The sequence below is a fragment of the Haliotis rubra genome, unplaced genomic scaffold (assembly GCF_003918875.1).
Source record: "Haliotis rubra isolate DU_JTF1 unplaced genomic scaffold, ASM391887v1 Scf103, whole genome shotgun sequence".
Taxonomy (NCBI): domain Eukaryota; kingdom Metazoa; phylum Mollusca; class Gastropoda; order Lepetellida; family Haliotidae; genus Haliotis; species Haliotis rubra.
Genome location: NW_025764926.1, coordinates 2,181,677 through 2,253,765, shown reverse-complemented (window position 1 = coordinate 2,253,765; position 72,089 = coordinate 2,181,677). Strand labels below are relative to the sequence as shown.

At 40.2% G+C, this 72,089-nt stretch overlaps 4 protein-coding genes across 4 annotated transcripts in view; all 4 read right to left on the bottom strand.

Moving 5' to 3' along the window:
• Positions 1–12,002: 12,002 nt before the first annotated feature.
• On the bottom strand, positions 12,003–28,589 carry LOC124272533 (glutathione S-transferase omega-1-like). Its single transcript, XM_046707745.1, is given in 7 exon segments — positions 12,003–13,615; positions 15,416–15,542; positions 16,810–16,904; positions 16,907–17,019; positions 18,312–18,417; positions 27,313–27,414; positions 28,261–28,589. Coding segments are annotated over 7 exon segments (807 nt in total). The 5' UTR covers positions 28,286–28,589; the 3' UTR covers positions 12,003–13,376.
• Positions 28,590–33,965: 5,376 nt separating this feature from the next.
• On the bottom strand, positions 33,966–59,600 carry LOC124272524 (glutathione S-transferase omega-1-like). The gene is made up of 6 exons (XM_046707735.1): positions 59,583–59,600; positions 46,451–46,613; positions 43,989–44,094; positions 36,562–36,781; positions 36,027–36,153; positions 33,966–34,846 (listed from the first exon to the last, which is right to left on the bottom strand). The coding sequence occupies exons 2-6, from the start codon at positions 46,473–46,475 to the stop codon at positions 34,608–34,610; spliced, it is 717 nt and encodes a 238-aa protein (XP_046563691.1). The 5' UTR covers positions 46,476–46,613; positions 59,583–59,600; the 3' UTR covers positions 33,966–34,607.
• LOC124272684 (glutathione S-transferase omega-1-like) lies at positions 48,861–66,413 on the bottom strand. Its single transcript, XM_046707870.1, has 4 exons — positions 66,410–66,413; positions 65,456–65,561; positions 64,688–64,907; positions 48,861–48,893 (listed from the first exon to the last, which is right to left on the bottom strand). Exons 1-4 carry the CDS (start codon positions 66,411–66,413, stop codon positions 48,861–48,863), a joined length of 363 nt encoding a protein of 120 aa, XP_046563826.1.
• A 1,704-nt stretch (positions 66,414–68,117) lies between these two features.
• Positions 68,118–72,089, bottom strand: part of LOC124272514 (glutathione S-transferase omega-1-like) — a 7,419-nt gene continuing 3,447 nt past the window's right edge. Inside the window, exons 3-5 of the mRNA XM_046707723.1 lie at positions 71,155–71,374; positions 70,351–70,477; positions 68,118–68,997 (exon numbers count right to left, since the gene is read on the bottom strand). Of these exons, the coding sequence (XP_046563679.1) occupies positions 68,759–68,997; positions 70,351–70,477; positions 71,155–71,374 (586 nt within the window). The 3' untranslated portion in view covers positions 68,118–68,758. The remainder of the gene's footprint in view (positions 68,998–70,350; positions 70,478–71,154; positions 71,375–72,089) is intronic.

Sequence of the window (72,089 nt, the reverse complement as noted above, 5' to 3'; positions counted from 1 at the left end):
GGATTCATTTATTACAATTCACGTTTTCTGACATTGAATCAAAACACGTGCTTCGCCAGGCGCCTTTACATAAACTTACACAAGCTACACAGTTCGACATATGACGTGTTTTTCTGGATTATGTTATATCAGTCATGTGCTATTCTCGAAATGAACCTTCCAATACGATGGAAAATAACTGTTAAGCTCTCGCTCAAACACGGAATGAAAAACGAGTTGAATGATAAATATAGGGATTAATGACGCATTTAGTAAACCTAAAATGGTTTGCAACTCAAAACAAGAGTTACAGTTGTGGCGGGGGTGTTAGCACGGCATGTTTTGTTAGTCCGTATTTGAATCAACACATTTGTTATTGCATTGGTATTTGTGTATTAAAGCGCAACCGTTATGACTGATTGATTGATTTATTGACTTATTGAAAAAGAGCAAACATCCACTTGGAAACGGTAGGCTTTTATGTTGCCGCAAAAGGATATTTAGAAGTATGCATATTTCTTCTAAAAGTGTTGTCAGATGTATAAACAATAACTTACAATATAAAATGTTTACAATGTAATTCGACATTATCCTCTCAAGGAACATAAGGGGCGGTGGGGTAGCCAAGTGGTTAAAGCGTTCGCTCGTCACGCCGAAGATCCGAGTTCCATTCCCCACATGGGTACAATGTGTGAAGCCCATTTCTGGTGTCCCTCGCCGTGATGTTGCTGGAATATTGCTAAATGCGGCGTAAAACCATTTCACTCACTCACTCATATTTCTAAAACATGTTTCTGCCGTATATAAGATCTATTCTAAGCTCATGCCACCATTCAATAATTTACATTGTTTGTGTGACCACACACCTGCCGTCCGAAAAATGATGATGTCCGAAAATCTGATTCGACAATACTGTCAAACACCGTTGTATCGAAACATCGTTTTTTTCGAAATCCAATCTTGGTCTTCCTTCTGTAGCCATCATTGGTTGTGTCGAACCTATGATAACTCAAAGTACTGACGTAGGTTCCTTTTACTTCGACACAAAGGTGTTTGACTGTACCCGACTGTTCGAGACATGACATTTCGTCCCGTGATGTACTGATGATACAGAAATAATACAAAAAAGAAGACTTTATGTGATAGAAGTTCTAGCTCAAATTATTATTGCAGACATTTCAGTATTTGGTATTATAGATGCTGTCCGACATGTATACATTTAAAATGAAAATACGGACGATTATTCACACTTCTATAAAAAGAAATAATGCATTTCTGTCAATAACACTAACTATCAGTCCTCAGGTAAGCCCTAAAAAATTACTTAGATTACAATAATAAATTAAAACATTCGAATGAATTAATGCAACGCTGCATTAAATCGACCCTCTCCTGGACAAACATCATTTCAAGCGACCCCTATAGAATTATGTCCATTGGAGCGCTCTTTACAAATATTATATAACGCAACTTGTGATTGAAACCAGTTTGGCAAACACCGACAACACCGCGTGCAACAGTTTTCGATGCACGGAGCAATTGCATACATTCCAGTCTTCTCTGTTTGGAAGCTGTTCGCCTCGAAGTTTCTTTCTATTATCGATTTCAGACATGTCGTAAGGGATAATGTCTTTTATTGCATCAATAGGAAACTAAAATGAATGTATATGCCCCAATATATATAATATAGGCCAACATATTGTCGAAAATGTGTGACATTGTGCCTTTAAGTTAACCCTTTGGTATATATTACCGGATGTGTTTTACTCAGGACCAATCTAGCAAGTCACGGTTCGACATGAAGCAGTCAGCAATCGAAATGTGACCAGTTTCCGTCTTTTAGTTCGATCACGAACACAAACACTTAAAAACGGCACGCAAACAAAAAAAACAGTAACGTTTTGTCGGTGTTTCCATTTTCCGAATATTAGGATTTGTTGCAAGACGTCAATAGCTGTAATCTGATCATGGTTGCTGAAAACATCAGCGAATGGGTGCTATCTGCCTGTATGTTCACACACGATGTCCCCGAAACTGCTAATGGTCATTTTTAACGTAATTTATATAACCATAAATTCATAAACATTTATTACCAGAAATTGTAATAATATTGGAAATTCCACATGAAATTGTTGACAAGCTTTTACGTGGTAGTGTTAATTAGAAGATAAAGCTATTCTGTTTTCAATTTTGCGGTCCTTTATCGTTGATTTAAGACCGCTAATGTAATTTAAAAACCGAACGCATTAGCTAGTCCAGTCATTTTATGAGAATACCCACCACAAATTGCAACAGAATGATTTCAACTGTTTTAAGACCCTGAAGCATTCCTTTATAACATATAAAAAGTCTAGGAAAATCTCAGTGGTGGAACAAGGTCAAATTCGACCCTCAAGGTCATAGGGGTCATCTTCACTTTCGAAATCTTAGATATAAATGCAAACTTTTTGGTAATCTACTTAATTGTGTCATGTCATATATCAAATTAACGCTCAGATGGCAGGCTTTTCAGAAATATATTTATATATTCAGAAATAAGGATTAGTCTCATCATATTGTTCTGTTTTTAAAAAAAAAACATTCCGAAAAATATGAAAATCGTAGATGGACATCAACATGTATATGTATGCTACGATTATGCCAAAATAATCATTTTTCAATTGTGTGACAATTTTTTACGTGAAGACATATTGTGATGAATATGAATCAACCAATAGTCATTCCAAATAATAATGAAATAGAATGAACGATCAATGTTTTATATCAACACATTTTGATCAACTACAAGGATGGGATCCTTTTGCCATCTCTTTTCCATCCCCAGTCTGTCACAAAGTCAATGTCACACCAAATGACAATGACAATGAAAAATGGTTAAATGTCACAAGGCCCGAAATGACAATGACAATTTCCAGTGAGCCTTCATCCAGTGTTTTTAAGAACGTCGTCCTAGTCCATAAGGCTTGGAGGAATTGACGCACAGATAAGCTTTTTGGATGCATTGGAAACATCATGTCTGGATGGGTTCTGTTTGTTCTGGTATATGCCAGTAGTTGTTGCCAGAGCTATTCGAGATCACTTTCTTGTAGACACAGCTCTCAATGGTCTGTTGGTATCAAGAACTTTTAATATGAGCCTTCCTAGCTTCCGTAAACCTTCTGATGAAGTCGACCTGCCACTCCCCTTCACTGATGATGAAGATCTCAACATGCGACAGTGCTGTAAAATGAGCTAGTGATCGAATCCTTGACTGTTGGGGAAGTATCTTCTTCAAACACATTAGAAAGCATTCACCGTCGTGTTAACCAAGAAAAAGACGCGCTTAGCAATTTAAAGGACAGCAAAACTCCAGTACATGAACGTGGTGGATATCTTACGGATTTTCATTAACGCTGAAAGATAAGGAAATTGGAAGATGCACCTAAAGTCTATTGCTGAGATGTTGCCATTATTTGCAGCAGCTGGTCATAACTTGTACACCAAAGCAGTTCGGTTGTACCTTCAGATGATGACCTGTAACATATGTTGTATTTGGGATTACACTTTCTTTGTAAAGTACAGATTCTAGTACTTTTGTTGGGTTAAGTCCCATCCGGGAATCGAACCCACACCATCAGAGTCAAGCACCTAATCGCCAGCACACAAAGTCAGACGCCTAGACCCCTCAGCCACCTCAGCTTCCACAAAAATGGAAGTCGGACAACTGGTAGTGTAGACTGCGGACTTTGTGTACCCCTCTGTTAAGTGTTAACTGGCACAGCTCCCACGACCGAAAGCACTTTCTTTTGTGGAAGCCGCGGTGGCTGAGCGGTCTAGAAGTCTGAATTTGTGTGCTGGCGATTAGGTGCCTGACTCTGAGGTGTGGGTTCGAATCCCGGATGGGACTCAACCCAACAAAAGTACTAGAATCTGTACTTTACAAAGAAAGTGTAATCCCAAATATAACATATGTTACATTGGGGCACATTCTAAATGGCATTGTGTAGTTCATGGATGATGACCTCCCTGCAAGACACACATCCCAAGACCTTTGAACTCTTCAACTCAGGTCATCATGTTATCCGCCGCTCCAATTGTTATTGGGGAGGATTTCCAACAGATGATTGAACAGGTGCTCATGCGGAACATGAAAACAAATGGAGGACTTACAAGGTGGCAGGCATGTCTGAGACGCATCAGCTTGTGTCAATGTCATCATGCATGGAAGTCAGCAATGCCATGAGTGATCTTACAAGTAGTGGAAACAGAAACTCTGAACTACACATGGACATGTCTAATGCAAGACAGGAGAGAGACAAGAATGATGCCATGAAACTTCTCTATTTCCTTCATGACAGAGGCCCTTTCAAACAAGGTCCTGACCTCAGAAACACTGCAAATGGAGTTGTCGCAAGTGAAACTGAATGCAGATGATGCATGTTGAGTTTGGTAGCGCTTTTGTGGACTCTATGACACCATAAGATGAAGAAATGTGGACATTGATCCAGTTTTATTGTTTCAAAGGTTTCTGATTACCGATAGCCAGTCAACACACGACCTCCAATTTTTGCTAAAGTTGAACTTTGCAGTTATCCACCTGCACTGTTTGATTCTCCCTCTTTCCTGAAGGAAACAAGCAAACCTGCCCTGACTTCATTTATATCAAAAATTGGATGATGGTGTTTCCCGTGGTCCAGCTTCTGATGCTGTGTATGTATCTCGATGGCGGGGCTTTGCTGCATACTCTACCTTGGCCGCATACTGCACCTATGTCAAAAGACACTATGGCAGAGATACTGTTGTGTTGAATGGATACTCAAGTTCATGGACAAAGTATACAACACAATTGAGACGGACTGGTGGACTTAAATTTGGTTAAATTTTATGAGAGTATGATCTTACAATCAAAGAAAGAGTAATTCCAGGCCAATGTTCAGAACAAACAACGGTTCATCATGATGACGTGTTCCTATCTAGAAGCTGACTGATGTCACTCAGTTCAAGCCACTGTTGATGCTGATGTTGTGATATTTCAAACAGCAATTTCACTGGCATACCAGTCATAAACAGTTCTCATAGGGGACGACACGGATCTGCTGGTGACACAAATCTGGACTCGCATGATATCTTCTTGCAGTCAACACCCAAGAAAAGTTCTTTGAAAAGAATTCCATTTTGGAACATCAATGACACCAAGAAGAAGCATGAAGCATTGTTGTTCATACATCCTGTCTTAGGCTGTGGTACGACATCAAGAATCCATAGAATTTGAACAGCAATACAAATCATTCAAGCTGGAGGGAAGGCCATGGTTTGTCTCCTGTATGGAGAAACAGGTGAAAGTGTGAACTTACTCACAGACGTTTTTGTGACAAAATAGCCTCAAGCCAGATGCATGTTTATCCTAAGAATCGTCCACCAACCTCAACAGCAGTCAAGTGTCAGTCGCCGGGCTTACTTTCAGATTCAAGAGTTGAAAGGAAATTACCATCCGCTTGTTTGACAGATTAAGGATGGAAAAGAGATGACAAAAGGATCCTAACCTTGTAGATCTTTCCCCAGCTCCAAAGGAACTGTTGACAATTATCATATGCAACTGTAAAACAAACATTTGCAATTCTCAAAGATGCACATGTAAGAGACATGGATTGAGATGCACTCACTTGTGTAGTGTGTGCCGTGATTGTGCATGTCTGAGTGCTCAAAAGGCTTGATCTCAGTGATGAATGATGCAATCAGAGAACTGTTGTAAAATTATTTAGAAAAGGACGTTGCCATTCTGTAAAACAAGATTAGCTAATGAATGCAGGTAATTCATAATGAAATACCGTTTATGAAGTTGAGTAATAGACAACTCTTTTACATAAGTTTCAATCGACAAAATGACTTGTTTTTCATCATTGTACTTGATGAAAATGTGTTGATATAAAACATTGATCGTTCATTCTATTTCATAATTATTTGGAATGACTATTGGTTGATATATATTCATCATAATATTTCTTCATGTTAACAATTGTCACAGAATTGAAAAATGAAATTTTTGGCATAATCGTAGCATACATATACATGTGGATGTCCATCTACGATTTTCATATATTTCGGACTGATTTTTTATAAAATACAACAATAGGATAAGATTAATCCTTATTAAACCATATATTTCTGAAAAGCCTGTAATCTGAGCTTTAATTTGATATATAACATGACACAATTGAGTAGACCACAAAAAAGTTTGCATTTCAATCTAAGATTTCGAGAGTGAAGATGACCCCTATGACCTTGAGGGTCGAATTTGACCTTGTTCCACCACTGAGATTTTCCTAGACTTTTTATATGTTATAATGCAATGCTTCAGGGTCTTAAAACAGTTGAAATCATTTCTGTTGCAATTTGTGGTGGGTTAGGTCAAAATCTAACCAGGATGACTGGACTAAGCGTGATGAGCTCTCAGCCAATCAGAATCCAGTATCACACATTGTCGTGCTTGAATATATTTTGCTTGGAGAAGAATATACACAGTAATATACAGTCCCACAGTGACAATCTATTTCTTCGTAAATGTTTTCTTTGCAATAATGTTCGTCATTATTTTCTCTATAATTGTGTAGTTATTTACTCCTATCACGCCACCCAGCACCACGTCTTCGCATTATTGTGGGGGCGGTGGGGTAGCCTTGTGAGTGGTTAAAGCGTTCGCTCGTCACGCCATATTTCATCCCTGATTCTAGTGCGTATTAACTGCCAATTCTATACACTGCTTAGTCGGGGATGGTGATATCTTGGATTTGGATTTGATCATTATAATACTCACTTCCAATTTCATATTGAATCATTTGTGGAAATCCGTTCCTTTTCGTTTTAAAAATTCGCATTAGCGACAGAAATGTAGCATTGCAGATATAACTTCTTTGAGTGGCATTTTAGAAGTTGGGAAGTACAATATGGAACAAACTTTATTGATAACAACTTCTTTCTATTCGTGAGCTCTCACGAATAAAAAGAAGTTGTTATCCATAAAGTTTGTTCTATATTGCAGACATACATCGGCATTGCAATTGTGCTATCGTATCAGTGACAAAATTTGTCTCCAATGCGGTTCCCGATATTGTCTTGTTTCACAAGTTCCGATGTTTTTACATGAATAGTTGACTTGACTTTGCTTGTGTTTGTGCACGCCACACTTCTGTTTATTGCAAGGTGCTCCTTTCATTGGAAAAGTGCCAACGTTGCAATCTTCATAATGAGATGAGACGCTTACTTTTCGTTTCAATGGAAAAAATCCCGTTATAATAAATTTTATCCTGAAATAATAGACTTCGCGTCCTTCGATATTCACCAATGACGCCATTGCAATAAAGGGTTACAACGGAGACATTTGTCCTGAAAATGAAACCTTCAAGGACACGGTTTAATCAGCATCTGCCGTTCACATGCGCCCTGTAGCGTGCACTCCATTCTCTGCCCTTCATTGCGTTCTTGAACTCTCGCGTGATAGACTTTCCTGTTAATAGTATACACGTGAAAAGCACGATCTTCACAATATTTCCAATTTCCAGTAGGCGCCGATATGACGGTTGCTGGAACTGTCACACCATTTCATTGAGGTAGATATCCGCGCATACTTACATATTTGCGTGAAAGTAATTTGTGTTGAGTGAGTGAGTGAGTGAGTTTAGTTTTACGCCGCACTCAGCAGTATTCCAGCTATATGGCGGCGAGTTAAACTGAATTATTTGTTCATGTGAGTAACAGAATTTATTACCCTTCAGAGGTTATCTCCCATTTGACAGACACCCAGTTGACAGACACCCAGTTGGCACACACTGAGCAAGAAGGTTAATTAGGGTAGTTGTTAGGGTAGAGTTGTTTTTACTATCAATTACTATCGAATAGAGGTTTGTCACTGTGTTTACACAGAACTTGGTCGCCGATTAATGATAATCTGTCTTCTCTCCTCACTTTGTTTTTAGTATCAGTTGATCTTTGTATGAGGAAAGATCTTAAGAGAGTTTTACATCTGTTTTTAAAAACAAGGATTAATTAATTAATTTTATCAATGGACTAATTTTAAATTTGACTCAACAAATATATCAAACGGTGAAGAGCATATCTGTTCGATATCAATATGGCTGGAGTGCGGAGAGTGGAGTATCTGATGTCACAGAGAGGGGCCCCTCAAATTGTTCTGGATGGTTATGTTTACACCAGAAATAAGGTCAGACAGACCTGCACCCACTGGAGATGCATCGTCAAGACCTGCACGGGGAGGTGTTCAACTTTCGGAGACTTCCTTCGAACAAAAGAGTTCATCAGGAGAGCAGCTGCCCTTGCCTTATTGCCACAAGATCAGGTTCAAGACACCTGGATTGATCCCATGGACTCCTCCCCAGCCTCTGACCGCATTGAGGACTTCAAGGATTACATGGTCGTCACATGGGTGGACTATGACGCCCGATTCCCACTGTCACTTTGGAACCATCACAACACTGTAGGACCAAGGACCAACAACAACTTGGAAGGTTTCCACAGTCGGATGAACAGATCTCTTCCACACCGCCACCCCAACATATTTCGCTTTGTGGAAGTAATTCGGAGGATCGAGATGGCTGACAGAGCCAAGGTGAGACAACTCGACTGTGGGGCTGCTCCTCCAAGTCGCAAGCGAGTCTACAGATAGATCGACAACAGGATCCCGAGGCTCAAAGACACACTGAGTCGCGGCGAGAAAACTCCTCTTCAGTTCCTAGATGCGGTGGCCAACCTCATAAAACTTGGCTAACAAGACATGAACTTTACTGGACTTGCTATAACTAAGCTTTGATTAGATCTATAAATACAGATAAAACATTGCTATGTCAAAGATATATCTACTTGAAGCTACTGTGCTACTATTATGCATTGTTATTTGAAAAATATTATATTCTTGTTATCAAATAAATATTAGATTTTTTTCTTGTGTTTTTATTTGGACTATTCCATTATAATGTGTAGGTAACAGGTAGTTGCACATCTGTTCATTGAACCGTAAATGTTGTTTTAAGGTGTCTGCGAACTGGCTGTCTGCGTAATGGGAGGACACCCCTTCAGATAAATTAGCTCACTCAGTATCTTCAAATTCTTACAGCAGTGTATCAACCTTTGACAAGCCTTCGTTCAGCTGATGAATTCATCTCACCCTGTTTCAACGGGTGATATGGACGACCTCGACAGTGCCGACCTTTGTCATTAAAATCCAACTCACGTGGATAATTCAACTATTATTGTCAGGAAAAGTTCCTTTTATCTATTTTTAATGTGCTATTTTCATCTATTAAGTTTAGGAAGTGGTAAAAGACTAGACCTGAAGATACATCCTAAACGTTTGTATTACTTGAAATAACAAGTCACCTGAAACACAGTTTTTAAGCCAGCAGGAGTTGTGCCCCTTCGAATATCGACCGATAATGTTCGTCTGCGACAACAATCATGACGAAACGCTTTGCGTCCCATTCAGCGGTTGAAATATGATGAGAAATGGATGAAAACGGTTCCAGAAAACGAACAAAAACACCTAAAAATATAAAGGGTAATAAATTCGTTCTAGGACCATTTACCAGGTCGTATCGAACGGTACGGCCTGTTTGAATCGACCTCAGGAAACAAAAATTCAAAGGAGCCCCACCATCTCATCCTACCTGGTAAACAGTCCTGCAAGTAATGATATTTAAACGTTTCCATGTCCAAAGTCCGATTTTCAAATTCTGGATGTTTCAAAATCATGAATGCGTGTCCGTATGTGGCAGCGATAGTTGGTACCGTCCGTGGCCATGTTTCTAATCGGTTTGGTATGATCGGGGTACCGATCCGTTGTCGCTTCCTATATGTTGTGTATTAATATTTGACTCTTGTAAAGTTGTTTTGAGGCTAAAAGGCTAAAATAATGCCGATGGATACCGCGTTAAATTTCATTCTTTCGTATGCAAACGCAGACTTTGTTATGCAGACATTTCATAGATTTTTTACCACATTCAAAGTGCAGTGGAGAGAGTTCCTGCCAGGAGAGCGGAATGTCGGTGGTTCGATCCCCTGGAAACGTTCTATTTTTTAAGAGGCTCAAACAAAAGGCTTGTCGTTACCGTGTCTACTTCTCGGCTTCAAGGGTATAAAAGAAGGACCTTTCTGCTCGTGTATTAAATAAATCGAGTCTGTGCCAGACTACCCAGTGATCAACATCATGAGCATCGATCTACGCAATTGGGATTCTATGAAATGTCTCAACCAACTCAGCGAGCTTGACCACCAGATCCCGATAGTCGCCTCTTACGACAAACATATGGTGGCTGATTGGGTTGGGTTGCCGAAGATAAATTCTATCCCGGATCTTCACGGGTCTGTTGTACAAGTAAATAACAGGCGTGACTCACGTAAGATGGCAATCTGATTACGACCACGAGGTCAGATACCACGCAATAATAGTGTTGAGACATGTTTCACGCTTTGGTCACGGCGATACTGTACGTGACTGAAGTCAGCTACTGAACCGAGATATCAGAATATCTGTCATGATAAGGGGAGATTAATATTGCCTGGATTGAACTGATTCACCCAACATAGTAGCTTTCTAGGCGTGCATATAGATAACAGTGTCAGAAAGGAGGGCACTTTAATTATATCACAGTAGGTTTGGTATTCAATGGGTGTATGCTGCCTGGAGTGTGTATGCATCTTTGTGTGTGTTTGTCTGTGAGTGAGTGGGTGAGTGAGTGAGTGAGTTGAGTTTTACGCCGCCCTATAGTGTCTGTGTTTGTGGGGGTGGGAGAGAGACTGAAGGTTGTGTGAGTGAGTGGGTATGGTTTTACGCCGCTTTTAGCAATATTCCAGCAATATCACGGCGGTGGAAACCAGAAATGGGCTTCACACATTGTACCCATGTGGGTAATCGAATCGGGACTTCGGCGTGACGAGCAAACACTTTAACCATTAGGCTAACCCACCGCGCAAGGGAGGTTGTGCGTGTGTGTGTGTTTCAAGGCAATGAGCGAGTGAGTGAGTGAGTGATTATGGTTTTATCAATATTATAGCAATATCACGGCGGGGGACACCAGAAATGGGCTTGACATACTGTATCCATATGGGGATCGTACACGGGTTTTCGGTGTGACGAGCTAACACTTTAACCGCTTGGCTACCCCACTGCCCCTCAATGTTAAAAACCTACCCACTGTAATAAAGTCGCCATGCGCACAATGATAGCGTGATCAAACGAATCAGCAAATATATGCTGATATGTAGAAGAAATAAGAGTGTGCAAGATCACGAAATCACTTGCGTGATGAGTTGGTTTTATACAAATTCTTTTTCATAAACCTTATAAAATATTATATTTTTGCGTGCTTTTCTTCCTTCAGAAATATTCATCATGCATTCTGTCGTTTTGCATTCTGTTCAGTAATTGCTTTCTTGTAGTTTCCCCTTGTTTTTAAAAATCGAAATTACTATTTCTTTTCTCGTTGCTTCAGATTTCTAAAACAATCAACCTGGAAATTTAGAGTATTTTCTCGTTCTTTCAAGTTCCTTTGCTAACGTTTGAAATTCTTAACAAATATTTTATGCTACCACAATAGCACCATTAGGGTTTCATAAAAAACAAACTATGTTGTAAGAATTGTATTCTTACCTGAGGACAAGATATTTATGCTGAAGAAAAAAATTTGTGCGAAAATTCGAGGCCTCCAAGAATGCCTGAATGTCACCCTCTAAACAGTTCTATTAAACAATTATAGTGACATACATATTGTTTTAAGACAATTGACTTACCGATTTATGAATGCCCAATTGGCAAATAGACATTCGTAAACTTTTGCACACAGATAGACACACACACACGCACACGTACACGCACACGCACTCGCACTCGTTTTTTCTCGATTTTTCCGTGACAAAATGAAACACAAATTGTTTGATGGTTGCTTTGAAGACGTTAATTGGCATCGATCGAGTCCGAAGTTTTCAGTGGATTGTTTATCTGCATTACGGAAAACGATAAAAGACATTAAACAAAGTTGATCAAACAAATTCTTTAATTCATTATACTTTACTCTGTGATAACACACGAAAGTGTGAAGAACTTTAATCAAGTCTAGCAATTATGACAATACACCGCTCATAATGGCATAGAAAATATCACATGAAATATAGGTATAGAGAGGCGCCAAATTTTAAGCACTATGTAGTCATTAAAACTAAGGTGAGTTGGAATCGTATACGGTGATTCATAGCCACGTTGTCAGGCACGGTCGGTCTGGTTCAAACATCTGCAGGCCACCATGATGGTTGGACTATTGCTTACAGTGACATCAAAAACCAATTATTATTACGTTGTTCTGATTGACATAAAGCAATACCAAATCGTATTTTCGAAGACCAAGTTCACCGTATCAAAAGACTCAATTGTAAAATTTCACATTTTGACTGTACATACAAGGGTGTTACATTCTGACTGTACATAAAACGATGTCACATTGACAAATGGATGTCAATGACATTGGCCAATCCTGAAGCAACTCTTTCCAGCTTTTCGGCACGAATTTCACAAATGGCGACTTGGCTTTGAAATTCATTTGACAAATTTTTGTTTTAGAATTTGGAAACTAAACAAAACAAGTCTAAAGTGTTAAAGGTGTGGTTTAGAATGTATGGCAGTACTTCTCATGGGCAAATGTCATTCCATTGAAGCTTGAGATACTGTCGAGCTGACACGCGCTGAGTGGTCGGACAACGGGTTTTACGTGACCTGAAATTGACTGGTTTTGTTCTGCGGTTGTTAGAACTAGGATCCGATTTTAATGAGATTGCATGTACGTGAGCTCGACACACCAGGAGTGTTTGTCCTTGAGAGCTCGATGGCATTGGCATCATGGCACCAACATCCATGTGGTAGCTTTAGACCAGACAGGATCAGTTGAAGTTGACCTTGAAGGTATTCGTTTCACAAGGTTGCCTTGGTGAATAATGACATCACTATGTTATTGTATTACACAGCGTTTAGTTGAGAAGGTTAGACAACTGTAATAGTTGGAAGCAAAAGAACGAAACGCTGCCAGAGTGGACAACATTAATCCGGACATCATGCTATTGCATTCATGAGTAGGTTATTATGGCAAGACGTTTTCACATTTATTACCAATTTACTGATATCAGTACTTCTTTTAATCATAAATTATTTATTTAAGGATATCACGTTTTTGGGTATCACGAAATGCATTAGTAACATTAGTGAAAGATTTATATCGCTGAATGAAATAATATCACAGCAAAAAGTGATATCATTATATCGGTATCAAATTAATTGTGATATCATTTGTCATTATAACAATATGATCAATGTTGTCGTTAATCAAATCATCTACACAGTTCTATCAAGACACAGATGCTCATCAAAGTCCCATGTCATAGTCTGGTTTTCCAGCTATGGTTGTTTCGATGAAATGGACAAGTGACGGTGTATCCCAGCGACACTTCTGCACAGCTGGTACCGTCCCCATCTTTTCAATCCACTCGGTTAACTTCGGGTACCGGTCATCTGTGACCCTCGCTCCCTCCACTGCCTGGGCCACGGCGTCAAACTTTTCAGCGTAAGGCCAGATCATGAAGTCGACCATCTGCACAGAGCTGCCTAAAATGTAAATAGAAGACATTGATATGGATAGGAATACCTAATAGGAATTCTAAGATGTTTCGCTAAAAAATCAAAGGCGCCGACAGTACTTAATCGGGCGATAAAGTACATTTCTTGCATGATGTCAAACTGTAATGACGTCACTACGCCATTCTTGTCTGTCCCCTTGTTATCAAACATACCCTTGATAACCGACTTCACATGCAATCAAAAAATCAAACATAGTTCAAACACAATTATCATTTGTTCATGACATATAATATACATTGCTTATTATGAAAAAAACCCATATAAACAAAATTATAAGCGTACAATCGCAAATTAAAAGTGCAATATTTTGTACTTGGGATTACTTCCCTAGAAATGAAGCAGCCGGGATACCGAACCCAGTCAGAGCGGGTGGATGTGCACTCAAGTGTAACAGCCGGTTCATTTGCAGATGCCATCACGGCTCATTGTGTGTGTGTATATATAGAGATGTTGGGTTACGTAAATACATGCTCATTTTTTGTGTATAACATTTTGCAATCAACAGACATCATAACATGTCATGTGTACAAGTCTGTGTAATTACATAATGTGACAGAGACCGAACTCGGGCCAAAAATCAATGCGTTTTGTTTATGGTGTATACCCTGATAGGTGTTAAGTTCAAATTGCATGTGGTCAGTGATCGAAGTTGTGTATTGAATACTGTCATTAGCAGACAGGCAGGCAGACACATAGGTGTCAATAAAACAGACATTGAGTTTTGTCTGTGACAACGACATATCTATATCACAATTAGAAATTCTGTCAACGCTAAATAATGACATTGCTTTTCAGTATCGAACTGAGAAAGTGACTCAGTAAGAAGAACGTGTCGTGAAATAGACAAATGAAATTATATAAACAGTTAAATCGGTAATCTACTGTCATAACATATAAAAAGCTCGCGCCTGTGATATATCAACAAAACATTAGAAAAATAGCTCACACCAGGGATACTCTACAACTTATATAGTCTCCCTGCTCACACCAAAGCCTTCACCGAGTCTTCACCGCCAACGAAGGTTTTCTGTCTTGAAATGTCGAACGCCTCACTGGTTGACACATAGCTGAGTAGATCTAGATCCTGACAAGGTTCTTTTATGTAATGAGTAGATTATTTACTATTTGTTTTGATTAGACTACTCCTGCTCACGACCTTATAATCCGGACAACCCGCTCCAAGCTGCGCGAACCTATTTCACTGCGCATGTGCTATGAGCGCAGCTCAGACCAGCTGTTGAAACCACTTTTCCCCCAAGCGCTGGGGGAAAATTAGTGAATCGTTTGAACTCCGATTTCGCGCGGGGTTTTTTCATTGCGTTATTTTTTAATTTGAAGTTGAATTTGAAGTTTTGATGACTGGTTTCGGTAAGTCCATACCGAAAGGTTTAAGAATCTGCAAAGTTGTGTTTTACGTTGCATGTGACTTTTAACTATGATAGTTCAGGGAGAAAGTGTGCTTTATTACACTATACATGGTGGTAGAGCCAACTGTATTTCTTAATTAACATCTTCTTAAAGTACTACATGCCCTCATGAAGAACCTCTTGTCTCTAAAATGATAAAATAAAATCATAAAATATAATGAAAAGGAGCCCAGAGACTTTCATCTTCATGAAATTGTGGTAATCTAGACTTACTACATATTCTGATCTTTCTGCGGTTACCATGAAGTGGATTTCAAACAATGTGATCCGGAGCTCACTTCTTATCACAATTTCTTGCATAATCGATTTTCTTGACAAGAATAGGTGGAAATATTCTTACCACCAAAGAACGGGGTTCCTCTCTTTGCAAGTTCCTTCTCCACTTGACCAAGAGCATCATGGAATCCTTTAATAGCCTCTGTTGGCACATCTTTGCTGAAAGGCATCTTGTACAAAAGGGTCGCTGCCTGAAATGTGCAACATTTGTATGCGAGTAGGGACCTATTTCTTCCAGTGAATTACATTATTTTAGTCAGCTAAGTCCGGATTACAAAGCATTGTTCTCATAGGAAGTTGATTGTTAGGACAATTTTGCCGTGACTCAGATATTGGCGGGACTCAGATATTACACAGAGTCCGGATTTGACAGATTCCACTGTATATACAAAATCATGCTGTGATACTAGATTCTCGACGATAGCAAGTATGAGTTTTCTCGTAGGTTATTTATGTGCCCTACACAACGTAAACAGTTTAAGCTTGGGAGGAATCTTGGGACGCATTGCGGGACATTTGTACCCCATAAGGTTACATTTATAATAAAATAATTCCGTAAAAATATGTCATCAAGACTAGGATCTTAGAACAATTTCTCAGCTCCCCTACACACAAACTACAATCCATTTGGTAAGCAATATCTTTCCATGGCAAATAGCACAGCACCCATGAATAGCCGGGTTAGAATTGGTCTTCAGCATCCCATACTTGTAAGAGACGACTAACGGGTCCAGGTGGTCAGGGTCCCTGACTTTGTTGACACATGTCATCGGTTCCCAATTGTGTAGATCGATACTCATGCTGCTGATCACTGGACTATCTGGTCCAGACTCGACTATTTACAGACCTCCGCCATATAGCTGGAATATTGCTGGGTGCGGCGTAAAACAACAAACCAAACCAAACCAAAATCAGCAAAATCAGGCCGAGAAGGATAGGTCATGGTGAATTCATTTTGCTGTCTCTCTCCCATTGTTGTGGTAAACGTTTTGTCCATCAGATTGTATTTACAATGAAATAAGTCCTTCAAAATACTAGCATGTTCAAAACAAGAGGAACAGTGTCCCCCTCCCAATAGACCCACGCTACAATGCATTTGGTAAACATTGTATTTCCGTAGCAATCAGCGGAATTCAGGCCAAGAGGAATCGGTTATGGTGAACTCAGCCTGAAGTCACCACCTTCATGCAACTGTTACGGTAAGCCTTCTGACAAATGATTTTTATCGAAATTCTTCAAAGGCATTTAGAAGTTGGCGTAGTAATACGAGACAAAAGTTTCTGGGCTAGTTATTGCCCCTTCTTCAGGTGGAAAATGATTATCCACCTTGAGAAGGGGCAAGAACTAGCCCAGAAACGTCGTGGTAGACAAATAGAGAAGTTGTTATCCATAAGATTTGTCTTGTATTGATTTTTATGGCATTACTTGCGCCATTTGGATTGTAAACAAGATTGTTACCTTTCCAAACAGTTCCACCACGATCCTGTCCCGGGCTCTCCTGTACGGGTCAGTGGGGGTCAGTTTGTTGTTGGGGTACGTTTCATCCAGGTATTCAGGGACTCATAGATCACTTTGTCGTCTTGTTCTAAGACTGGAACATTGCCTGTGGGGTTCCTGTCCCAGAACCAAGATGGCTTCTGCTTCAAGTCAATGTTCACTACCTCGTGTCTGATGACAAGACAAATGCCTTTTTGAAGCAATGTTGATCTTGAATACAGGGGATTGTAACGCACAAATAGCATCTGTATAAAATCATATATTGACACTCCTGGAGTCTTAGGGCTATGTAAAACGCAAAGAATGTAACGAGGTCAACACACCAAGTTGGTTCCAGGGCGAATGCAAGAAAGTTCACTGTATATAGCCATATAAAACTATACATGTAGTCAATAGATTTAGATGAGGCATAGATGACAAAACATTAGGCTGTGGTTTGGGGCTAATGTATTTACTGTCAAATCGCATGCTTTGAATTTTGTCATCCTTGTCTCATTTGGTAGTTTGGCAAGCTTTACGCGATACGATGCACGATTCATTTGTTATATTATCGATTCAAATTATGTCGATTATTATTTTGATGCTGCTCCAATGTCTCATATAGAAACTTTTACTAAAGCGTGTATAATTTATTTGGCCCTAAGACCGCCCTGATAATAGGTCTTGTACCTTTTGGCCTAAGATAATACATTGAGCCATTTGTGATAGGAAAGACTAGACCATGCTAGCCGCATAACAATCAGAAATATCGCAACTTCCGTATCGAGAAACGTATCGTGTCGTGACCTCAGTATCGAGATACGTATCGTATCGTGACCTCAGTATCGAGTCGTGACCTCAGTATCGAGATATGTGTCGCATCGTGACCTCAGTATCGAGATATGTATCGCATCGTGACCTCAGTATCGAGATACGTATCGTATCGTGACCTCAGTATCGAGATACATATCGTATCGTGATCTCTTTATCGAGATAACAATCAGAAATATCGCAACTTCCGTATCGAGAAACGTATCGTGTCGTGACCTCAGTATCGAGATACGTATCGTATCGTGACCTCAGTATCGAGTCGTGACCTCAGTATCGAGATATGTGTCGCATCGTGACCTCAGTATCGAGATATGTATCGCATCGTGACCTCAGTATCAAGATACGTATCGTATCGTGACCTCAGTATCGAGATACGTATCGTATCGTGACCTCAGTATCGAGATATGTGTCGCATCGTGACCTCAGTATCGAGATATGTATCGCACCGTGACCTCAGTATCGAGATATGTCTCGTACCGTGACCTCAGTATGGGTAGTGAGAACCTCTAGTGTATGTTGATTCTTATGTGTCCTTATGAGGAAGATCCTGTCTCGCATTCTCAGAGTATAAGACGGAACCTTATTTGTCTTTCAACGTTACTAATAGCATGCTCTCTTGGCTTAAGGGTACTTAATCTCTTATGTATACTCACTCGATGTTCTTATGAGCTAGAACAAGTCTCGCCCTCTCAGAAAAGCCGCAGAACCTCATGCTGTAGAGCCTCAATTTGCCCGCGGCGAGGGGCGGAAAGGCAGACGCTGAAACCAATAAACACTTGATAGAGTGAACCAGACTCAACTGTCAAGAGTACTCATAACGTGGTATTTAAATTTGAATCTTACACATCACATACCCGTACTTTCGTTCCAACACTTCTCTCAACCTCGAGCTCACTACTACTCTACATAGTGCTTGCTTTGTTAGGGCGTGTGCATGAACGTTTTTCACAAAAAATGCTAATTGGAATATAGAACATTTTATTTTGTCGTACGTAAAATGTAATAAATTGATAGAACTGGAATCTTGTTAACTCCAATTTCACATAGAGACACTACTTTCTCTCTCAACCCACCCTCCATTCCATCCACCTCATGTCCCTGATGATCCGTGATGATAGGTAAAGGCCGGTTCTGCCCCACTTTGACCTAGTTTTCGATGGTGCCGACCTACTTAGGCTGGGGTATCACCAGTGTTGTAAGATAAGATATGGGGCAATGCGCGGACTATTTTTAGAAGAGAGAGAATCCCTCACATAGCAAGATCAAGACTGTCGTGTCAACAAGGTGACACAGAGCTCGTAGCAGACGGCTGTGTAAACAAACCCTACTGAATGGGTCATTGCCTTGCTTATAAAGTTAGATTATATTTGTTTTCTATTCAGTTCAAGCCCAACCATGCCCGCTGAAGGATGGAAGGAGTATTTGTCCAGCATTTACTTTAATCTCAAACACCCAGCCTCCTTTTCAGGTCCATCGAAATTATATTACTTAGTGGAAAAGGAAGGGAAATTTGATATCGGTTTACATCGCATCAAGAAGTGGCTGGCGTCTCAAGATGCCTATTCACTTCAACGACGTCTAACGACCATAAAGAAGATATTTTCTCGTACAACTCTACCACACATTATCAGATCTGACAAAGGTCGTGAATTTGATAACAAGAAAGTGAGATCATATTTAGCCAGCAAGGGTATTACCTACTATGTCACACAGAATGAAACCAAGGCGTCTTATGCAGAGAGAGTCATACGAACTCTCAAGACAACTATTTACAGATACTTCACTTACAAACAAACGTATCGTTATCTTGACATCTTACAAGACTTGGTGAATGATTATAATCAAAGACCTCATAGATCACTGAATGAACGTTCACCCACTGATATAAATGTGAACAATGAATCTGTTGTTTGGAAAGAACAGTACATCAACCCACTGATCAAACAAGGCAAGCCTAAAGCGGAGAAGATGAATGAAACCAGAAGGAAAACCTTTAAATTCAAAGTAGGGGATCAGGTGCGACTGTCACATTTGAGACATGCCTTTCAACGTGACTATCAGGAGAAATGGACGGAGGAAATATTCATTATCAGCAGACGATACTACAGGGATGGGATACCAGTCTATAAAGTCAAGGACATGGCTGAGGATCCAATCACTGGTACATTTTATACAAATGAACTTCAGAAAGTAGATAAGCATGGTGACAGTACATGGCGTGTGGAGAAAGTGCTTAAAGCCAGAAGGAGAAATGGTCAGAAGGAAGTCTTTGTCAAATGGATGGGTTATCCAAAGAAATTCAATAGTTGGATCCCTGAGGGTCATCTGCAGTCTGTGTAGCGGATATATAGGGCAACAAGATCATCACTTGTTCTCATTCAAAGTTGGACTATTGAACTGTCAACATGTACTCCTGTCCAGAGTGTTCTAAGACTTATGCCTGGCCTGATAGCCTGAAACGTCATATGAATATCAAGCACAATGATTATAATCAGCAACAACAACAGCAGCAGCAGCAGCAGCAACAACAACAACAGCAACAACAACAACAACCCTATGAAGGAGAACATTTCAAGTTTACCATCCCCTCTAATGCAGTCATTGTGGGTCCTACTGGCAGTGGTAAATCTATGTTTGTATACAACCTTCTCACGCGTGGATGTATACAGCCAGCACCTAATCACATTGTCTGGTGCTACACCCAATGGCAGCCACTGCACCAGGTGATCAGTGAACAGTTATCCCATGTCAAGTTTGTGAAAGGAAATCCCTACGATTTACTCGACGATACCTACTTTGATGCTAGAAATGACAACATGCTTGTTTTGGATGACTTGATGTCCGAGGCCAAGGATGATAAACGCGTTAGTCAGTTATTTACACGAACTTCTCATCACAGAAATGTTATTGTTTTTCTGCTGTTACAAAATTTATTTCCCCGGGGGAAAGAGTCACGTGACATCGCTCTGAATTCCCTCTATGTGACTCTATTTAACTCTCCAAGTCCAATAGTTACCAGACGTATCTACCCCAACAATGCTGATAGGTTTATGTCAGTGTATGAGACAGCTGTTCAAAAGCCCTTTGGCAATCTGACTATCGATCTACGACTCACAAGTATGGAATCAGAGAGGCTACAACCTAATGTGGTCACAAAAGCTGACATACCCTCAGTCCCAGAGATACCAAAAGGACACATATCAAACCTCCCACCACAAACAAGACAAAGCGAGACTGGGATCCGGTCTATAAAAGAGGAGCAACCTGAACCACCTTATCATTTGACTCCAGACACTCAGATAGATAACATCTCCAAGCTGGTTGAGAATACTGTGGCCTCAGAAGACGAAAACATGCCCTCCTGTGATGAGTGTGGTATTGTATTTGAAAACAACCATGATCTTCAACGTCATGTGATGACCTGGTGCCCGGAAAATGGTGGGGAGCCTCTGCAGAAGCGAGCTAAGGTGGATGCAGCTGATGATACTAAGAATGATATCCTCCGTCCAGTAGAGACAGGTACTAAAGCTGATCAAGAGAGAGAAGTGAAAGGCATTGAAGACATGTGGGAACAAACTTTAAAAGCTTGTAAGGAGGACATTTGGAAGAAAAAGGAGGACTTTGAGGATAAAGGAAAAAGTGAACAATGGATTGAGAAGAAACTGCAGAAATGCTGGCAAACTACCTTTCTTGATAGACTTGTGATAGCCGTTCGTTATGCCAGCTATTTTGGATATGGACCCCTCTTCAAGCCTATATTGGAGAAAATCACAGCCCTGGACCCTGACATGGACCCCAGAGAAATGGATGCTAAAATCACTCAGTGGATGAAACCGGTCGTGAAAGATATTCTCTCACATGTGGACTTGAGCCAGGCTGAAGATTTAGAACTTGTTGACATGTCTGAGCATGATGATACAGATGATGATGAACTGTGAACTCCACATTCTTTGTATCATATATGGATGCGTCCTGTGTCTAATATGAATACACATATGAATTAAAAACTGTATCCAATACATCAAAGTATGTGTCTCATGGTCAAAGTGTATTAACGTATATATGTAATAAAGTGTGTAAATAGTATTATACATGGTTGATTTCTTCATTTCTCAACATGATTCGATCGTCATACACAAGCTACAGTTATTATTATAACCTTGAGATCTAGAAACACACCCAGTTATAACACAACCAAAGATGAAAGTTAATATCTTTATTTCATGAACACAAACACAATATTGTAATCATAACATATTCAAGAATTCAATATACATTTGTCAAATAGTGCAACAATCAGTCAATGGACATGGCATGGTTTAACAGTCTATACATGTTACAAAGCTAATGGTTGTTTTTAATGCTGATGCGCATATAGAGCCTTATCCAGCTATGTATTACACAAATCAAACATTAACTGTACAGATGGTCAGAAAAGATCCGCTCTAGCAAAACTAAGTACATATTGACATTCTCCAGTTCTAAGCAAAAACAATGTAACTACAGTATGTGTTAGCTAGGTACATCAACAATACATAAATATACATCTGAGAAGAGAGGTATGAAATGACTTACACAAAATACATATTAATGAAAGGATTACAAGTCTGAATCTGACTTAATCTTGTAATGACCATGGGCTAGTGTCTGGATTCCATCCTTTAACACAAAACGTTTGTCATCAAAGGGGCAAAGACTGATTTTGTTGATGCAAGCAGTGTACAGCTGATGGCTTTTACTCTGAATTTGTCCCACCTCATGTCTGAATTGTACCTTGTCAAAAAGACACTGTTTGTACAGTTCATGGCGAAGATGTTTGTCTCTCACAGTTTCAGTGATACCTTTGGCTGTCTTTTTCTCAATATCATGCACTATTTCAACTTTCTCTCCATCAACTGTTTTTGTTTCTGTTTCTTTATAAAACATGGAATACATTTTGGGGCGGAGACCTATAAACTCTATCAATTCCTCTCCCTTCAATTCATCTTTGAATTTTCCTAACACATTTTCATTTTCTCTTGAGAAGATAGGGTGGTCTTTGTCATAATTACTGGTATCAAACAGATGTGCATGCCTTCCCATGTCACCATACAAATCAGGAGTTTCAATTTCATAGCACAGCGACTCTCTGTCTGTAAAACACAACTGTGCTTTGGATCCATAGTTGGGTTTAATGAAGTTGTAGTGGAAGTCGTACATGTGTACTTTGGATAAATCTAATATGGAAAAACCAGCGTAAAGAGGTTGATTAAAAAACAATCTTGCTTTCTTCAAGTGAACAGCGGCTAAATCAGGGTTACAAATTTTGAATGCTTCAAAAGTGGGCTTTCTCGTAGTCGCCCCCATTCCCGTGTACATAAAACACAACAAGCACACACTGAACAACAGGAACCGACGTGCGTTCCGCGGCCAATTTATTTACATTGTTTCATCAAAACAACCTACATTCAACAATATGATACGTGAATAACGAAATGCATGCCGAAGCCCGACACGTAAACCAGAGATAACAACTCCCGTAGAGAAAAAACTCTGGAACCGTGTTCCCTCAACGAATGCAGCAGCAGCACCAAAAACTGGAGGGTTTACAGTATCGTTAACCTTAAACATGGATATAGCTGCAATCCAGCGATACGTTTATGGAGGTTGATGTGAGCATATGCACAACTGACAACAGCAGCATAAATTACATAAATATAAGCATTATTTACACAACATTCAAGCATACGCCTGAAATTCATAATATACAGTATGCTGACAATTTCTGTCATCAAATCACAGGAGGTATTCAATGGACAATATCATAACCACCAATACATTATTCTCATATTACCGTAGTATAACCGCTCGACATTCCAAAATCATCGTATTATAAAGGCTCGACAGCCGACATATGGTATACTTTCCAGTATTACAGTATTATAACGGCTCGACAGCCGACATATGGCACACAATACCATATTACCGTATTATAACGGCTCGACAGCCATAAACCACCATGGTTAAATCACTCATGCCACATCACACGAACGATGATCATGAGCATCTGAAACATACAGAAATACAATATTAGAATACAAACATGTTAAATGCTGAAAGGCCGGGAGTGCACTAATCGAGAATGCCAAATTCAAATATCTACACCCTTATATACTCGTATAACACGCCACCTACCGGGCAGATAACCCCTGTGAACACTTCATACCGCTAGGAGAAAATAATTTCCCTCTAGTTCATACTTCAAACGATAGAAATAATATGGCACACAGCTTTCTCAGGCGTTTGTCAGAATTGACAAGTTCCACATTGACATGCTTTCGCACATTCATCATGCTGCGACCAAAACAAGAGTTATTCATCAGTTTGAAAAAAGCTTTGTGAGTCTTATTTGTAGACTGTCTACGTTTCTCTGTATTGAAATCAATGAATGGTTTAAGCCATGGTGTCTGTCTGAACTGAATGGCTCTATGAATCTTTGTGAGAATCAATCCCTGACTCAGATAAAACTGCAAATTTCTATAATGTAAGACATATTTCTCTTTGTTTAACAAATTAGGGACAAGCTTTCCGCTTGGTTTTCCCTTGATTACCAATTTCTCTTTCAATTTCTCAGAGTGTGGTGAAAGCATGCCCTTGGTTACTATCATAGACTCAGGAGCAAGGGGATAGTCACTGTGGGCATCATGCAGATATGTGGGATATTCTAAATCCACCTCTAAAATATATCCAATGTCAGCATCAGGGGTCACACCCATAATGTCTAACTCATCAACACCCTCAACCCACTCAAAATTGCGCTCAGGTAGGGCTTGAGACATTGCCCAGCCATAGAGATTGTTGGCATCCCAGTATATCAAATGTTTGTTCGGGTTATCTGAATGATAACCATCTTGCCCCGGAAGGTTTGAAAGGCTGTGTTTCTTAGATATCATGCTAATACCACCCCTCATTCCTGATTCTATCATGAGAATTTGGTCAATATCAGTCAAACGCTCAAGCTCAACTTTTCCCATTTTCAACATGGCATCCCAACCCATGCCAGGCAGAGTGTAGTAATGAACTGGGTCTAAATGATAGTACTGGAGTGCCATTGATCTAAAACTTTCAAAGATATCTGCTAAAAGCAATACGTCTGTTTTCACATACAGGTCGTGATATTCCCCCATGTTTTGTAATTCAAAGAAAGCCCACACATTTTGTGCATGTGCATAATCTCCATCAGTGAGAGAATTCCAGTTAACTTACTGAAAAAATCTGCCTGTTTAGGGAGTTGTGTCAGTCTAAATTTGCATTCATCATCCATGAAGTCATAGGGATAGACCCCCCCTTCTCAGTAACAGCTCTGCCAAGGATGGGATTGGCAATTCCTTTCTTAAATGACAGAACTGGGATGGGTCTTCCTTCACCAGATTTGTAACTAAAGTATCTAAGGAGGCTGAAAGAAACTGGAGAGAATCAATGAACCTTAAATTTCCAATGGAGAAGGAAATATATTTCTCCATGTTGTTAGCTAAGCAGCTAAGCTTTTGATTCACTGATTTTTCTAGATGTTTAATGAGGTGGTGTGAACCGTAACCCCTTAGATTGTGAAAAATTATGGGTATGACACAATCTGGTCCCTTTCTCTCTTTATTACCTGTTTTGTTTCTACCCTGATCTCCTTTCTCACCCTTTTTCACTTTCTTACTCTTTTTTGAACTTCAGTTGTAGATTGCAATCCTTATGTGCAGCACCACGATAATTATTTCTTTCTATCATGTGATCGTGGTCGCGCACCTTGACAGATTCTGAATCGAAAGGTTCTTGACAAACATGGCAGGTATCAGCCATTTGAAAGTTCATTTCTGCTTCTTTTGTCATATGAAGAGGATATGACGTTTGCAACTTTTCATTGATGACTTTCTCTTCTAGTAATCTTCTGCGGACTGTGCTCAGAACAATAAGTGGAATGATCCCCTAACAAATCCTGTCTGCTAAACCCATGTAGACAACGCGTGCAGTAAAACTGGTTGTGTTCATGCTTGGTTCTGTCCCCCATAAGGCAACTAAAATTTGGAATCAAGCAAAAATGTCTCTTCTCTCCATGAGAGAGTAGCAATAAATCTACTGTTTTGTCACACTTTTGTTTCCTAATATGGAGAGGAAACAACTTCGCTTCATACCCAAAGACATTCACTGAGATTTGATTCTGTTTCTCAAATTGCGGAATTTGGGACAGAGGTATGGGGAAATCAATGCCTTGAAGATTCAACTCAGATAGAAATGGAAGATATTTACAAACCCTCTCAGGATGTTGCTTTCTATCTAAAGGATGCAGACCAGCCAATACCGACCATATAAAACATTTCTTGTCATCATTTTTGATATTAAAAACGGCTTTCTTTTCTGCCAGATACTTGGGGAGAGGAATATATGAGCTTGCTGACAGAGGAACATATTCGGCTGTATTTACCTCAAGATGAATGATACCATCCAACAACCACCCGCTCCCCTCGGCCTGAAACTCTTGAGAAGAGGTATACAGTTTCTGAAAAGCTTCAGCTAACTGCAGTTCTATTTCCGAGAAATTGGTCACCCAAAAGTTTGTGGTTCTCAAAATGGGTTCGGCCAACATACTTCCATTGTTTTCATCATATTTAATGAATTTCAGTTTTAATGTAAGAAACCATTTCATACCTTTCTTCCTTGTCATAAACTCATGCAAAACTGTTTGTATGTTGAACTGTTCATCAGCCAAAAACTGTAGAATGTCAACATTGTTTGTTTCACTGGGGGCGATTGTTGTTGTCCTCAGTGACCCAGCTAGCGCTGACCTTTGACCCGCTCCCACCTGGTTGTTCCGCCTCGCCTCATACCGCTCACGTCTTCTTACACAGGAGTCGCACTGCCTCACTTGTTGAGTATAGAAACGTTCGGGAAGAGGACGTCGACATGTAACACATTCCCGACCTGAATGTGAGCAACCCTCACAGAATAGCTTGTTCGGAAGCAAACACTTAAAATGTCCACACCAATTGCAGGTATCATATCTCGCTGGAATGTTGGAGTGGGTGTTCAGTGGATGAAGACAAGGACGTTTGCTGACGGTTCTGCTGCCCAACTACCTTCTCTCTTCAAGCTTGACTCACAGTTGTGGTTATGGAGTGCGTCCAAGCGTGAATATGACTTCTCACATCGTTGACAGTGAAATCTTTCATTGCTATGCACTGTGCGAACATGTCGGAGAAGTGACTTATTCTGTGTAAAGGATTGATTACACAGATGGCAATGGAATATCTTCTGAACCGTGGATTGGGTTGGTGGTGACTCAGTACTCTGCTCATTAGTTTTGACAGTTTGGCTGGCCATCAACTCAATCCTCTTCAAATTAACTTCAGGGTCATTTATCAAACCATTTTCTGCAGCCCATTTCTCTAAAATCGGATAAACAACCCACGTTGTTGAGAAACGTTTGTCTTTCTGACATTCTCTAAAACAAGAGGTAGATTGTTTAATCGTGTCGGTTCCATATGGTATAAAATACACAAGGGTGTGGTTACTCAACCTCAGTTATATAATCATATATTATAGCCTGCACACGTCCTATCATTCACATAAACTTGGTTGATATTATTCGGAAAATAAGTCAGTCAGATAGAGGTGCTGCTCACTAACCTTTTTCAAAAGTTTCTTCCCAACAACAATCTGTGTAGCAAGCCCTCCAAAGATCCTTTCTCTGCGGTGACGGCAATTCGAATAACCCGCCTTCACGGTCAGCTGGTTTATAATACAAACAGTGTAACCAGCATAAGCGAGCGTTAGTTAGCGCTTTGAAATAAAACAGGGAAGGGAGATAACTGCTTTTATTGTTGCTAACAGGACTCTTCACTGAGCTCATGTCTAGACATGTTTTGATCCACCCAGTCTGCCGATGATAACATTTTGCTTATATAGAGAACTGGGTGATACATATCACCACAGAATAGTATATGTGACAGTTATGATTTAAATATTGTCGGCTAGTGTATGCGATTTGCACTATGACCGAGCATGTGAATCAGCGAGTGACTGTATATGGCAAGCAGTGACCTCATTTCGCCCATAAATGTCGAGCGGCTATTGTACGCGCTAAGCTATTGACAAATGACATATTCTTGTCCTTTCTACTGATAATACCGAATCTGGTTCTGGTGATACCAGCTGGGAAAAAGATGACCCAACATCTAAAAACATAATGGATAAATAGTAGATTAGTCGCCCTCCAAATCGTAGTTATACCATTTCTCGCAATCTTTAGACTGGAGGATTTTTCACTTCTAAAAATAGCCAGGTGTATTGCACCATATCTTGCAACACTGGTGATACCCCAGCCTAAGTAGGTCGGCACCATCGAAAACTAGGTCAAAGTGGGGCAGAACCGGCCTTTACCTATCATCAGATCCGGATTAGAATTGATCTTCAGCAACCCATGCTTGTCGTACTTAAAGGATCGGGTTGTCAGGTTCACTGCGCAAGTAGGCCATATACATCTGACGTATATCTACACAAAACACCAAATGGAGACCTGAACAATAAGCAGATCTCAACGTCGGCAATGTGATATAATGAACAAATCGTACTCACTTGTTGTGTAGGACTTCTCAGTCATGGCGAAACTGTGAATGGTTTAATTCAACGGCTTTGTTCAATATGAGGAAAATATGAGTCACAATGACTTTGCACAATTTGTCCCACGCGCCAACTGAATAACCTGTGCAGCCTTTACGGGGCAGTTGCTGAATGAACGCCAAGCACAGCCGTCTCAAGGCCGTTCATGGTGTTATCTAAAACTGTTAAGACAGCTGAGATATGCAACGTTTTTTTTGCGCATTACCAGACGTTGAGTTCACAATCTGAAATACCCAGTACGGACTAACCTTATTGCATCTCCTTATTCCGAAATCCTTATTGTCGGGGATTACTACTGGGGTCGCATACGTGTGCATGGTTCGACATTTGTGAATCGGACGATTTCAATGGGAACACAACCATCCGGACGAACGGTGTTTTCCCATTTATACTACTGACACACTATTGTGCACACTATTGACAAAAGAGGGGTGCACACTTCATTTTCACAACAGTTCAATGGTCATTTAATAAATTTTCAGGGCGGGGGTTGGGGGGTGCGCACGCGCACACACACACACACACACACACACACACACACACACACACTGGATCTGCCTATGTTTTCTATGATGCAATCACCAACTTATTATCGCCTGTATAGCAGGTTAGGTCCCATACTGCCTACAGTTCCAAACTGCCTACATCCCAAACTGCCAACAAAAATATTGTAGGCAGCGTGGGAAATGAATTTTTGCTCTGTAGAATAATGGAACAGCCCAATTATGAATGAAGAAGGTGTGTGTCGTTTGGAGTAAGGTAGTAGTAGTTATTTGCTTAAATTAATGTCGCGCGCACAACTAAGGTATTTCGGCGACGGGGTAGTACACTTATTAGGAAATAAGGGAAACAAAAAATAGAAATTTTGACAATGTGGTGTTACTAGTACTAAAAAACAAAAACACCACATCCCCCCACCCCTCACCCCACCCCACCCCCACCCCCACAAAAACCCCAAGATCTGAGTATTTGAGGGAAATTTAAATGGGATACCGAATTAAAAAGGTAAAAAAAATATGAAATAGGTAAAGAGTATGAAGGATTTTGAATTTAATATAGGTGTGGTGTAGTAAATGGTTATTGTTATTGTATTTTTTAACCAACCCATAGTAAAAAACATTTATCAAGTGAATAATGATAAATATATAAAAGGTAAAAAAATGAACTTGATATAAACAGAGAACTGATTAAAGAAGTTAAAAGAACATGTATACATATTCATAACAAAATTAAAATGGTAAAATCTGGTATTATTGTTTTTGTTGCTAGACTGTTTGGTATAATTTTGTGTGAACAACCCTATAATCTCCCGGCAAACTCCAGTATCCAGCAAAACTCGCAGCCATAGTTCAGACCTTGCAAACAACATCTGACCAAACAAACACTACCATCTGCATTTTTACGGATTCCTTAAGCTCCATACAGGCTCTCAAAATTTACTCTACAACAAAAATAACATAAGAATGCTATACCACCAAAACAAAAATAATCAAATACATTTTATGAGTGTCCCGTCACATATCTGAGTCCATGGCAACGAGATGGACATCTTGTCAGATGTGTGTAATTGTGAAACCACTAAAAGACTGTAAAACTTATCAATTGTTCATGATATATCCATGTCTCCATGAAAAGACTCAAAATTCTCAGAATGAATAAAGATGTCTTACCAACCAACACTTGTCATTTTTTTAACTTCTGTAGGCAGAGTGGGAAGTCACCATAGAACAGGTCAGTTCATCAACCAACTAACTGGTCGAGTTCATTTTAGCAGGGTTAGAACAGGTCAGATCAGTGTATTCCCATTAACTTCACTTTCTGATCACTGGATCATGTTGTTTTAACCTGTATCATGTTGTTTTAACCTGTAGGCAGTTTTGAACTGTAGGCAGTATGGGAATACACCGTATAGCATTACCCATACGTAATGGGAGATGCAGCTTATTACCTATAGCCTCCAAAGGGAGGTTACTGTTCCCACTTACAGCTGATTGGCTGTTTCAGAAATGCTGTCTTTTGATTAGCTGCAGGAACGTCTTTCCCCATTCATTCCCCGCGAACATGCCACACACGAACGAGGCTAAACATTTAAAACGTTTTTCAGCGAAAACATTTTTATTTATTTCCAAATTACAATATAACTTTGCACTTGATATCAACAAGCACACAAAGCATGAATTCATCTTTAAACATTGAATTTGCTCGAATGAGCGGCTGCATCCTTGCACAAACAACGTAAACAAAATGGCTACATTCAATTTCTAATAAACTGAGGTGCATCCCTACAAATTAAATCATACTGGTAATGCAAGTTATTTGTCTGAGAACATCCATTCAATTAACGCATACTCGCAAATCACAGACATTTCCAACATCCTGACAAGTTCCAGTTCTCCGACCGAACCTGTTCAGGCAAGTACCTGTTGCTTGGTCTATGTCCATGGACGCCCTCTCCACTGCTGACTGACCCTGTTCAGGCAAGTATCTGTTCCTTGGTCTATATCCATGGACCCCCTCTCCACTGCTGACTGACCCTGTTCAGGCAAGTATCTGTTCCTTGGTCTATGTCCATGGACGCCCTCTCCACTGCTGACTGACCCTGTTCAGGCAAGTATCTGTTCCTTGGTCTATGTCCATGGACGCCCTCTCCACTGCTGACTGACCCTGTTCAGGCAGTACCTGTTCCTTGGTCTATGTCCATGGACGCCCTCTCCACTGCTGACTGACCCTGTTCAGGCAGTACCTGTTGCCTGGTCAATGTCCATGGACCCCCTCCCAATTGTCGCTTGTATACGAAAGTGATATTATCCGACAGTCTTAATTAGATCGGTACGTCATCTATTGCACAAAACACAAAAATATTTGTGATACACACTCTACTCTCCGGTCCAATTCACGACTGTGCATTGAAAACAACCGTTCCTACGTTTGTCCAGTCTGCCAAAAGAACAGACTCCTTCCAAACGACGGTGTGTCCCGGACCTTCATCCGATTCCGAATAAGACTGCACTACCGTAAACTCTTTTCCCCAGCACAGATCGTTTTCGTTTGGTTTCCATATACTTGTGAACAGTAACTGGTAGGTTGTTCTGGAAATTCTTGTACATCAAGGTCAGGGACCTTCCAGTGTCAGTATTTGACATTTGCTGTTGCTCATTGTTCACAGATTGAACCTTTCCTTGTTGTAGAATCATTTTATGTCATTAGTTAGGTGATGACGTAGGAATCGTTTCCACTCTGTAATGATGTAAACCGATTCCTAGCGCAATGACGACTCCTGAAATGACCGGTGAAATAGTGGAAGAAAACGGCACGTGTATGTCTATCATTTACCCTATATCATGTACATAAAAAACCTGTTGGTACTAAATGGAAACAAAAAGATCCGTGTTACAGCTGGAATATTGCTAAAAGTGGCGTGCAACCATACTGACTAACTCACTCATTCACTCGGAACAGATAATCTGTCATTCATCCTTCGCACATGATTGTCTCTGCAAAACCTATGAGCGTCTTCACCCTAAACATAGCTGTTACTCATGGATCTTGTAACGTGTGAATAAAATAAACCAATACAAAATCCATTGTCCAAGCCTTATTAGTACAGAAAATCAAAACTCAAAAGTATACTTTTTCATTAATTTCACCATACAAACGACGACCTGACATTGGCGACTGAATGTCTGTCTGTGGAAATCCGGAGATACATCTGAACGATCACTTAGCACCATGAAAGCATGTCCTTCGCATATGTCACTGATATAACGGCCCACGTGCAAGTTTCTAATCCGTAGGAGTCGTAATAAGAAACATAACTGTGGAGTATTTTTTTCACAAGCAGTAGTTCCAAAGTTTATTGCCTTGTTTAAATATGTCATCAGGGTTCCTGTGTTGTTAAGACAGGTTTGCAATGAACGCAACCAATGTAAAAGCAAATAATATCACGGGTGTTCTTGTGTTGCAAATCTTTAAAAAGCAAATAATATCACCATGGTTCTTGTGTTGCTAATCTTTAAAAAGTAAATAATATCACCGGGGTTCTTATGTTAAAGACAGATTTGTAATGAACGCAACAAATGTAAAAAGCAAATCTTCTCTGGCCAAAGTCCTTGATCTAAGGAGAATTACTTCGTGACCAAAATCTCCCTCCATCAGCTTCAATGATCAGATCAATGTTTGTTTCTGCATGTGCACCTTATACTGTATGGTGTGTATATTGTGGAAACGCGTGAGACCAGAATGATTCTGACGTAAGACACTACTGGAGCTACACACTCCAGGAAGGCATGCCCATATGTTCAGGAACAACACCTACATTATGTGGTCATTTGGCAGTTCTGTGAAACTACTGATTCAAATTCAAAGTCCGACGTCATAGTCTGGTTTTCTAACTTTGGCTGTTTCTATGAAATGGACATGTGACGGTGTATCCCAACGACATTTCTGTAGAGACCCCTGAAGAGGCGCCCGAAAGCTCTGCGACACACTCCGCATGTATACAAACACATTTCATCACTTCCACGCCCCAACCACTGACCAAAAGTTCAACAGTCCAAGCTTAAACATATTTGAGCTGGAATACATGGTTTTGATGCAAATCAACGACGTATGTAACCCACTATATCGCAACAAACATGGTGGTGTCATGGCTATCACGTGAGACAAGACGTGACATTGTAAAAAATATACTCACTGGCTGTGTAGGTTTTTTCAGTCATGGCGATGTTGTCTGTGAATGAGTTCAACACGGTTGCGGATGCATATATGCAGAAATTAGAATCCCAGTCACGATGACGAAGCGCAATCTACTCGCTATGGAATATTCAGATGCCGGTCCACTTCAGCTCTCGCGTGGCTTGGCCGCTCTGGTTTGGTAAATGTTTACACAGTCTAGATATTTAAGGGAATCTTTACCTGCAGCATTAATTTGGAATAATGCAGGCCATGCAAAAGCCATATCTTTATGCTACCTAAAACAATTCTTGTCAATTTCTCCTTACATGGAACACACAATATATATCTATTACAATAAACTGCAAGTGTGTGTTTAGTTATATTCTGTATCATTTACGTTGAAATACTTAGTGTTGGTACTAAATGTAGACAAAAAGATTCTCGATGCGAAATTTTGGAATAATTTGTTTCATATTCCTAGAAATGGATGCCTTTTCATTGAAGTATTTGACCATCGTGGAATCATTATGTTCATTGTGCTTCAGCGTAGTTGCACACAAGTATATAAAACTGTGTCTTCGAATCTGTATAAAGGGTGAATGTCAGAATGTTTTCGCTTTTAATGTTCATATTTGACGATGACCAGTAAAACAAATGACAAAGAACAACCAATTATCTGTCCCTCCTGATATAAACTGTGTAAGTCACTCGCCACTTGAGTTAGGTAAGTGGTGAAAGCGTTCTGTCCCGCGCCGAAGACCTGGGTTCGATTCCCCACATGGGTACAATGTGTGAAGCGCATTTCTAGTGTCCCCCGACGTAGTATTGCTGAAATATTGCTAAAAGCGGCGTGAGACCATACTCACTCATTTGTTCACTCGTGACAGATGATCCGTCATTCCTTGACACACGTATCAGCATCTTCACCCAAAACATATCCGTTCCTCAGGGATCTTGTAACGTGATAGAAATAAACCAATACCAAATCCACTGAACAAGCTTTATTAGGACAGAAAATTGAAGCTCCAAAAGTATAATTGTTCATCAATTTCATCATACAAGCAACGACCTGACATTGGCGAACGAATATCAGTGTCTGTGATAACCCGGAGATACATCTTAACGATCACTTAGCACCATGAATGCATGTCCTTCAGATTACATCGCACGTCACTGATACAATGGCCCACGTGCAAGTTTCTAATCCGAAGGAGCCAGTTGTAATAAAAGACATAACCTTGGTGTATTTTGTTCAAGAGTGGTAGTTCCAAAGTTTATTGCCTTGTTTAAATAAGTCATCAGGGTTCTTGTGTTGTTAAGACAGATTTGTAATGAACACAGTAAATGTAAAAAGCAAATCTTCTTTGGCCCAAGTCCTTGATCTAAGGAGAATTTCTTCGTGACTAAAATTTCCCTGAATCAGCTTCAATGATCAGATCAATGTCTGTTTCTGCATGTGCTCCTTATACTGTATGGTGTGTATATTGTGGAAACTTGTGAGACCAGAATGATTCAGACGTAACACATCACTGGAGCTACACACTCCAGAAAGGCATGATCATCTATGCAGGAACAACAGCTATGTTATGTTATCATCTGCACAGTTCTGTGAAAATACTGATTCAAATTCAAAGTCCGACGTCAAAATCTGGTTTACCAGCTTTGGCTGTTTCTATGTAATGGATATGAGACGGTGTATCCCAACGACATTTCTGTACAGCTGGTACCGTCCCCATGTTTTCGATCCACTTGGTAAACTTCGGGTACCGATCTGCTGGCACACTCGCTTCTTTCACTAACTGGGTCATGGCATCAAACCTTTCAGCGTGAGGCCACAGCATTAGGTCAACCATCTGGACAGAGCTGCCTGAAAGGTAAAAAGATGAGATATTCACAAGTAAAACTGTTAAAAGTTGATCATTGTAAGGACGAAGAATCCACATATGTAATGCGATGAAGTCGAAGTCTGAATATTGTCTGAGCAAATGCTTCGTTTTAAAAACATAAATGTTTTCAAAAACAGGATGTATGTAGAACCTGTAATACCCAATCGATGATCTGAGCTGCTCAGATCATCGAATGGTAGGGCTGGCTATCGATATCGATCGTAAAATCGATAACCGTTAGCCAAATATCGATCTTATATCAATAAATATCTTAAAAGTAACTTGCAAAAAATATCTGAAAGAAATTAATATATTTCACATCAATGGTGAGTGATGACATTATGCAGGACTCCAGACAAGGGCCGTATCGGCGTATGTACGGATAAAAAATATGCACGATACGGTAGGAAATAATTTAGAAAAACGTAACAGATACGCACCACGGCAATGGTGTACGGTATTAGAATCATTAGCAGACGTATTTATCTGAAAAAGTATTGTTTTATTGTTTATTGACCTGTTGTGGTGCAGATATGAAACGAAACACAAGATTACTGATACTCCATGAAATTCCATTCAGTACTCTAAATGTACTCTTCCAGTACTCCTATATTGAAAACAATAAGGAGTACGTACTCCTGATGTTGAAAAATTATCTGGACCCCTGTGACATGTTTTGCATGGATTTTTAACAAAAGAGCGTCCTGAATGTAATTTACAGGCAGACCATGATTGATGTCTTATGTTTGTGTATCTCTGAGAAAGAGACTTTTTTCTATCACAAACGTTTATGTACCATATTATCGATAACACAATTTTCATATCGATAATCATTAATAATGGTTCCTATCGACGATATTTCCGATTATCGATCATTGTAGCCAGTCCTACCCGAGCAACGCTATCACTTCTGTCACAGACCATTGTACCGCGGGTATGTCTTGCAACAAGTAATCTCAGGGAATTCTGACGTACAATAAGTAATTTCTAAAGGTATCTGTTGGCCTAAACTAATGTCTTTCAAAATGCCCCAATCCTAAAACAAATCAGATACTTTCCCTTTGGTTGAGGTTGTTCGTTTAGCATCATGAGACAGTTAAACAAACATCCTGATCACAATTTTTAAGTCACATCGTTTTTAAAAGAGGAAAAGATTCTTACCACCAAAGAACGGGGTCCCCCTGTCTGCAAGAGCCTTCTCAACCCTATCAAGAGCCTCATGGAATCCCGTAATAGCTTCCTTTGGGACCTCTTTGCCATAAGCTATCTTGTAAAAGAAGGACACTACCTGAAATGTATAACAGTAGTTAGTATCCTAGCTGGGGACACAGGATGCCTAGTTCTTTCCCTTAGTCGTGGTAGGATCCGCTGGTACCTGGTTCGGAACCTTATTGCATATTGAAAAGCGATTCTTGCTTCGTTACCACCAGACCCTTGCTCGTCTTTCACTGCGCTTGAAAGTTATGTAAGATCGGTATCAATTTAGGCTATGATCCCGTATTTAACTGAAACTCCGTGTTCAAAGATGAATATCATGTGACAATGAGAATATTATGTTTTATGAGTTTATTATATTCACAACTACTACGGGTCTGAGGGTGTCTTTACGGGATTCTTTACGGTAACGGAAACGATATTCCTTTTATGTGGATTGGACTGCTCGTATTATTTAAGTTACAATCAACCGAATTATTACCTTTGAAAACAGTTCCACAATGATCCTGTCCTGGGCTCTCCTGTACGGGTCTGAGGGGGTCAGTTTGTTGTTGGGGTACGCTTCATCCACGTAGTCAGAGCTGATCAAAGACTCATAGATTACTTTGTCGTCCAGTTCGAAGATGGGTACAGTGCCGTTGGGGTTCCTGTCCCAGAACCAAGATGGCTTCTGCTTCAAGTCAATGTTCACTATCTCATGTCTGGGTGAAAAATGAATAAACTTTTCAATCAATATTCATCATCAATACAATATAGAACATCAATAAAAACTAGTCTCGCTCTCTCAGCAGAGGGACGGATCTTCGAGATTATACTCTCACTATGTTCCTATTTTCTGGAACTAGTTTTGCTCTCTTAGTAAAGGGATAGAACCTCGAGGTTATACTCTCACTATGAGCCTATTTTCAAGAACTAGTCTCGCTCTTTTAGCATAGGGACAGAACCTCGAGGTTATACTCTCACTATGTTACTAAGTATTTTCAAGAACTAGTTTCGCTCTTTTAGCATAGGGACAGAACCTCGAGGTTATACTCTCACTATGTTCCTATTTTCAAGAACTAGTTTCGCTCTTTTAGCATAGGGACAGAACCTCGAGGTTATACTCTCACTATGAGCCTATTTTCAAGAACTAGTTTCGCTCTTTTAGCATAGGGACAGAACCTCGAGGTTATACTCTCACTATGAGCCTATTTTCAAGAACTAGTTTCGCTCTTTTAGCATAGGGACAGAACCTCGAGATTATACTTTTTCAAGAACTAGTCTCGCTCTTTTAGCAGAACCTCGAGATTATACTCTCAATATGAGCCTATTTTCAAGAACTAGTCTCGCTCTTTTAGCATAGGGACAGAACCTCGAGGTTATACTCTCACTATGTTCCTATTTTCAAGAACTAGTCTCGCTCTTTTAGCATAGGGACAGAACCTCGAGATTATACTCTCACTATGATCCTATAGTGAGTGAGTGAGTTAAGATTTAAAGTCACATCGGCAATATTTCAGCCATATCGTGACTAAAGCAAGTTATAAATATATCAACAATTTAAGTGAAATTATAAAATTCTGCCAACGAAGGACAGTAAAATAACTAGATAATCACAGATATATATGTAAAACTAGTAATTGAATCTAAAACATTTTAACTATAGGGGACAACACAATATAAAAATGGGCTATAGATCGCCACCAACTGAAGGTAGATCACCATGCTAGGAGCCATGGGGACTTACATTACTTTTGCTACCTGCATGGATCCTAGCTGGATTTACACCATCCCTTCAGCCGCTAGCGATTATAGGAAAATTTAGCCAACAGTTAAAATAACAAAAATACTACAATTAAAATGTGATAATTTATATTTTACTTTGAAAGTTTTGGGACTTACGTACCCTCTCAGGAGGACAATAATTTTACGCTACGTCAACCCCCCTTTGAGGGTACAGCCACTAACAATCTCAGTGACTAATTTAAATTACCAATAATAAAATATTTATCTATTTACAAATCAGTTAACAAATCTAATTCTTTTAAAAATTCAACTATTAAATGATAATTAGCATTATTAAAAAAGATCCTTCAATGTTTTGACATTAAAATACTTATCCCTTGTGATGGAATATTCAACACAGTCAAGCAGGACATGCTTGACCGTGATTCTTTCATCACAAGGGATACAAAACGGAGGATCCTCACCTTTCAATAGGTACTCATGAGTATATCTTGTGTGGCCAATACGACATCGTCGCATGATGACCTCTTCAAATCTGGACTGACAACCCAAGTAGGTGTAACCAATATAGGGTTTTATTGCATGTAATTTATTTATACCTACTTGGGTGTCCCACTTCTTTTGCATCAGATCACGGATATAAGATCTAATAGCAGCTTTGTAATCAGAGTATGGGATAAGAAGTGGTGTCACAGATTTGTTGAGTGCTGCCTTAGCAGCAAGATCAGCCATTGTGTTCCCAGAAATGCCAACGTGGCTGGGTAACCAACAAAAGACGATGTCACATTGGCCAGTAGCAAGCTCATTATATAATTCGATTATTTCAATTAAAAGTGGATGTTTGCAAGATATATTTTTAATAGCCTGAAGGCAAGAAAGAGAGTCAGAAAATATTATATATTGTTTATGTTTGGGATGTCTTTGAATATATTTAAGAGCTGTTAATATGGCGTTTGCTTCTGCTGTGAAAATAGAGCTGTTATTGGGTAATCGAGAAGAGATTGTTCTGGATCCAATGACGGTGGCACAAGCAACCGCACCACCATCCTTGGACCCATCTGTAAATAAGGATGTGTATGTAGTATATTTAGTTTTTAATTGATGAAATTCTTGTTTATATTGTAATTCATTTGTTTCTGATTTTTTAAATGTTGTCAGTGTAAGGTCAACCTGTGGCCTAACCAATTGCCAAGGAGGAGAAGAAATAATACGGGAAGGAGCTATATGTTCTAGCTCAATGCCAGCAGCAGAAAGGAAAGGTTTCACTCTTATACCAAGAGGTGGAACAAGAGAAGGCTTTTTGTTATACAGATCTTCATATATTGGATTAAAGACACAGTCATATGCAGGGTTTGACTTATTGGAATAAAGTTTTGTTACATACTGTAAAGTTAATTTTATACGGCGTTGTGGAAGAGATGGCTCATCAGCCTCGACGTAGAGGCTGTCAACAGGTGAAGTTCTAAAGGAACCAAGACATAGTCTTAGACCTTGGTGGTGGACAGAATCTAAAAGTTTTAGGTTGCTTTTGCAGGCTCCACCATATACGATGGAGCCATAATCAAGTTTGGAACGAACCAATGATCGATATAATTGTAGTAGGGTAGCTTGATCCCCTCCCCACTTAGAATTGGAAACGACTTTCAGCAAGTCAAGTGCTTTCATGCATTTAGTTTTAAGGGCCTTGATATGTGGAAGAAAAGTTAGATGCGAGTCAAAAATTAAACCCAAGAACTTGGCTTCCTTAACAACTTTGATGGGAGAGCCATTTAGAAACAGTTCCGGGTCTTTATGCGGTTTATATTTTCTACAAAAATGGATAGAATTAGTTTTGGATTTAGAAAATTTAAATCCATTCGCAAGACACCATTTATCTATTTTGTTTAAACACAACTGCAGTTGCCGTTCAATAGTATGCATATTTTTACCACGACAAGAAATATTAAAATCATCCACGAATAGTGACCCATCGATTGAATCACTTAAGACCTTTGATAAACTATTGATCTTAACACTAAACAATGTGACAGACAAAATACTACCTTGTGGTACACCCTGATCCTGCTTATAATGGTCAGACAGGGTAGAACCCACGCGGACTTGAAATTGCCTATCAGTTAAAAACTCGGATATAAACTGAGGCAAACGGCCTCTCAAACCAAAATCATGTAAATCTTGTAAAATGCCGTGCTTCCATGTCGTGTCATAGGCTTTCTCTAAATCGAAAAATATTGACACTGCATGCTGCTTGTTAAGAATGGCATTTTTAACGAATGACTCCAATCGAACTAAATGGTCAATGGTACTGCGATTTTTACGAAAACCACATTGAATATTTGTGATTAAATTATTGGACTCTAAGTACCAAGTTAATCTGTTATTGACCATGCGTTCCATGGTTTTGCAAACGCAACTAGTCAAGGAAATGGGCCTATAATTTGAGGGATCGGTATGATCACGTCCAGGTTTAGGTATGGGTACAACAATGGCATCACGCCAAGATGAAGGAAAGTTACGAGATGTCCAAATGTCATCAAAAATATTTAATAGTGTTTCTAAACAAGATTCCGGTAAGTGTTGCAGGAGTTGATAATGAATGTTATCAGCTCCTGTTGCAGTATTGTGAGCTTGTTCAAGAGCAGTATGAAGCTCGTGGATAGAGAAGATTTCATTATAGTCTTCCCCATTATCCGAATGAAAATTGACTTGTTTCTTTTCTTGCAATTTTGGAATTTTTGAAATTCGGGAACATAGTTTGACGAGGAAGAATGTTTTGCAAGTGTCTCACCCAGTTTATTTGCGATGTCAGATTTATCTGTTAACAATTGGTCCCCAATTTTGAGATGATTAATGCTTGATTTGGTACCCTTACCTTTAATTCTCTGGATCATGTTCCATACCTTGGACATCGGCGTCCGTGAATTTATTTTCGAAACGTAATTTTGCCACGACTGGCGCTTATTAAGCTTAAATGTTCGACGTGCTTTAGCGTTTAAAATTTTAAATTTATCTAAATTATGCACCATTGGGTGGCGACGAAAATAGTGTTCAGCTTTTTTCCGTGCCTTTCTAGCTTGTTTGCAGTCATTATTAAACCATGGTTTACGTATATGTGGATTTGTAGAGGACCTAGGAATACACTCATCAGCTATTTTGTGTAGTTCATCAGAGAATAATTGCACTGAATCAAGAGCATCAATAAAACGAGCAGGAGTTAGTTTGTCAATACAGAGTAATTCAAACAAAGGCCAGTTTGCTTTGTTGAAGTTCCATCTTGATGATGGAGCAACATCAGCAGGAGTTATTGTTTTAAGAATGGTTGGAAAATGGTCGCTGCCACACAGGTCGTTATGGACTGACCATTCAAATTCATTTAACAGATCGGTGTGAGTGAGTGATAAATCAAGAGAAGAATATGTGCCTGTGCCAGGATGTAGGTATGTCTTCGAATTATCGTTAAATATACACAGATCGTTGTTTGAAATAAAATCTTCTAGTACTGTCCCATTTCTGTTTGTATGAGAACTACCCCAAAGAGGATTATGACCGTTCAAGTCACCCATAATGATACACGGTTTGGGGAGCTGGTCATAAAGAGCCTGAAGATCAGTTTGGTGAAGAGTGGAAGATGGCGGCACATAAAGGGAGCATAATGTAAAGGCAATGTGTAAAGTCAACCTGACAGCAACAGCCTGAAGTGGTGTATTTAGGGGAACAGGGCTATGTATAACACCCTGTCGCACCAAAATTGAAGAGCCTCCAGTAGCTCGGAGTCCCGGAGGAGAAAAGAAGTTATATGAAGTATACTGCCGGATATCAAATTGATCTGTGGTTTTTAGGTACGTCTCCTGTAAACAAAATGCTGATGGTGTGAAATCTTGTATTAGTAATTGTAAATCATTAAAATTATTTCTCAGTCCTCTACAATTCCACTGAACAATGTTATTTGAGCCACTCATGGAGGATCAATTGGAGAACGCGGATTGGAGTGAGGTCTACTCCCATGGACTGGGACAGAGGGATTGACCTCCATCTCCAAAGGTTCAAATTGATTTTGAACCTGTACAGGGGACGACTGAGAGGAAGGCACCTCCAAATGTTGAAGGGCCCTGGTCCTTCCTCTCGATTTTTTCTTTTCCTTTTTTTCATTTTTGGATGGTTTAATTTGCTGTGATGCATTTGAGGCACATTCAGGTTCAGAAGCAGGATCTGCTGAAGGCAGCGATGTGACAGTCTCCGTCTGGGATGCCGATGTCGAAGCACTAGCGATGCCCATTTGAGAGGTCTGGATTTTATCATCTATTGTAAATTGTTTGTTCACCCAGGATATGGATGTCTGGCACGACGTTGATGACATGGGGGGGTCTGGAGGTATTGCCACGAGAAGAAACTACAGTTGAATATGAAATAGCTGAATGGGATGATACAGTTACCTGCTTTTTAGCTTCAGCATAAGAAATGTTGCTGGTGTGTTTTATTTTTTTGAATTTTAGTCTCACGTTCGTAGACCGGGCATGATTTTGATGAGGCCAAGTGTTCTCCATTGCAGTTAGCACACTTGATGCTATTCGTGCACTCAGAGAGTTCATGTGCACCACCACAACGGGAACATACCATGGTATTACGGCAGAACCTGGCCCCATGACCAAACTTTTGGCATTTGAAACATCGGAGCGGAGTTGGTACATATACCTCAACTCCGATGTTAAAGTACCCAGCTTTTATACTTTGTGGAAGCGTGGAAAGTGAGAACGTAAACAAGTACGTATTCAACTTGACAATTGTGCCATCATCTTTCTTTTTAGAAAAACGCTTTACTCCTGTTACGCCCTGGTTTTCTAGTTCATGAACAAGATCATCCTCATCCATATCAGAAAGGCAACGGGCCCTGTCTCTGACTATACCTCTGCAGGAGTTCAGAGTTCTGTGCACCGAGACAACAACAGGTGTATTCACAAACTGTTTTAGTTTCAACAGATTGACCGATTGCTGTCTACGGGCACATTCCACTAAGAGCGAACCATTTCGGAGACGTGTAACGTCCTTCACTTCTCCACAGACACCATAAATGCCCTTGGAGATTGCGAAGGGGTTCAGTTGTAACGGAGTGTCTTCTATAGATGAGATAACAATGAACCTCGGCCACGAGTCGACAGTGTCAGAAGATCCTTCATCCGACGATGTAGATTCTACAAATCTACGTTTATGCTTCGATGAACCAGAAGGAAGAGGAAAAGCCATGGTGTAGGAAAAGTGTTCAACATCCCTGCTCCCCACCCACCATGGAGTGTCAACAAGGACGGTGTTACAGCGGAATCCAGCATGCTCCACCAGGGTTACAGAGATGTTATACTCCAGCACATAAACACTTGAATAGCTGTCGAATCTAACAGAACAAATGGCAGGCTGGTTCGCCCTTGACACCTTTCTGAAGAAGAACAGAATTCAGAGGTTTCTATTGCCAGATTGGCCCATGAGCCACCGCCTTCTGGCATAGGACTCTAGGCAATTTAACATGAGAATAATTTGTAAATGGAAGATCAAAATATCAAAAGCCCCAAAATAAGTATGTGTGCAAATAATATATGTACCATGCACAGGGCTTGGCGTGACCAGCCGATTGATAGAACCGGGCCAGTTCTACCACCCGTCTAGGTGAAGTAAGGGGCGAAGTGGTGTGTTGGGCAAGAGGAACACGGTTCCAGGCTCCCAGTGCCCTCAACCACCAGCCTCCCGTCCTCCACCGACACAGGGGCGCAACCCACGGCAAACGGGTTGGTGGACCAAAATATCCCCCCCGGGTCCACAACGGGGGGTTGAAAGGCGCTTAGCGTGACCCAGCACCCACCACGAGGAGGTGGCCTTTCATGGGTGCCAGTTCGTTCTGGAAGCATATTGACGGACCCTTGAGTGTTCACTCAACCTATGTTCATTTTCTCTAGAACTAGTTTCGCTCTCTTATCATATGGGCGTATCCTCGAGTATGTATTCCCACTATGTTCCTATTTTCTAGAACCAGTCTCAATATCTCAGCAAAGGGACATAATTTGTGATGTATACACACTCTATGGTCCTATTCTCAAGAACTAGATCTCTATAGATCACGCTCTCTATGTTCGTATATTATGTGCTACAATTAGTCTCGCTCTCACTATAGAGGCACATCATATGGTATATACTCACTCAATGTTCTTGTGATGTAGAACTAATCTCGTCCTCTCAGCATAAGGACAAAACCTCATGCTGTAGACCCTTATTTTGCCCGGGGTGAGGGGCGGGAAGGGAGAAGCTGGAACAAAAATATTCTGATACATTGACAACCGCTGCAATGATGTCTAGTCGTGATTATAATATATATATATCGCCTGTTCCAACAAATTGCTCAGAGGCCCACAGGCAAAGGCATCGTCAAAAAGCTGTGTTTTTTGCATTCGCTTGAACTGGTCGAGTTCGCATATGTTCTGGATGTTGTTTGGGAGATGGGTACACAATGTGGGTCCTGCTTTGGAAAAAGATCTGTCACCATAGGTCTTTCTTTCTTTCTGATTATTACAAATCAAACAGACTTAGTGTTTACAAATACGTATCATCCTCGTCCCCATTTTGCTCTTTGAACTTGGTGCTCGCATGGATATGTCCACAGATCTCTTCTTATTTCTTTTTTTGAGTTTTGTTTGTTTTGTTTTTTTTGTTTTTTGGCATTTTCTTGTTTGGGAAACGCCGAGCGTCAGAAGAACTTTTTTAAATTAAACGCCAGACACTCTTTTCTACCTCAGACAAGAATCGAAGTACATGTTAAAAAAACTTTATTGAGGCTCAAATATTTTACATAACGCCACCAGTACTCCAGATTGTGTTTCCTTTGTTCCCATGTACCAATAGTTTGTCATAGTTCCACAAAGTGCTAGCTTGAATAGGGAGAATATTTTGCATACTATTTATTAATAATACTTTATTTGCCTAAAAGGGAATTTGTTGTACATCAGATGCTGTGCTCCACAAAACCAATAAATAGTTCATAAACTCAATATAACAATATGCGAATCACCAAAACAGAAACTTTACACAAGGGGACTATGACAAGACACACATAACAAGTAATATTCAACCACATCACTGGTTTAAAATAGCGACGCTGGTTGGAATAAATGAATTTGATGCCCTGTTAGTTCTGAAAAGTGGAGTGTGAAGCGGCGTCCGGAAGTTAGACGTTTATTATGAAGAAAGTTCTCGGAGTCGGAAGCAATTTTGTTTTTCAACATGCAGCATGCTTAAAAGAGTTAGATTTTCCATAGAGACACCTGATAATTTGCAAATTCATTTCAACCCAAAATATAATAGGAAAGTGCAATTTAATTTTTCCTTCTTATTTCACTGAAAATATTTCATTAACTGACATTTAAAAACTATAGCCCTCAGTAACATAAACGACATTTGCAGCACACATTTGAAAAAATGTCTAATTAAAATTTATGATTTATATAGAGCTCAATAATTTGTACTCGACAAATATAATGAATATAGTTGTGATGATCCCAGTTGGATACTTCGTATGAAGAGGAATACTCATACTTGGTGTGTCCCTCACCCACTTCCTATTCCTTATCCAGTTTCATTCCCATATTAACCCGTGAAGATCCGGGTTAGAATATTGATCTTCAGTAACCCATGCTTGTCGTAAGAGGCGACTAACAGGATCGGGTGGTCAGGCTCGCTGACTTGGTTGACACATGTCATCGGTTCCCAATTGCGTAGATTAATGCTCATGATATTGATCAGTGGTCTGGTCCAGACTGGATTATTTGCAGACCGCCGCCATATAGCTTGAATATTGCTGATTGCGGCGTAATACTAAACTCACTCATTTATTCCCAAATCACACAAAGTCAGAAAAATACGACTCGATTATTCACTCAGTCTCTCATCCAGAACAAACCGCCTCAGTGGTGTAGTGGTAGTCGCGGGTTCGATCCCCGACCGCGTCATACCAAAAGACGTTAAAATAATGTACCTGTTGGTTCCTGTCTGGCGCTCGGTATTAATGGGAACAACAAGGACTGGTCGGCTCGGAGTCAGTATAATGTGTCTGAGTCGGGTTTTCAAGCTTCACTGCGGCATGGTATATCAGTGGGCTAGCACTATAAAACCAGCTTAAGTCTGGGCTAGTACAAGCAGCTGCACATACACAAACACACGCATGCACGTCGTCATATGAGCGAAATATTCTCAAGTCCGATGTTAAAACCAATTTCACAACACATCACATCATCCAGTACACCATATATTCAACAACTTGACCACTACAAGTCACTACAACACCAGCACCGACATAACACTTAGTCCCCTCGGCGCTAGACGTTATTTCACAATATCGAATCATTATCTAGTCACAAAGTCAGACTCAATGCCCCGAAGAGACCCCTAAACAGGCTCCCGAAGCCACACTCCGCATGTAAACAAACACATTTCATCACCTCCACGCCCCAACCCACTAAACCAAAAGTTAAACAGCCCAAGCTTAAACATATTTGAACTGGAATTCATATTAATCAACAATACATGTTACCCAATATCATCACAAACATGGCAGTGTCATGGCTATCACGTGGGACAAGACGGTGACATAGAACGCAATATTTGCTCACTTGTCGTGTACGATTTCTCAGTCATGGCGATGCTGTCTGTGAATGAGTTCAGCCCCTTTGCGGTTGAATATATGTAGAAATTAGAATCCCAATCACGATGATGAAGCACAATCTACTCGCTATGGAATATTCAGTTGCCGGTCCACTACAGCTCTCAGCCGCTCTGGTTGAAAGAGATATGGGTCGGTGTTTACACAGCCTAGATATTCAAGGGTATCTTTACCTGCAACAACTGATATGGAATAATACAGGTCATGGTCATGTTAAAGTGAGTAAGTGCGTTAATATACTGAACATCATTGAAAACGCACCGGTCTAAAATTGTCCATATTTTCATCAAGATGGATTTCAGCATGACAATGATCAATGAATATAACTAACATGAATTTGAAGGGCATGTCCAGTTGAAAAAATGCTTCAGAAACCAATTCCTGTCCACAGTATGACTCTTAATTCCAAAATGCATCAACATGCAGCCACGCCATGAAAACCGCTCGAATTTCATTCTGAAATCATACTGACTGTGACATTAAAAGCAGGTGTATGAGAACCGATTCTCATTGCTTCACTAACGATTGTGAAACGAGGAGTGAGTGAGTGAGTGAGTGAGTTTAGTTTTACGCCGCACTCAGCAATATTCCAGCTATATGGCGGCGGTCTGTAATAATCTAGTCTGGACCAGACAATCCACTGATCAACAGCATGAGCATCGATCTGCACAATTGGGAACTGATGACATGTGTCAACCAAGTCAGCGAGCCTGACCAACCGATCCCGTTAGTCGCCTTTTACGACAAACACAGTCGCCTTTTGTGGCAAGCATGGGTTGCTGAAGACCTATTCTACCCCGGATCTTCGCGGGTCGATTGTGAAACGAGGACAGAGATGCCGAGGTTAACACCTCACGAAAGAGAACGAGCACTAGGCATGATTCGGGTTGGCACCAGCAGCAGGGATATTGCTCGACAACTTGGACTAGGCCACTCCACCATCGATAGGCTTCATAGACGACATCAGTAGACAGGCAGCACCCGTGACCTTCAATGACCTTGGCAACAACGTGTAACGACGCTCCATCAGGATCGACATATTGACCTTGTCCATATCAGTGATTGAACACTGCCGACTGCCAGGACTGCTGCACTAGTTCAAGGTTGACGTGGGGGTCATCAGCGCTGACTCCATGCGACGCCGTCTACACGCTACAGGGCTCCATGCTCGACGTCCTTACGTTGGACCAATTCTGACTGACAGACACCGTAATGAACGTATACAATGGGCTAGCAGGCATTTTCAGTAAAGGTTACAACAATGGCATGGTGTGGTAGTCACTGACGAGTCACGTCTTCATCTACGTAATGCTGACGGCCGACTACGTGTTTGGCGTAGACGTGGTGAACGTTATGCTGATGAGTGTGTGGTTCAGACAGACCTTTGGGTGGTGGGAGTGTCATGGTCTGGGGTGGAATAAATTACAATCACAGGACTGCCTTCATGTCTGTCAAGGGAGAGTTAATGCTTTGTTTTACCGTGAGCAGGTTCTTCAGAATCACATCGTATCTGTATTCAATCACCACCAAGATGTCCGTACTTTTCAACAGGACAACGCACGGGCACACACAACAAGACTTTCCATGCAGTATCTGGCCCAGCAACACATCCAGGTTATTCATTGGCCAGCACAGTCGCCAGATGTATCCCCCATAGAGCACTTGTGGGACGAAATTGGTCAAAGTCTTTCGCGGCGACAACAGATGCGAAACATCCGGGAACTTGAGGCTGCACTACTGCAGAGGTGGAATGTCATCCTCAAGAACTCTATTCGGACGCTTATTGACTCAATGAGGAGACGTTCAACTGCATGTGTCAATGCAAATGGCGGTCACACGCGATATTGACTTTTCAATTTGACCCCACGCGTGTTTGATCCTTTGTGCTGGGGAACATTACAATGAATGAGCGTCTTTTCTGTGTTGTTGTTTTTGTCAGCCGTCCATCTATTATTATCCACTCAAAAAATATCAATTCCTTACACGTGCTTTTTATAATCTAAACTTTAATAAGTGGTGCGTTTTCAATGGTGTTGAGTATATTTAACGTCACATCGGCAATTTCTCAGCCATATCGTGACTCATGTCAAAGTAATTGTTAAAGGCTACCTGAAATGACTGTTCTCAATTTCTCCTTACACACACACACACACACACACACACACACACACACACACACACACACACACACACACACACACACACACACACACACACACACACACACACACACACACACACACACACACACACACACACACACACACACACACACACACACACACACACACAGAGAGGTAAAGATGTTTGTTCGTTCGTTCACACGCAATATTCATCCATTCATTCATTCACCTGGCAACTCAGTTTGGAGACTTCATTAAATCCCCGATTCCCTGAAATGACAGAATCAGGGTTTTCATGAACTTACTGAAATGTCTAGTTTCATAATCTTCCTGTAACATATTTAACGTGACATTACGCTGTGACCAGAGTCCGTTTAATCCGGACACCTGCTAATGTGGACAATTTCAGTGGTGGCGCTTTCTCTATATTTGCTTCATATATGCAGACAAACCAGAGAAACATAATGGACAGAACAGAATTTTATTTCAGTTACAGGCCTCAGGCCCAAAATGTACATAAATTGATGATAAGTTAGGCACATATATATTTCATTTAGATTTGTGTTTCTTGTCAACAAAGTATAAAAATAGACATACATCCTTGATAATATTAACATTTTTACTCTGTAATATTGATATAAAATTAATAATTGATGGACATTTACTAAAATATTTTGATATGTACTTATTTCTGATATGAGAATATGCATCACAGATATAAAACACATGCCATTCATCTTCAACAACGAAGATACCATTTAATTTACAAAACAGGCAATGCCTTTCATTATATGCAACATCAGCGTATCTGCCCGTTTCAACTGCTAGTTTAAAATTACAGCACCGAAATCGGGCATATATAGTTTTTAAATATTGAGGGATATCATTATTTATCAAGTAGCTCTCAACATTTAACAAAGATTTGAATTGCTTATAGTAAAGACATTTACAGTTACTGTCCAAAGATGAATGCCAAGATTGAAATAAATTATCATGTAGTCTCTGTTTAAATGATTCCATAAATATTTTGTGATCACCAATTTCCTGACTTATCCAAACAAATCCAAAACCAAATTGAAAAAGAATATTTTTAATTCTAGTTGCCCATGAATTTCGTCCTACCCTGTCTAAAGTGAGTGAGTTAAGATTTTAAGTCACATCGGCAATATTTCAGCCATATCGTGACTAAAGCAAGTTATAAAGATATCAACAATTTACGTGAAATTATATAATTCTGCCGACGAAGGACAGTAAAATAACTAGATTATCACAGATATAGATATAAAACTAGTAACTAAATCTAAAACATTTGAACTATACAAGACGATACAATATAAAAAACAGGCTATTGATCGCCAACAACTGAAGGTAGATCACCATACTAGGGACCATGGGGACTTACAGTACATTTGCTTCCTGCATGGACCCTAGCTGGATTTACACCATCCCTTCAGCCATTGGCGACAGAAGAGAAATCTAGCCATAAATTAAAAGTACACATATTCTACGATTAAAAACCTGGTACACTTAAATTGACTAAATGTTTTGGGACTTACGTACCCTCTCAGGAGGACAATAATTTTACGCTACTTCAACCCCTTTGAGGGTACAGCCACTAACAATCTCAGTTACTAATTTAAACTACCAATAATAAAATATATATCTATTTACAAATCAGTTAGCAAGTCTAATTTTTTTTAAAAGGCAACAAGTAAATGAGAACTTATATGACTAAAAGATCCTTCATAGTTTTTACTTTGAAATAAATATCCCTTGTGATGGAGTACTCAACACAGTCAAGCAAGACATGCTTGACCGTGATTCGTTCATCACAAGGGATACAAAACGGAGGATCCTCACCTTTCAATAGGTACTCATGCGTATATCTTGTGTGGCCAATACGACATCGTCGTATGATGACCTCTTCAACCCTGGACTGACAACCCAAGTAAGTGTAACCGATGTAGGGTTTTATTGCATGTAATTTATTGATACCTACTTGGGTGTCCCACTTCTTTTGCATCAGATCACGGATGTAAGATCTAATGCAAGCTTTGTAATCAGAGTATGGGAGCAGAAGTGGTGTCACAGATTTGTTGAGTGCAGCCTTAGCAGCAATATCAGCCATCGTGTTCCCAGAAATGCCAACGTGGCTGGGTAACCAACAAAAGACGATGTCGCATTGGCCAGTAGCAAGCTCATTATACAATTCAATAATTTCTAATAAAAGTGGATGTTTGCAAGAAAGATTTTTAATAGCCTGAAGACACGAAAGAGAATCTGAAAAGATGATATATTGTTTATATTTACGGTGTTTATTAATATATTTAAGAGCTGTTAGTATCGCGTTTGCTTCTGCTGTGAAAATTGAACTGTCATTGGGTAGTCTGGAAGATATTGTTTTGGACCCAATGACAGTGGCACAAGCAACCGCGCCACCATCCTTGGATCCATCTGTATATAAGGATTTATAGGTATGATATTTATTTCTTAATTGACTAAATTCTTGTTTATACTGTAAATCATTAGTTTCGGATTTTTTAAATGTGGTTAATGTTAAGTCAACTTCTGGCCTCACCAATTGCCAAGGAGGAGAAGAAAGAAGACGAGAAGGAGAAATATTCTCCAGCTCAATGCCGGCAGCAGAAAGGAATGGTTTAATTCTGTGCCCAAGAGGCGGAACAAGAGAAGGCTTTTTGTTATACAAATCCTCATAAAGAGGAGTCAAGATGCAGTGAAACGCAGGATTAGACTCGTTAGAATATAGCTTCGTAATATACTCTAATGATAATTTTATACGGCGTTGGGTAAGAGAAGGCTCATCTGCCTCGACGTAGAGACTGTCAACAGGAGATGTTCTGAAGGACCCAAGACAAAGTCTCAGACCTTGATGGTGGACTGAATCTAAGAGTTTTAGGTTGCTTTTGCAGGCTCCACCATATACGATGGAGCCATAATCAAGCTTCGAGCGGACCAGTGACCTGTAAAGGTGTAGGAGCGTAGCTTGATCCCCTCCCCACCTTGAATTAGACACGACTTTCAATAAATCGAGTGCCTTCAGGCATTTAGTTTTTAGAGATTTGATATGGGGAAGAAAAGTTAAATGGGAGTCGAAAATCAGACCTAAGAACTTGGCCTCTTTTACAACCTTGATGGGAGTGCCATTTAAAAACAGTTCCGGGTCTTTATGTGGTTTATATTTACGGCAGAAATGTATGCAATTAGTTTTTGATTTAGAAAATTTAAAGCCGTTTTCAAGACACCATTTATCTATTTTGTTTAAACACAACTGTAGTTGTCGTTCAATGGTATGCATATTCTTACCGCGACAAGAAATATTAAAATCATCCACAAAAAGTGATCCATCGATGGAATCATTTAAAACCTTGGATAAACTGTTGATCTTGATGCTAAATAATGTGACAGACAAAATACTGCCTTGTGGGACACCCTGATCCTGATTATAATGGTCAGACAGGGTAGAACCCACTCGGACTTGAAATTGCCTGTCTTTTAAAAACTGTGATATAAAAAGAGGTAAACGACCCCTTAAACCAAAATCATGTAAATCCTTTAAAATGCCATGCTTCCAGGTGGTATCGTACGCTTTCTCTAGATCAAAGAATATCGATACTGCATGTTGTTTATTGACTATAGCATTTTTGATAAAGGATTCTAATCGTACCAAATGATCAATGGTACTACGATTTTTCCTGAAACCACATTGAATATTTGTTATGAGATTATTGGTTTCAAGATACCATGTTAATCGGTTATTTACTATTCGTTCCATGGTTTTACAGACACAACTCGTTAAAGAGATGGGTCTGTAATTTGACGGATCAGTATGATCCCGGCCAGGCTTTGGTATAGGGACTACTATGGCTTTACGCCACGAGGTTGGGAAGTTCCCTGAAGTCCATATTGCATCAAAAATATTTAGAAGTGTTTCCAAACATGAATCAGGTAAGTGTTTCAAGAGCTGATAGTGTATATTATCAGCCCCTGTTGCTGTATCATGAGCTTGCTCAAGGGCAGTACGTAACTCATGCATTGAAAATAATTCATTATAGTCTTCTCCATTGTCTGATGTAAAATTTATTCTTTTCTTCTCCTGTTGTTTCTGGTGTTTCTGAAACTCAGGGACGTAATTGGATGAAGACGAATGTTTGGCGAGAGTTTCACCAAGCTTATTGGCAATGTCAGCCTTATCAGTTAACAAATTATCACCGTCCTTCAAATGATGAACGGTAGATTTGGAACCTTTGCCCTTTATTCTTTGTATCATGTTCCACACCTTTGACATCGGTGTTCGAGAATTTATTTTTGAAACATAGTTTCGCCAAGACTGACGCTTATTCTGTCTAAATTATGGACAGTAGGATGTCGGCGAAAATATGTTTCTGCTTTCTTCCTACACTTTCTGGCCTGTTTACATTCGTTATTGAACCATGGTTTACGAATATGTGGAACCGCAGAGGACTGAGGAATTGTTCTGTCAGCAATGCCATTAAGGATATCAGAAAACGACTGAATAGGATCTTCACTGTTCCTAAAACGATCATGAGCTAATTGTTCAGCACACAGAGTCTCATATAATGACCAGTCAGCCCTGGCAAAGTTCCTTCTCGATAAAGGTGGATCATCCCCAGGGCTGACTGTTTTGAGAATGGTGGGGAAGTGATCACTCCCACATAGGTCATCATGGACCACCCATTCAAATTCATTATACAGGCTGGAGTCAGCAATTGACAGATCCAGGGAAGAATATGTTCCCGTAGCTGGATGTAGATAAGTGGGAGAATCATCGTTATATAGACACAGGTGATTATCGGAAATAAATTCCTCAAGGATTTTACCTTTAGTATTAATATGGTCACTTGCCCAAAGCGGATTGTGACCGTTCAGATCGCCCATGATGAGGCATGGCTTCGGAAGTTGATCAAACAGATTTTGAAGATCTGATTGTTGAATATTTGAAGAAGGAGGTATATACAAGCTGCACAATGTCAGAGCAATGTGCAGAGTGAGACGCACAGCAACAGTTTGAAGATCCGTATTTAAAGTGACAGGACTGTGAATGACACTCTGGTGCACCAAAATAGAGGCGCCACCAGTAGCTTTATTGCCTGGAGGGGAGAAGGAATGATAATCACTAAACCGTCTTAAATTAAAAGTATCAGTATTTTTAAGGTATGTCTCTTGAAGACATAATGCTGACGGTTGAAGATCTTGAATTAGTAACTGTATTTCATTGAAGTTATTCTTCAGTCCTCTGCAATTCCACTGAATTACAGTAGACAATTGAGTCATGATGGTGGCTCAATCGGAGATCTCTCGTGAATGGGAAGATGAGCTATTCCTCCGCTTGTCCTGTGAGGACATTGTGACCTCCATGTCGAGAGGTCCAAAGGGGTTCTCCAGGGGGAGCTCTGAAGGTAAAGGGACAGAAGGTGTCTCTTTTCTGTTTAATTTTTTTCCTTTTCCTCTTGCTGAACTGGCTGAGTGGGGCTGTTTGGTTACCGATTTTGACTGTAGCTCAGGTTGACTAACAGTCTGAGAAGAAGAAGTAGTCTGTGTAGCTGGTGACATAGGTTCAGTAACTGGGGACTTTTGTGGACTGGCTGAAACAGGTCTTTCTGACTTGATCCATGTCAAGTCAGTCTGGCAAGCAATAGATGATGTTGCTACAGCACGCGTGACTGCAGCGGAATAAGTTATACTCAAAGGAGTTAAGTTCTGAGTTGCATACAGTTTTTTTGCATCTAAGTATGAAATACTTTTTTCACACTTTAGTTTCATAATTGTCGCTTCCCTTTGCCACACAGGGCAGGATCTGGATGATGGAGGATGAGAACCTTCACAGTTTGCGCATTTATACTCTTTTTGACAGTCTGGATCAGCATGATGGTCTCCACAGCGGTGACACACCACAGAGTTGCGACATGATTTCGACCCATGGCCAAAACGTTGGCATGTATAACACCGGAGTGGATTGGGGACATACACCTCCACTCCGATGTTTAAGTATCCAGCTTTAATTGATTGGGGAATGGTTGCAAGAGCAAATGTCAGGAGATAGGTGTTGGTGTTAATGACGACACCCTCTCTCTTGATGGTGAAACGTTTCACCGCTGTCACAGCCTGCTCCTTAAGCTCTGTTGCAATGTCCTCCTCGGACATATCCGAAAGACAACGAGCCCTGTCCCGAACAATGCCTCGATAAGAATTTAAAGTTCTGTGCACAGACACAGCAACCTCAATATTTGCAAACATTTTGATTGACAAAAGATTTAGAGATTGCTGTTTCCGTGCACACTCGACCAGAAGCGAGCCGCTACGAAGACGGGTGACGTTCGCCACTTCCCCACAAATTCCAGATATTGCTTTGGAGATCGCAAAAGGATTAAGTTTGATAGGTAAATTATCTTTGCCCTCTATAACCAGAAATCTAGCCCATGACTCAGCACTTGAAGAGGTATTTCTTGTAGTTTTGGTCAAGTTCATCCAAACGCCTTTTCTTTTCATTTCTCAGTGAACCAGATTGTTGTGACGCCATAGTGAAAGGAAAAAGATTCGGCACCCCTGCTCCCCATCCACCACGGAATGTCAACAAGGACAGTGTCACATAGCACCGGATCTCCAAGATGCTGACACCAAGGATACAGGGGTGTTATACTCAAGTGAATACGACATGAATAGCTGCATTTATCTACCAATTTAATGCCAGACTGGTTCGGCCCTTGACAAGAAATTCGAGACATGCATTATTCAGAGGTCAACATCACCAGATTGGCCCATGAGCCACCGCCTTCTGGCATAGGACTCTAGGCGATTTCAGATATAAATAATTTGTACATTGAAAATCAAAATGTCCAAGGCCCAATAATAAAAACGTGCAAATAAAATAACTATGCACAGGGCTTGGCGTTACCAGCTGATTGATAGAACCGGGCCAGTTCTACCACCCGTCTAGGTGAAGTAAGGGCCAAAGTGGTGTGTTGGGCAACAGGAACACGGTTCCAGGATCCTATTGCCCTCAACCACCAGAATCCCTTCCTCCACCGACACAGGGGCGCAACCCACGGCAAACGGGTTGGTGGACCTAATATTCCCCTGGGTCCACAACGGGGGTTGAAGGGCGCTTAGCGTTACCCAGCACCCACCACGAGGAGGTGGCCTTTCATGGGTGCCCCCTGTCTAAAGATAATAGCATAAAATAACATTGTTTTGGTAATCTATAGTCAGGCATGTTTAGAAGTCTGCACCAGTATTTCACTGCATTGGTTGTATAAGTAAACTGTAAAGGCACTCTTCCACATTCACCCAAGACCATATTGTTACAGGTGGATTTTCCAAGTTTCAAGACATATTTACAGAATTTAATATGGACAGATTCAATGGTATTACAGTAGGATGTGCCCCAGATTTCAGACCCATAACAGAGAATGGGTGATATCATACAATCAAAGATTTTAAATAAATAAACATAATGCTCCTCGTGCATTCAGCCATCAATCCCGGCTTACCTGTTTATAGAGTACATGTAAGTGAAGGGGTTCGCGGTAGCAGGGTCTGTATCATTGAAATGGGAGAAAGATCTGTTGCATAATTATTCTTCCTCTTTCATAGTTGTTTTGGCATTCACAATTCACGATAAAGACTCATTTATAATAAAACAAAAATGGATCGGAATCCTCAAAACCTTTATATAACACCCACCCTAAACCAGCTCTCACACTCACAACTACACACACACTCCTCCCCCCCCCCCCCCCCTACCATACAGACTCACACCCAAGCCAACCCATTCTCACACCGACATCAGCATCAAACCCAAACCCACTCCCGATCTCAGGTCCACCTCCAAACACACACACACACACACACACACACGCACACACGCACGCACGCACGCACGCACGCGCGCGCGAACCCATATCCACATTCGAACACACACACACACCACCACCACACACCACACCATAAACCACACACCAAAATTAAGTTTTGTATATTGAAATTTTTGTGCGATATTGACGTTCTGAAAACGCTTCCTAAAAGCTTATAATGTAAGTAACATGTTTCACATGAGTCTACCGGAAAGAGGGCATATCAGGCTAGCGGAGACCAGACGATTATAACCGCTACAACCAGTTTCAAGATCGAATGCAGCAAACAGACAGCGCCCTTCTCCTAGCTGTATAAACACAGACCACATTCACGTTACCGTATAATCAACAGGATACAGATACAGGATATAGCATTGCTTCGTCTCAGCTTATAAGGGGCGGTCTGTGAGCCAAGTGGTTAAAGGTCACATAAACCCTAGGGGGTACAAATACATAAATCACTAACTGGCATCGTTATAAATGAAACCCCGTCATTAAAACTACTCATTTCGACCTTTAATTGACTTAAATCGACCTTTTTGACAACAGTGCACAATTCTCACCCGCGAACGAAATTTCAACCAATCAGAGCGGCGCGCCTCTGTGACGTCATATGAGGAATAGCTTTGAGGGCCGATGCAGAATTCATCTACATTTTAGGGGTTAAATTATCTTGTTTACAGGCTTGTATAAACCTGAAATCGTGACAATTGTTGTGGAAAATGAAAGCTATATGTTCTCACAATCTACTGTCATTTAATTTTGTCCCCTGCTTTGCCTAGTTTCCGAGTTACAACTTGTTTTCATAGACGATTCTGTCAAAATCGATTGGTGTCGTTAGGCCCTATTTGTATAATGACTGATCCAAATTGATCCCATTTCTGTGTTTTTTTTCCTCGATATTTAATCATGTCATGTAAAAATCTGTTTGTATTCTCAAAACAGTGTCGGCCCATAAGTTTTCACATGCAATACAGCAATTAATACTCCCTTGTTGTAACCCGTGTTAGGTGGTATAAACCTACACATGTTATTTGTCATCATTCACTTGGTCAGTTAATGAATTTATAACAGGTATAATTAGTGGTAACACACTTAGATTACCCGACAAAGGTTCCCATTTGGCATTCTTGTGTCTGGAGTAAATATTCAACATTATAAACATCGATCAAAGGATTAACCGATAACACGCTGATTGATTAATTACTTTTATCTTACACAGCGGAATTGTCAAAAGGTAGTGTTTATGTATGTCGATTTACTAATCTATACTGAATACACTCTGTCGTGTCGGTGTCTGCGTAAAAACAACGTCCTTCTTTCAAAGGATTAACCGGCAATACATTGATTGATTGCCCATTATTGGCTAACTAAATTACTGTTTTTAAAGAAAGGCGGATATTATGCAATTAGTTTCCAGGTGTGCTATCTTGGGTGACCAATGAGACTATACACCAATACCTGAAAAGATTTATCACTTTTTCGTATATTAAACTGTTAAAAGACACATAATTTGGAACAGTTTTGTGGATATTGATGGATACATTCCTCAAACAAGGTAATGGCCTGATATTGTTCCTATAACTTTAATCTGTTTTAATTTTAATATTTGCATTTTGTTTTTATTCATTTGTCGTAGCATTCAACAGAATCATTGTTTTCGCCCTGAAGTGTAATGAGACAGACAACATGCACTAGGGTGTGTGTGCGATTTATGATTCACATTGGCAAACTATAAAATGTCTAGATATTACAGTTCTGTTATAAATTCACTATAAGTATGAGCAGATCGTCTGCTTTTTATTTAGTTTCAAAATGCATACAAGTATGATAATAAACTAATTAGGACCAAATATAAAGACGCACATTGACTAGTATCTACATACTGGTGAGTGGACATTAACCATGTGAATGTAGCAAGAAATTTATCGCGCAGTATTGTGACATCGACCCCCACCTCGCTTCCGTGGAAGAAATCGTTATGTTATAAGTTGTGTCATGCAAAATCCGTTTGGTTATGATTCCAATACATATTTAACTACGTGTAGAAAGTAGTTTTGATTTTCTAACTTGATGAAAACAAACTATAATCTCATTAATTCTAACAGATTTTTAAAAATGGCGGCACCCTGTCGGGAACATCCGCCAGTCTGAGGATAAATGGTATTTAGGTTTGTTTTCACCGAGTTACAAAATCAAAACTACTTTCTACTGGTAGTAAAATATGTATTTTATTGATGGCCAATAGGATTTTACATGACATAGCGTATAACATAACAATTTCTCTCCTGGCAGCGAGGTGGGTGTCAATATAATACTACTTACAACATTATTGTTACTTCGACCACAACCTCGCTCCCGAGGAAGAAATCGTTATGTTACAAGTTGTGTCATGGAAAATCTTTATGGTCATCAATCATATGCATATTTTACTACAACTAGTAAGTAGTTTTGATTCTTTAACTTCCGTGAAGCGATCTGAACACAAGTAAGATATCGTTTCAGGCTTCCACAATGCTCGCTTCGCACTCACAAACATAACCCATTTAGCACGAACTGCGGAGTCCTGTGGAAATCGGTGCATGGGGACACCATCGCCCGACCCCTAGGAGCAATTGACGACAAAGCAACGATTCGGCATGTCGTCGTTGATGTCGAGAAATCATCAAAATGATGAGCGTGCTACACACTTTCTATACAACTAACTGAAAATCGTTCCTCATATGACGTCACTGCAGTGCTCTGGCGACAGAGTTACGTAACCTGTCTGTGGTTTCGTTGGCGGGCGAGAGGGAAGCAGGCGACTTTTTGGCCACTTTTAATCGCTCGGTATTAATTAACCACAAGTTTTTAAAGAATAAATTTGGTGTTCCGCATAAGACTAACCACAAATCTTTCATATGTAATAGTTAAAAGAGTAACAAAAAACAAAGTTTATTGGTTCTTTAAAGCCTTGGCTCAGGGCGAGAGAGACTCAGGTTTGAATCCCCACATGGTTACTATGCGTGAGGCCAGTATTCACAAATACGTTCACACTCGTTCCTGGACATGTTATTTGGTAGATTACATCCGTCTGAATTAATGTCACGTCTTATTTGGTGTTTAATCGCATTCTTCTTGCTTTAACGTTCGGCGACGTGCTATACGTATTTCAGGAAGTAGAATGACGTCACATATCATAATCTCGTTCCAAATCAGTTGCAGAAATAACAGACTGGACGTAAGTAGTTTTCTGTCCGAGAGAGTTTTCAGGAAGTTTCACTATTCCATAGGCATTTATTACAGTTTTCATACAATAACTATCGTGCAGCATTATTGGCTCTGCCTTTGCGCACTGTAATTCTTCTTTTTAAAGTAGATTTATTAAAATCTAGTAATTATAGAAAGTTTATCTATATCCCTCTTCACCTCTTCAAAAAAGACAGTTTGGATGGGACATCATACATCCTGACAACCACGTTTCCAACCCCCAACCCGTTACTGTAAACAAAACCAGAGCCAATAACATATATTTTTAGGGTTTAAACCACGAAAGTGAAGCATTTCTGCAAAGAAACTTCCTTTGAAGCAAACAATCGGCGGGGGGCCACCCACTTTCCCCATAACTACGTTTCGGGATTTCAGCTTTATATGGTCGCTTTAAAAGTTTGAAAACCCTTAAGTAAACATGTCTTCCTCCACTTCCAATAGTTAATGCTAAATGATTTGTTTCTTTGAACAATATTTCACTTATTTCACTTACACGGCATCAGGACAATCCAGGGATTGACAGCATTAGCATCTGTTTTTGTTACTGAGCGGATGATATGCGATCAACATGGTCACTGAGTATAACCCCACCCATGTATTTACCTCCCACTACAAGCGTAGATTGCTGTGAAACCATATCGTACCCGGAATCCCACAGGTGTGTTTGAGAATTGAAATTCTTTCCGTCCAGATCCGGGATTCAGCGACCCAAGCTTGTTGTAAGAGGTGAGTAACGGGATCAGGTGGTCAGGCTCGATGACTTGGTTGGTGCATGAGATCGTGTCCCAGTTGCGTAGATCGATACTCATGATGTCATTTACTGGATTGTCTGGTCCAGATTCAATTACTTTCCACCCCGCTCAAATAGTTGTGAAGATCCCGGTTAGAATTGGTCTTCCGTAAACCATGCCTGTCATAAGAGACGACTAACGGGATCGGGTGGACAGGCTCGCTGACTTGGTTGACACATGTCATCGTAGATCCATGCTCATGCTGTTGATCACTGGATTGTCTCGTCCAGACTCGATTATTTACAGACCGCCGCCATATAGCTGGAATATTGCTGAGTGTGGCGTAAAACTAAATTCACTCACTCAAATAGTTGTAAAATTGCTGAGTGGGGCGTTAAGCACAGAACAAGCACACCAAACAAATAATTATTATAGTTAAAACACTATGACAAACACTTCAGTGAAACATCGACGTGTCAGCTTAAATAACAGACGAAACCCCGAACTGATTCAGGTCCACTGAATCTGTTGCTCTAATTCATGTCATACAACATATTCTAAATATCGTGCATGTGGAACATTAGCACAGAAATCGATAACGAACACTAAGCCATGATCACGTTTCCTTCATCTCTGAAATCATTTTATCCGAAACTAGTCGACGTTTTCAATCCAACTTATGGTGACCTGAGACACCATCAGCAAATCAGTGCTTATCTTGCGTGATGAAGATACATCATAACAACGTCCTCCCCCTCACCACGTGTACGGCAAGGCGATGTTCTGACTCGCGGCCTATTGACCTTCAGTAGGTTGCTCGTGTTGGCGAAGCATGTTATTCCTCTCCTCTGTTTGTGTAACCACATTGTCCATTTTTATCTTCTCCTACACCGATATCTCAATGTCAGATCCATCCAATGTCAACAAACACGTATTCCAAGATTCGTCTTTTTAGATGTGGGTGTCCAGAGACTCAAACAAAAAAGGTGGGTGTCGAGAGACTCAAACAAATAGGTGGGTGTTCAGAGACTAAAACAAATAGGTGGGTGTCCAGAGACTCAAACAAATAGGTGTGTGTCCAGAGACTCAAACAAATAGGTGGGTGTCCACAGTATCAGAGCCCAAGAAGTTTGGTGAGATGAACTGGGATCTTACGTTTTGCTGACGATTATTTTACGCATGTAGCGTGTGCATGTGCGTGTGTGTGTGTGTGTGTGTGCGCGCGCGTTCGTGTGTGTGTGCGTGCGTGCGTGCGTGCGAGTGTGCGTGTGTGTGTGTGTGCGTGCGCGTGCGCGTGTGTGCGTGTGCGTGTGTGTGTGTGTGTGTGTGTGTGTGTGTGTGTGTCCACACCATAACGACACAACCATTAAGCGACTTGTCACTGAATGTGCAGGGCTTCATATCATTGGCAACTTAAAGCTATTTAGAATATAAAGGGTAGCATCATCAATATTCAATTTAAAAACAAGCGATAACATATGTTCGTTGAGGTCGTTTGCAGCTAACTATGAGCTTTCATTTACAATCATGTCGTCGTGCATGTCCATCGATCCATCCAGAAGATACTAGTACCATGGGGATCTGGACAAAGTACTGACATACTTGTTATAATTATCAAATTAATACTAAAGGCCTGTTCGATTATTGCGGAACTGGTATTGGTTTCTGATGCTTGTTTTTCCTGTTATAAAGTGTCTAGTTTCGGATACATGGCTTCAAAGTGAAACTAGTTTATAGCTTAATAAACGAATGGATGGTTTCCCCATCCGGTTTCAAAATGGATGCAAAATAAATGTCTCAGCTACTATGTATGTGGAACGAATTGAATGACAGCATTGCCGAAGGTAATATTTTTTGTCATTTTATCAGGGAATTAACAAATAGTAAAGAGATGATATGCTTTTGGAGGTAAATATTTGCGTATATGTAATTATACTGTTACAAGTAATCATATGTATACAAGTCACATAAAATAGTCACGTTCACTAGACTGGGATTTCAAATAATATTTTCCTAGTTCTCAGTTGATTTTTATCATTATTTTGGTTACAGAAACTGCTAGTGTGGTAGGGTGGGTACAGTTTTCAAGTCCCGTCGAAGTTTTGTGATGAAAGCAAGGCGTTGTGTTATTTGTATTCATCAGACATTGTAGTTAAATAAAAAGTTTGGTCCAAGTTGAAATATGGTGCAAATAGTACTTTTGAGCACTGTACAAAATGGTTGTGGAAAAGCTTGCTAAAAGGTCAGAAGGTCATAATGGGAGAGTTGAATATTTAAAATTTAAGGTTATTAACTTTATCCAAGTGTGTTTCAACATTTCATGAAATATTTTATTTAAAAATTAATTTTTTTTAATTAAAACAAAATGAAAATAATGAACACTCCCTATCCAAAAAAGGCAGCTATCAGACGAATTTAAGCAGATGTAGGTTGTGTGCATTTTGTAAGTATATGATTGCTTCAGTTTATCAAATCAATGTTAATCCAGCTATTAATAAAAGTGAAAGAACAGTTATGTATGTATGAAACTAATAAGAGATGTCTATTTCTGTTTGATGAGACTGTCAGTAAGGGAGCAGTCCTTATTTCAAAATGTAAACTGAGTCAAACAAGAAACTTCACAAAATGTAATTTGAAAAATAATGAATAATTTTTCTCTTTAGCGTTAGCAAAACCCACTCAAACCCATCCATTCGTCGTGCAAATGACGTTAGTGCCAAATCAGGTTTTGCACGTGCAGTCGGTCACGTGATCTTCGTATCGAAGTTTTCTTCATATGCACGTGTTTGCATTGGCCTCAAGAATTGAAAAAACACTTTTAAACCACAGTTCTAACGGTACTTCAAATGCCACGATTGTCAAATGTGCAACGTGAACGTGCCGTTGGCATGTTGCAAGCGGGAAGATCAGTTATTGACGTCGCAAGAGCAATGGGATGCAGCCGTCGTACTGTGTATGACTTGCGAGGTCGTCTACAACAAACTGGCACCACTTCTGATCGCCCAAGGTCGGGTCGTCCACGTGTGACGTCACGAGCAGAAGACCGTCAAATCGTCCTACGTCACCTACGTGACAGATTTCTGCCGGCTACACGAACCAGGGCTGAGATGTTTAGAGGTCGATTGTCCTCACAGACCATTCGAAATCGGTTGCGGGCTGCCAATCTCCATTTTCGACGTCAATATCGTGGGCCAATATTGACGCCGTTCATCAACGTCAACGTCTGCTGTGGGCCCAACGTCACCTCCGATGGACCCAGAGAGACTGGAATCGAGTCGTCTTTAGCGATGAATCCAGGTTTATCCTCAGATTCGCGGACGGCAGGCATAGAGTCTGGAGACGACGTCGTGAACGGTATGCCCAATGTTGTGTACAGGAAGTCGACAGATTCGGGGGCGGAAGTTGCATGGTGTGGGGGTGCTTTCTGTGGGAACAACCGTTCCCGACTTCTGGTCATCCGTGGAAACCTCACAGCTGCTGCTTACCGCGACCAGGTGCTCACCCCCTGAACTCATTCCTTTCATGGCGGCTCATGGCCCAGGTCTACAGTTCCAGCATGATAATGCTCGGCCGCATACCGCGATGTTGACACGAAATTTCCTTCAAAACGCTTGAATCAACGTCATGGACTGGCCATCGAGGTCCCCTGACCTTAATCCAATAGAGAACGTTTGGGATGCACTTGGGAGAAGGCTTCGTGGTCTTAGGAACCAACCTCAGACTTTGCAGGAACTTGGCGCTGCCTTGCAAGAGCAATGGCGCAGAATCCCCAACCACGTGTTCACAAGCATCAGGCAGTCGATGAGGAGACGGTGTTTGGCAGTGGTGAATGCGCGGGGCGGCCATACACGATATTGAACTGATAAATTTCGCATTTTTATTCTTGTGACTTGACATTCTGTATACCCATGTTTTGGAACGGCGGTGTAGCCTAATGGAAGTGATTATGGCACTGTCAGTGTATCGAGTACATCACACAGATCTCAGCAATGAAATAATAACAATTTAACCATCTTACCATCTCTTGTTCTTTTATAGTGCCCTGAAGAAAGAATGTGAAGTTTCTTTTTTGACTCAGTATATTTGAAGACTGGTTGTCTTTACGGGATTCTTTACGGTAACGGAAATGATATTCCTTCAGTGTGGATTAGACTGCTCGTGTTATTCAAGTTATAATCAACCGAATTATTACCTTTGAAAACAGTTCCACAATGATCCTGTCCTGGGCTCTCCTGTACGGGTCTGAGGGGGTCAGTTTGTTGTTGGGGTACGCTTCATCCACGTAGTCAGAGCAGATCAGGGACTCATAGATCACTTTGTCGTCCAGTTCGAAGATGGGTACAGCGCCCTTGGGGTTCCTGTCCCAGAACCAAGATGGCTTCTGCAGCAGGTCAATGTTCACTACCTCGTGTCTGGGTGAAAAATAATAACAATCAATATTCATCATAAATACAACATGTGTTTTTGTCTTTTTAATAAAAACGGGTAATGTGTTTTAAATGTTCTCGATGGATCGAACGAAGTCTTGTTCCCTCAACGGGGCGTAGGGACTGAACCTCGTGTGTTTGCTCACACTAAGTTCCTATTCTCTTGAATTCGTCTCTCTCTCTTAGCATAGGGACGAGACCTCGAGTGTTTACTCACACTCTTTCATTGAACTAGTCTCGCTCTCCTAGCATTGGCACGAGATCTCGAGTGTTTACTCACACTATGTTCCTATTTTTTTAACCAGTTTCGCTCCCTTGGGTGAAACCTCACGGATGCATCAATGTTCCTATGAGTAGAGCCAGTCTCGATCTCTCTGCGTTGGGACAGCAATTTGTGATGTATGCACACTTTATTCTTCTATTATCTTGGACTAGAACTCTATGAAACACTGCACTGTACTCGCACTCTTACATCCTGCCCTAGAATTAGTCTCGCTGTCACTATAGAGGCACATCCTATGGTGGATACTTACTCAATGTTCTTGTGATGCAGAACTAATCTCGTCCTCTCAGCATAAGGGCAAGACCTCATGCTGCAGACCCTTATTTTCCCCGGGGTGAGGGGTGGGAAGGCAGAAGCTGAAACAAAAGTATTCTGATACACTGACAACCGCTGCAATGACGCCTAGTCGTGATCATTACAAATCACACAGTCATCTGGGTATGGTGAACTACTTGAGAAGTCAGGTAACAGTCTAGACTTTGTGTTTACAGATATGTATCATCCTCATCCCTATTTTGTTCTTTGATTTTGGTGCCCACAGGGATCTGTCCGCACATCTCTTTATTTTGTTTATTTTAGGGTTTGGTGGGGTTTATATAATCTTCTATTTTGGAAAACGCCGAGCCTCATAATAATTTTTATATAAAACGCCGGACACTCTGTTCTTGCCCGACTCGGACAAGAATCGAAGTGTTAAGGAAACATTTATTTTCGCACAAATTCTTTTTTCCTAGCGTCGCCAGTACTCCTGATTTTGTTTTCTTTGTCCCCATGTAACAATATTTTGTCATATTTCCACAAAACGCTAATGTGGAGAATATATATTCTCAAGACTTTTTCTTTACAAGCCAAAAATATACCTGGAATTTGCAATCACATTTTCATTTGTTTCACTAAAAATAAGCCAGTAACCGATCAAAAAAACATGTGGCCCTAAGTAATGTACAATATTTGCAACACAGAACATTCATAAGGGCTAATGAAAACGTTATGATTTATATAGAACTCAACGAATAGTACTCAACAAATATACTGAATATAGTTCACGTCGACGTCTGTGTGAGAGTGTATTGTTTTTACGCCATTTTGAGCAACATTCTATGGAATATCATAACATGGGACACCAGAAAAAAGTTTCAGACAATGTTCCTATGTGGGGAATTGTACTCGGGTCTTCGGCGTGGCACTTTAGCCACTGGGCTACCCATCGTGATGATCCGAGTTAAATACTTTGTATTATGAGTAAAGCTCATCCTTGGTGTGTCCTACTCATCTGATCTTCTTGTCCCTTACTCACCCACTCGATCACAGTTTCATTCCCAAATCACACTAAATCAGAAAATACGACTCGATTATACTCGTTCTCTCACCCAGTATACCATTCAATAGTCTGTCGTACAGACCCTGAAGCAAATATATCCAAGAAAGCCCACGCAAGTCTAGAAAATGTGGCAAGTCTAGATTTCCTCTGAAATGAAGAAAGTCTCAGGGTTCCTTTTCATTATATTTTTTTTTTTACTATGAATTTTTTTCAGTAAAATATATTCATTTCAGAGACTGGTTGTTAGTCTAACAATTCAACAACTTGACCACTCTCTATACAAGTCACCCAAACACCAGCAAAGACATTGTACTCAGTCCCCACGGCGCTGGACGTCATTTCACAATAGCGAATCAATATCTAATAACACCAGGACAAAATCAGGCTCAATGCCCCTGAAGAGGCGCCCGAAACCTCTGCGACACACTCCCATGTATAAAAACACATTTCATCACTTCCACGCCCCAACCACTGACCAAAAGTTCAACAGTCCAAGCTTAAACATATTTGAGCTGGAATACATGGTTTTGATGCAAATCAACAATGTATGTATCCCAATCTATCGCAACAAACATGGTGGTGTCATGGCTATCACGTGAGACAAGACGGTGACATTGTAAAAAATATACTCACTGGCTGTGTAGTTTTTTTTCAGTCATGGCGATGTTGTCTGTGAATGAGTTCAACACGGATGCGGATGCATATACAATGTATGCGGAAATTAGAATCCCAGTCACGATGACGAAGCGCAATCTACTCGCTGTGGAATATTCAGATGCCGGTCCACTTCAGCTCTCGCGTGGCTTGGCCGCTCTGGTTGGGTAAATGTTTACACAGTCTACATATTCAAGGGAATCTTTACCTGCAGCATTAATTTGGAATAATGCAGGCCTTGCAAAAGCCATATCTTTATGCTACCTAAAACAATTCTTGTCAATTTCTCCTTACATGGAACACACAATATATATCTATAACAATAAACTGCAAGTGTGTGTTTAGTTACATTCTGTATCATTTGCGTTGAAATACTTAATACTTGTACTAAATGTAGACAAAAAGATGAGAAATGTTGGAATAATTTGTTTCATATTCCTAGAAATGGATGCCTTTTCATTGAAGTATTTGACCATCGTGGAATCATTATGTTCATTGTGCTTTCACACAAGTATATAAAACTGTGTCTTCGAATCTGTATAAAGGGTGAATGTCAGAATGTCTGTTTGCTTTTAATGTTCATATTTGACGATGACCAATAAAACAAATGACAAAGAACAACCAATTATCTGTCCCTCCTGATATAAACTGTGTAAGTCACTCGCCACTTGGGTTAGCTAAGTGGTGAAACCGTTCTGTCCCGCGCCGAAGATCCGGGTTCGATTCCCCACATGGGCACAATGTGTGAAGCCCATTTCTGGCGTACCCCGCCGTGGTATTGCTGAAATATTGCTAAAAGCGGCGTGAGACCATACTCACTCATTTGTTCACTCGTGACATATGATCCGTCATTCCTTGACACACGTATCAATATCTTCACCCAAAACATATCCCTCATGGATCTTGTAACATGTGATAGAAATAAACCAATACCAAATCCAGTGAACAAGCTTTATTAGGGCAGAAAATTGAAGCTCCAAAAGTATTATGTTTCATCAATTTCATCATACAAGCAACGACCTTACATTGGCGAACGAATGTCAGTGTCTGTGATAACCCGGAGATAGATCTTCACAATCGCATAGTACCATGAATGCATGTCCTTTCTAATCCGAAGGAAACAGTTGTAATAAAGGACATAACCTTGGTGTATTTTGTTCGAAAGTGGTAGTTCCAAAGTTTATTGCCTTATTTAAATATGCCATCAGGGTTCTTGTGTTGCAAATCTTTAAAAAGTAAATAATATCACCGGGGTTCTTGTGTTGTTAATACAGATTTGTAATGAACGCAACAAATGTGAAAAGCAAATCTTCTTTGGCCCAAGTCCTTGATCTAAGGAGAATTTCTTCGTGACTAAAATTTCCCTGAATCAGCTTCAATGTTCAGATCAATGTTTGTTTCTGCATGTGCTCCTTATACTGTATGGTGTGTATATTGTGGAAACTTGTGAGACCAGAATGATTCTGACATCACACATCACTGGAGCTATACACTCCAAGAAGGCATGATCATCTACGCAGCAACAACAGCTATATTATGTTATCATCTGCACAGTTCTGTGAAACTACTGATTCAAATTCAAAGCCCGACGTCAAAATCTGGTTTACCAGCTTTGGCTGTTTCTACGAAATGGATATGAGACGGTGTATCCCAACGACACTTCTGTACAGCTGGTACCGTCCCCATGTTTTCGATCCACTTGGTAAACTTTGGGTACCGATCTGCTGGCACACTCGCTTCTTTCACTAACTGGGTCATGGCATCAAACCTTTCAACGTGGGGCCACAGCATCAGGTCAACCATCTGGACAGCGCTGCCTGAAAGGTGAAAACATGAGATATTCACATGTCAAGTAAAACTATTAAAAGTTGATCATTGTAAGGACGAAGAATCCGTATATGTAATGCGATGAAGTCGAAGTCTGAATATTGTCTGACTGACTGACTGACTGAATTTAGTTTTACGCCGCTTTTAGCAATATTCCAGCAACATCACGGCGGGGGACACCAGATATGGGCTTCACACATTGTAGCCATGTGGGGATTCGAACCCGGGTCTTCGGCGTGACGAGCCAACGCTTTAACCACTAGGCTACCCCACCGCCCCAACATATTGTCTGAGCAAATGCTTCGTATTAAAACATAAATGTTTTCAAAAACAGAATGTATGTAGAACCTGTAATACCCAATCGATGATCTGAGCAGCTCAGATCATCGAATGGTAGGGCTGGCTATCGATATCGATCGTAAAATCGATAACCGTTAGCCAAATATCGATCTTATATCAATAAATATCTTAAAAGTAACTTGCAAAAAATATCTGAAAGAAATTAATATATTTCACATCAATGGTGAGTGATGACATTATGCAGGGCTCCAGATAAGGACCGCATCGGCGTATGTACGGATAAAAAATATGCACGATACGGTAGGAAATAATTTAGAAAACGTAGCAGATACGCACCACGGCAATGGTGTACGGTATTAGAATCATTAGCAGACGTATTTATCTGAAAAAGTATTGTTTTATTGTTTATTGACCTGTTGTGGTGCAGATATGAAACGAAACACAAGATTACTGATACTCCATGAAATTCCATTCAGTACTCTAAATGTACTCTTCCAGTACTCCTATATTGAAAACAATAAGGAGTACGTACTCCTGATGTTGAAAAATTATCTGGAGCCCTGTGACATGTTTTGCATGGATTTTTAACAAAAGAGCGTCCTGAATGTAATTATGTCTTATGTTTGTGTATTCTCAGAGAAATGTAAGACTTTTTTTCTCTCACAAACGTTTATGTACCATATTATCGATAACACGATTTTCATATCGATAACCATTAATAATGTTTCCTATCGACGATATTTCCGATTATCGATCATTGTAGCCAGTCCTACCCAAGCAACTCTATCACTTATGTCACAGACCATTGTACCGCGGGTGTGTCTTGCAACAAACAATCATAGGGAATTCTGACGTACAATAAGTAATTTCTAAAGGTATCTGTTGGCCTAAACTAATGTCTTTCAAAATGCCCTAATCCTAAAATAAATCAGATACTTTCCCTTTGGTTGAAGTTGTTCATTTAGCATCATGAGACAGTTTAACAAACATCCTGATCACAATTTTTAAGTCACATCGTTTTTAAAAAAGGAAAAGATTCTTACCACCAAAGAACGGGGTCCCCCTGTCTGCAAGAGCCTTCTCAACCCTATCAAGAGCCTCATGGAATCCCGTAATAGCTTCCTTTGAGACCTCTTTGCCATAAGCTATCTTGTAAAAGAAGGACACTACCTGAAATGTATAACAGTAGTTAGTATCCTAGCTGGGGAAACAGGATGCCTAGTTCTTTCCCTTAGTCGTGGTAGGATCCGCTGGTACCTGGTTCGGAACCTTATTGCATATGGAAAAACGATCCTTGCTTTGTTACCACCAGGCCCTTGCTCGTCTTTCACTGCGCTTGAAAGTTGTGTAAGATCGGCATCAATTTAGGCTATGATCCCGTATTTAACTGAAACTGTTCAAAGCTCCGAAACAGACAGCATTAAGTCACACAGTCACTACTCTCTTTACAGCAAATTACTTTGAATATCATGTGACAATGAGATTATTATGTTTTATGAATTTATTATATTCACAACTACTATAAATAATTTTATAAATAAATCGTTTTACAGTCACAACTATGAACCATTGCTTGGTTCAAGAACATGAAGTGCATAGACTGAAAACACGAATATCGTGATGATGAAAGTAGAATTATAATGACCAAGAATTCGAAGCAAAAAATTAAAAAAAGGGACGATACTCAGCACTACAAATGTCGGTACATTTGCCGAATGGGCCACGTGTCTTCTCCAAGATAAATTTCGGTGGTCATCAGGGGATTCTTTGCATTAACACAAATGATATTTCTTTTATGTGGACTGTGCTGTTTGTGTTATTCAAGTAACAATAAACCAAACTATTACCTTTGGGAACAGTTCCACAATGATCCTGTCCTGGGCTCTCCTGTATGGGTCTGAGGGGGTCAGTTTGTTGTTGGGGTACGCTTCATCCACGTAATCAGAGCAGATCAAAGACTCATAGATCACTTTGTCGTCCAGTTCGAAGATGGGTACAGCGCCGTTGGGGTTCCTGTCCCAGAACCAAGATGGCTTCTGCTTCAAGTCAATGTTCACTATCTCATGTCTGGATGAAAAATGAATAAACTTTTCAATCAATATTCATCATCAATACAATATAGAACATCAATAGAACTAGTCTAGCTCTCTCAGCATAGGGACGGATCTTCGAGATTATATTCTCACTATGTTCCAATTTTCAAGAACTAGTTTCGCTCTTTTAACATAGGGACAGAACCTCGAGGTTATACTCTCACTATGTTCCTATTTTCAAGAACTAAGTGTCGCTCTTTTAGCATAGGGACAGAACCTCGAGGTTATACTCTCACTATGTTCCTATTTTCAAGAACTAGTTTCGCTCTTTTAGCATAGGGACAGAACCTCGAGGTTATACTCTCACTATGTTCCTATTTTCAAGAACTAGTTTCGCTCTTTTAGCATAGGGACAGAACCTCGAGGTTATACTCTCACTATGTTCCTATTTTCAAGAACTAGTTTCGCTCTTTTAGCATAGGGACAGAACCTCGAGGTTATTCTCTCACTATGTTCCTATTTTCAAGAACTAGTTTCGCTCTTTTAGCATAGGGACAGACCACGAGGTTATACTCTCACTATGTTCCTATTTTCAAGAACTGTTTTCGCTCTTTTGGCATAGGGACAGAACCTCGAGGTTATACTCTCACTATGTTCCTATTTTCAAGAACTAGTTTCGCTCTTTTAGCATAGGGACAGAACCTCGAGGTTATTCTCTCACTATGTTCCTATTTTCAAGAACTAGTTTC

Bases quoted from the DNA above. Each gene is read 5' to 3' on its own strand.
- LOC124272524 (XM_046707735.1), bottom strand. From the start codon at position 46,475: ATGACTGAGAAATCGTACACGACAA. The intron at 44,095-46,450 runs GTGAGCAAATAT...TTTTTGTTCCAG, and splicing joins TGAGAAATCGTACACGACAA to CTTCTCCCTTCCCGCCCCTC. The intron at 34,847-36,026 runs GTAAGAATCTTT...TTTACCTTTCAG, and splicing joins GGGGACCCCGTTCTTTGGTG to GCAGCTCTGTCCAGATGGTT.
- LOC124272684 (XM_046707870.1), bottom strand. The intron at 64,908-65,455 runs GTAAGTATCCAC...TTTTTCACCCAG, and splicing joins CTGCATCACAAGAACATTGA to ACACGAGGTAGTGAACATTG. The intron at 48,894-64,687 runs GTAATAATTCGG...CTGTCATTTCAG, and splicing joins TTGTGGAACTGTTTTCAAAG to GGAATCGGGGATTTAATGAA.